The following is a 72,089-nucleotide window of genomic DNA, read 5'->3' as shown; positions in this document are numbered from 1 at the left end:
ACCGGCTAGACCCCTTACCATGACGCTTAGGCCATGAGACTACTGAAGCTTGGAGGCACTATAGCAAGGATCTAACCCCCCCCCCCCCTTCACAGACTAGAAGGGTTACCCGCTAAACCCCTTACCATGACCCTTAGGCCATGATACTACTGAAGCTTGGAGGCACTATAGCAAGGATCTAACCAGCCCCCCCCCCCCCCCCACAGACCAGAAGGGTTACTCGCTAAACCCCTTACCATGACCCTTAGGCCATGAGACTACTGAAGCTTGGAGGCACTATAGCAAGGATCTAACCAGCCCCCCCCCCACAGACCAGAAGGGTTACCCGCTAAACCCCTTACCATGACCCTTAGGCCATGAGACAACTGAAGCTTGGAGGCACTATAGCAAGGATCTAACCAACCCACCCCACAGACCAGAAGGGTTACCCGATAAACCCCTTACCATGACCCTTAGGCCATGACACTACTGAAGCTTGGAGGCACTATAGCAAGGATCTAACCAGCCCCCCCCCCACAGACCAGAAGGGTTACCAGCTAAACCCCTTACCATGACCCTTAGGCCATGAGACTACTGAAGCTTGGAGGCACTATAGCAAGGATCTAACCAGCCCACCCTACAGACCAGAAGGGTTACCGGCTAAACCCCTTACCATGACCCTTAGGCCATGAGACTACTGAAGCTTGGAGGCACTATAGCAAGGATCTACCCAACCCCCCCACAGACCAGAAGGGTTACCGGCTAAACCCCTTACCATGACCCTTAGGCCATGAGACTACTGAAGCTTGGAGGCACTATAGGAAGGATCTAACCAGCCCCCCACAGACCAGGAGGGTTACCGGCTAAACCCCTTACCATGACGCTTAGGCCATGAGACTACTGAAGCTTGGAGGCACTATAGCAAGGATCTAACCCCCCCCCCCCTTCACAGACTAGAAGGGTTACCCGCTAAACCCCTTACCATGACCCTTAGGCCATGAGACTACTGAAGCTTGGAGGCACAATAGCAAGGACCTAACCAGCCCCCCCCACAGACCAGAAGGGTTACCGGCTAGACCCCTTACTATGACCCTTAGGCCATGAGACTACTGAAGCTTGGAGGCACTATAGCAAGGATCTAACCAGCCCCCCCCCACAGACCAGAAGGGTTACCCGCTAAACCCCTTACCATGACCCTTAGGCAATGAGACAACTGAAGCTTGGAGGCACTATAGCAAGGATCTAACCAACCCACCCCACAGACCAGAAGGGTTACCCGATAAACCCCTTACCATGACCCTTAGGCCATGACACTACTGAAGCTTGGAGGCACTATAGCAAGGATCTAACCAGCCCCCCCCCACAGACCAGAAGAGTTACCAGCTAAACCCCTTACCATGACCCTTAGGCCATGAGACTACTGAAGCTTGGAGGCACTATAGCAAGGATCTAACCAGCCCACCCTACAGACCAGAAGGGTTACCGGCTAAACCCCTTACCATGACCCTTAGGCCATGAGACTACTGAAGCTTGGAGGCACTATAGCAAGGATCTAACCAGCCCCCCCCCCCCCCCACAGACCAGAAGGGTTACCGGCTAAACACCTTACCATGACCCTTAGGCCATGAGACTACTGAAGCTTGGAGGCACTATAGCAAGGATCTAACCAGCCCCCCCACAGACCATAAGGGTTACCCGCTAAACCCCTTACCATGACCCTTAGGCCATGAGATTACTGAAGCTTGGAGGCACTATAGCAAGGATCTAACCCCCCCCCCCCCCCCCCACCGACCAGAAGGGTTACCGGCTAAACCTCTTACCATGACCCTTAGGCCATGAGACTACTGAAGCTTGGAGGCACTATAGCAAGGATCTACCCAACCCCCCCCACAGACCAGAAGGGTTACCGGCTAAACCCCTTACCATGACCCTTAGGCCATGAGACTACTGAAGCTTGGAGGCACTATAGGAAGGATCTAACCAGCCCCCCACAGACCAGGAGGGTTACCGGCTAAACCCCTTACCATGACGCTTAGGCCATGAGACTACTGAAGCTTGGAGGCACTATAGCAAGGATCTAACCCCCCCCCCCCCCTTCACAGACTAGAAGGGTTACCCGCTAAACCCCTTGCCATGACCCTTAGGCCATGAGACTACTGAAGCTTGGAGGCACAATAGCAAGGACCTAACCAGCCCCCCCCACAGACCAGAAGGGTTACCGGCTAGACCCCTTACTATGACCCTTAGGCCATGAGACTACTGAAGCTTGGAGTACTATAGCAAGGATCTAACCAGCCCCCCCCCCCCCCCCCCCACAGACCAGAAGGGTTACCGGCTAAACCCCTTACCATGACCCTTAGGCCATGAGACTACTGAAGCTTGGAGGCACTATAGCAAGGATCTAACCAGCCCCCCACAGACCAGGAGGGTTACCGGCTAAACCCCTTACCATGACGCTTAGGCCATGAGACTACTGAAGCTTGGAGGCACTATAGCAAGGACCTAACCAGCCCCCCCACAGACCAGAAGGGTTACCAGCTAAACCCCTTACCATGACCCTTAGGCCATGAGACTACTGATGCTTGGAGGCATTATAGCAAGGATCTAACCAGCCCCCCCACAGACCAGAAGGGTTACCCGCTAGACCCCTTACCATGACCCTTAGGCCATGAGACTACTGAAGCTTGGAGGCACTATAGCAAGGATCTAACCAGCCCCCCCCCCCCCCCCCACAGACCAGAAGAGTAAGGGCCCTTTTACACTTGCGTTGTCCGGATCCGGCGTGTACTCCATTTGCCGGAATTATACGTCGGATCCGGAAAAACGCAAGTGAACTGAAAGCATTTGAAGACACATCCGTCTTCAAAATGCGTTCAGTGTTACTATGGCAGCCAGGACGCTATTAAAGTCCTGGTTGTCATACTAGGAGCGGGGGAGCGGTATACTTATAGTCCGGGGCGCTCCAGAATGACCTCAGAGCGCCCCGTGCGCATGGATGACGTGTTCCATGTGATCACGTGATCCATGCGCGTGGGCCGCCCTGACGTCACTCTGGAGCGCCCCGGGAGCCGCACGGACGGTAAGTATGCTGCTCCCCCGCTCCCTGCTACACTTTACCATGGCTGCCAGGACTTTAGCGTCCTTGCAGCCATGGTAACCATTCAGAAAACGCTAAACATCGGGTCCGGCAATGCGCCGAAACGACGTTTAGCTTAAGGCCGGATCTGGATCAATGCCTTTCAATGGGCATTAATTCCGGATCCGGCCTTGCGGCAAGTCTTCAGGGTTTTTGGCCGGAGCAAAAAGCGCAGCATGCTGCGGTATTTTCTCCGGCCAAAAAACGTTCCGTTCCGGAACTGAAGACATCCTGATGCATCCTGAACGGATTTCTCTCCATTCAGAATGCATTAGGATAATCCTGATCAGGATTCTTCCGTCATAGAGCCCCGACGATGGAACTCTATGCCGGATCCGGACAACGCAAGTGTGAAAGGGCCCTTACCCGCTAAACCCCTTACCATGACCCTTAGGCCATGAGACTACTGAAGCTTGGAGGCACTATAGCAAGGATCTAACCAGCCCCCCCCCACAGACCAGAAGGGTTACCGGCTAGACCCCTTACTATGACCCTTAGGCCATGAGACTACTGAAGCTTGGAGGCACTATAGCAAGGATTTAACCTGCCCCCCCCCACAGACCAGAAGGGTTACCGGCTAAACCCCTTACCATGACCCTTAGGCCATGAGACTACTGAAGCTTGGAGGCACTATAGCAAGGATCTAACCAGCCCCCCCCCCCACAGACCAGAACGGTTACCGGCTAGACCCCTTACCATGACCCTTAGGCCATGATACTACTGAAGCTTGGAGGCACTATAGCAATGATCTAACCAACCCACCCCACAGACCAGAAGGGTTACCCGCTAAACCCCTTACCATGACCCATAGGCCATGAGACTACTGAAGCTTGGAGGCACTATAGCAAGGATCTAACCAGCCCCCCACAGACCAGAAGGGTTAACCGCTAAACCCCTTACCATGACCCTTAGGCCATGAGACTACTGAAGCTTGGAGGCACTATAGCAAGGATCTAACCAGCCCCCACACAGACCAGAAGGGTTACTCGCTAAACCCCTTACCATGACCCATAGGCCATGAGACTACTGAAGCTTGGAGGCCCTATAGCAAGGATCTAACCAGCCCCCCCACAGACCAGAAGGGTTACCGGCTAAACCCCTTACCATGACCCTTAGGCCATGAGACTACTGAAGCTTGGAGGCACTATAGCAAGGATCTAACCAGCCCCCCACAGACCAGAAGGGTTACCGGCTAAACCCCTTACCATGACCCTTAGGCCATGAGACTACTGAAGCTTGGAGGCCCTATTGCAAGGATCTAACCAGCCGCCCCCCCCCCCCCCACAGACCAGAAGGGTTACCGGCTAAACCCCTTACCATGACCCATAGGCCATGAGACTACTGAAGCTTGGAGGCCCTATAGCAAGGATCTAACCAGCCCCCCCACAGACCAGAAGGGTTACCGGCTAAACCCCTTACCATGACCCTTAGGCCATGAGACTACTGAAGCTTGGAGGCCCTATAGCAAGGATCTAACCAGCCCCCACCACAGACCAGAAGGGTTACCGGCTAAACCCCTTACCATGACCCTTAGGCCATGAGACTACTGAAGCTTGGAGGCACTATAGCAAGGATCTAACCAGCCCCCCCCCCCCCCCCCCCACAGACCAGAAGAATAAGGGCCCTTTTACACTTGCGTTGTCCGGATCCGGAAAAACGCAAGTGAACTGAAAGCATTTGAAGACAGATCCGTCTTCAAAATGCGTTCAGTGTTACTATGGCAGCCAGGACGCTATTAAAGTCCTGGTTGCCATAGTAGTAGTGGGGAGCGGGGGAGCGGTATACTTACAGTCCGCGCGGCTCCCGGGGCGCTCCAGAATGACCTCAGAGCACCCCGTGCGCATGGATGACGTGTTCCATGTGATCCATGCGCGTGGGCCGCCCTGACGTCACTCTGGAGCGCCCTGGGAGCCGCACGGACGGTAAGTATGCTGCTCCGCCGCTACACTTTACCATGGCTGCCAGGACTTTAGCGTCCCGGCAGCCATGGTAACCATTCAGAAAACGCTAAACGTCGGGTCCGGCAATGCGCCGAAACGACGTTTAGCTTAAGGCCGGATCCGGATCAATGCCTTTCAATGGGCATTAATTCCGGATCCGGCCTTGCGGCAAGTCTTCAGGATTTTTGGCCGGAGCAAAAAGCGCAGCATGCTGCGGTATTTTCTCCGGCCAAAAAACGTTCCGTTCCGGAACTGAAGACATCCTGATGCATCCTGAACGGATTTCACTCCATTCAGAATGCATTAGGATAATCCTGATCAGGATTCTTCCGGCATAGAGCCCCGACGACGGAACTCTATGCCGGATCCGGACAACGCAAGTGTGAAAGGGCCCTTACCCGCTAAACCCCTTACCATGACCCTTAGGCCATGAGACTACTGAAGCTTGGAGGCACTATAGCAAGGATCTAACCAGCCCCCCCCCCCCCACAGACCAGAAGGGTTACCGGCTAAACTCCTTACCATGACCCTTAGGCCATGAGACTACTGAAGCTTGGAGGCACTATAGCAAGGATCTAACCAGCCCCCCTCACAGACCAGAAGGGTTACCGGCTAAACCCCTTACCATGACCCTTAGGCCATGAGACTACTGAAGCTTGGAGGCACTATAGCAAGGATCTAACCAGCCCCCCACAGACCAGAAGGGTTACCCGCTAAACCCCTTACCATGACCCTTAGGCCATGAGACTACTGAAGCTTGGAGGCACTATAGCAAGGATCTAACCAGCCCACCCCACAGACCAGAAGGGTTACCCGCTAGACCCCTTACCATGACCCTTAGGCCATGAGACTACTGAAGCTTGGAGGCACTATAGCAAGGATCTAACCAGCCCACCCTACAGACCAGAAGGGTTACCCGCTAAACCCCTTACCATGACCCTTAGGCCATGAGACTACTGAAGCTTGGAGGCACTATAGCAAGGATTTAACCAGCCCCCTCCACAGACCAGAAGGGTTACCGGCTAGACCCCTTACCATGACCCTTAGGCCATGAGACTACTGAAGCTTGGAGGCACTATAGCAAGGATCTAACCAGCCCCCCCCCCCCCCACAGACCAGAAGGGTTACCCGCTAAACCCCTTACCATGACCCTAAGGCCATGAGACTACTGAAGCTTGGAGGCACTATAGCAAGGATCTAACCAGCCCCCCCCCCCCCCCCACAGACCAGAAGGGTTACCCGCTAAACCCCTTACCATGACCCTTAGGCCATGATACTACTGAAGCTTGGAGGCACTATAGCAAGGATCTAACCAGCCCCCCCCCACAGACCAGAAGGGTTACTCGCTAAACCCCTTACCATGACCCTTAGGCCATGAGACTACTGAAACTTGGAGGCACTATAGCAAGGATCTAACCAGCCCCCCCCCCACACAGACCAGAAGGGTTACCCGCTAAACCCCTTACCATGACCCTTAGGCCATGAGACAACTGAAGCTTGGAGGCACTATAGCAAGGATCTAACCAACCCACCCCACAGACCAGAAGGGTTACCGGCTAAACCCCTTACCATGACCCTTAGGCCATGACACTACTGAAGCTTGGAGGCACTATAGCAAGGATCTAACCAGCCCCCCCCCACAGACCAGAAGGGTTACCAGCTAAACCCCTTACCATGACCCTTAGGCCATGAGACTACTGAAGCTTGGAGGCACTATAGCAAGGATCTAACCAGCCCCCCCACAGACCAGAAGGGTTACCGGCTAAACCCCTTACCATGACCCTTAGGCCATGAGACTACTGAAGCTTGGAGGCACTATAGCAAGGATCTAACCAGCCCCCCCCCCCCCCCCACAGACCAGAAGGGTTACCGGCTAAACACCTTACCATGACCCTTAGGCCATGAGACTACTGAAGCTTGGAGGCACTATAGCAAGGATCTAACCAGCCCCCCCACAGACCAGAAGGGTTACCCGCTAAACCCCTTACCATGACCCTTAGGCCATGAGACTACTGAAGCTTGGAGGCACTATAGCAAGGATCTAACCCCCCCCCCCCCCCCCACAGACCAGAAGGGTTACCGGCTAAACCCCTTACCATGACCCTTAGGCCATGAGACTACTGAAGCTTGGAGGCACTATAGCAAGGATCTAACCAGCCCCCCCACAGACCAGAAGGGTTACCGGCTAAACCCCTTACCATGACCCTTAGGCCATGAGACTACTGAAGCTTGGAGGCACTATAGCAAGGATCTAACCAGCCCCCCACAGACCAGGAGGGTTACCGGCTAAACCCCTTACCATGACGCTTAGGCCATGAGACTACTGAAGCTTGGAGGCACTATAGCAAGGATCTAACCCCCCCCCCCCCTTCACAGACTAGAAGGGTTACCCGCTAAACCCCTTACCATGACCCTTAGGCCATGAGACTACTGAAGCTTGGAGGCACAATAGCAAGGACCTAACCAGCCCCCCCCACAGACCAGAAGGGTTACCGGCTAGACCCCTTACTATGACCCTTAGGCCATGAGACTACTGAAGCTTGGAGGTACTATAGCAAGGATCTAACCAGCCCCCCCCCCCCCCCCCCCCCCCCCCACAGACCAGAAGGGTTACCGGCTAAACCCCTTACCATGACCCTTAGGCCATGAGACTACTGAAGCTTGGAGGCACTATAGCAAGGATCTAACCAGCCCCCCACAGACCAGGAGGGTTACCGGCTAAACCCCTTACCATGACGCTTAGGCCATGAGACTACTGAAGCTTGGAGGCACTATAGCAAGGATCTAACCACCCCCCCCCCCTTCACAGACTAGAAGGGTTACCCGCTAAACCCCTTACCATGACCCTTAGGCCATGAGACTACTGAAGCTTGGAGGCACTATAGCAAGGATCTAACCAGCCCCCCCCCACAGACCAGAAGGGTTACCGGCTAGACCCCTTACTATGACCCTTAGGCCATGAGACTACTGAAGCTTGGAGGCACTATAGCAAGGATCTAACCACCCCCCCCCCCCCCACAGACCAGAAGGGTTACCCGCTAAACCCCTTACCATGACCCTTAGGCCATGAGACTACTGAAGCTTGGAGGCACTATAGCAAGGATCTAACCAGCCCACCCCACAGACCAGAAGGGTTACCATGAGACTACTGAAGCTTGGAGGCCCTATAGCAAGGATCTAACCAGCCCCCCCACAGACCAGAAGGGTTACCCGCTAAACCCCTTACCATGACCCTTAGGCCATGAGACTACTGAAGCTTGGAGGCACTATACCAAGGATCTAACCACCCCCCCCCCCCCCCCCCCCACAGACCAGAAGGGTTACCCGCTAAACCCCTTACCATGACCCTTAGGCCATGAGACTACTGAAGCTTGGAGGCCCTATAGCAAGGACCTAACCAGCCCCCCCACAGACCAGAAGGGTTACCGGCTAAACCCCTTACCATGACCCTTAGGCCATGAGACTACTCAAGCTTGGAGGCACTGTAGCAAGGATCTAACCAGCCCCCACCACAGACCAGAAGGGTTACCCGCTAAACCCCTTACCATGACCTTTAGGCCATGAGACTACTGAAGCTTGGAGGCACTATAGCAAGGACCTAACCAGCCCCCCCACAGACCAGAAGGGTTACCAGCTAAACCCCTTACCATGACCCTTAGGCCATGAGACTACTGATGCTTGGAGGCATTATAGCAAGGATCTAACCAGCCCCCCCACAGACCAGAAGGGTTACCGGCTAGACCCCTTACCATGACCCTTAGGCCATGAGACTACTGAAGCTTGGAGGCACTATAGCAAGGATCTAGCCAGCCCCCCCCCCCCCCCCCCCACAGACCAGAAGAGTAAGGGCCCTTTTACACTTGCGTTGTCCGGATCCGGCGTGTACTCCATTTGCCGGAATTATACGTCGGATCCGGAAAAACGCAAGTGAACTGAAAGCATTTGAAGACACATCCGTCTTCAAAATGCGTTCAGTGTTACTATGGCAGCCAGGACGCTATTAAAGTCCTGGTTGTCATACTAGGAGCGGGGGAGCGGTATACTTATAGTCCGTGCCGCTCCCGGGGCGCTCCAGAATGACCTCAGAGCGCCCCGTGCGCATGGATGACGTGTTCCATGTGATCACGTGATCCATGCGCGTGGGCCGCCCTGACGTCACTCTGGAGCGCCCCGGGAGCCGCACGGACGGTAAGTATGCTGCTCCCCCGCTCCCTGCTACACTTTACCATGGCTGCCAGGACTTTAGCGTCCTTGCAGCCATGGTAACCATTCAGAAAACGCTAAACGTCGGGTCCGGCAATGCGCCGAAACGACGTTTAGCTTAAGGCCGGATCCGGATCAATGCCTTTCAATGGGCATTAATTCCGGATCCGGCCTTGCGGCAAGTCTTCAGGATTTTTGGCCGGAGTAAAAAGCGCAGCATGCTGCGGTATTTTCTCCGGCCAAAAAACGTTCCGTTCCGGAACTGAAGACATCCTGATGCATCCTGAACGGATTTCTCTCCATTCAGAATGCATTAGGATAATCCTGATCAGGATTCTTCCGTCATAGAGCCCCGACGACGGAACTCTATGCCGGATCCGGACAACGCAAGTGTGAAAGGGCCCTTACCCGCTAAACCCCTTACCATGACCCTTAGGCCATGAGACTACTGAAGCTTGGAGGCACTATAGCAAGGATCTAACCAGCCCCCCCCACAGACCAGAAGGGTTACTCGCTAAACCCCTTACCATGACCCTTAGGCCATGAGACTACTGAAGCTTGGAGGCACTATAGCAAGGATCTAACCAGCCCCCCCCACAGACCAGAAGGGTTACCCGCTAAACCCCTTACCATGACCCATAGGCCATGAGACTACTGAAGCTTGGAGGCACTATAGCAAGGACCTAACCAGCCCCCCCACAGACCAGAAGGGTTACTCGCTAAACCCCTTACCATGACCCTTAGGCCATGAGACTACTGAAGCTTGGAGGCACTATAGCAAGGATCTAACCACCCCCCCCACAGACCAGAAGGGTTACCGGCTAAACCCCTTACCATGACCCTTAGGCCATGAGACTACTGAAGCTTGGAGGCACTATAGCAAGGATCTAACCAGCCCCCCCCCCCCCCCCCCCCACAGACCAGAAGGGTTACCGGCTAAACCCCTTACCATGACCCTTAGGCCATGAGACTACTGAAGCTTGGAGGCACTATAGCAAGGATCTAACCAGCCCCCCCACAGACCAGAAGGGTTACCCGCTAAACCCCTTACCATGACCCTTAGGCCATGAGACTACTGAAGCTTGGAGGCACTATAGCAAGGATCTAACCAGCCCCCCCACAGACCAGAAGGGTTACACGCTAAACCCCTTACCATGACCCTTAGGCCATTTTTCCACCGCCTCATTTGCTAAAAGTTGTTCCTTTAGAAGGTAGAGTCCTGACCAAGTTTTCACCCTCAGTAGAAGAGGGGCTGATCCCAACTGGGCCCCATAGCAGTGTCATGGTCTGCCCCTGTGGTAGTTACACCTCTGCTTGGAGGCTAAGTAGTCACGGCTTTGACGTCTTGTACACGTGCAGTGTATTGTCCATGTCTGCACGCGTGCTCCATGTTGTATTTCACAGATCACACAACGTTACGTTTAGGCTTCATTCACACACCGTTCAGGTACTGGTCGTGTGCATCCTGCACCTTCTTCAGCCCAGAAAAGAATAAGTGAAGTCCTATGTTGTACTCGCCTGTCCTGACCAGGTGCAGTGACAGGTGCCTGGATGGTGTCAGTGGTCAGTCTAGCTCTAGCTTGTCTAAGGCTACTTTCACACTAGCGTTCGTGGCTCCGCTTGTGAGTTCCGTCCAGCCCTAATGCATTCTGAGTGGTCGCGGATCCGCTCAGAATGCATCAGTCTGGCAGCGTTTGGGCTCCGCTCAGCAGGCGGACACCTGAATGCTGCTTGCAGCGTTCGGGTGTCCACCTGGTCGTGCGGTGGCAAACGGTTCCGTCCAGACTTACAATGTAAGTCAATGGGGACGGATCCGTTTGAAGATAACACACTATGGCTCAATCTACAAACAGATCCGTCCCCCATTGACTTTCAATGTAAAGTCTGGACGGATCCGTCTGAGGCTACTTTGACACTTAGACATTTTTTTACAATATAATGCAGACGGATCCGCTCTGAACGCGTGTGAAAGTAGCCTAAGCCTGACTTCAGTGATTGTGCGCCAAAACCAGGTGCGGGTCCAGAACACAGGACAGGTGCAGATCTCTCCATTGTGCCTGATCTCTGTGGAGGCTCCACTCCTGGTTTTGGTTTACAATCACTGACCAAACAACTGAAGTGTGAATTCACCCTAAGGCCTCTTGCACACGATCGTATGTGTTCTGCAGATCCACGGACACCGGCAATGTGCACTCTGCATTTTACGGACCGCTCATCGCCAGCCCTCTCATAGAAAATGCCTTTTCTTGTTCGCAATTGCAGACAAGAATAAGACATGGTCTATTTTTTTGCTTGTGCAGATCCTTAAATGCGGACAGCACATTCCAGCCCAATTGAAAATGCATGGGTCCGCACCTGTTCTGCAAAATTACGGAACGGATGCGGACCCATTTTGGGGACGTGTGAAGGGTCCCTAATGCGGAAAATAATAGTACATATTCTATTTTTTTGCGGAACGGAAATACGGAAACGGAATGCACACGGAATAACTTTAGTTTTTTTTGCGGACCCACTGAAATGAATGGTTCCGCATACTGTCCGCAAAAAAAATAATAAAAAAAATGGAACTGACACGGAAATAAAATACGCTTGTGTGCATGAGCCCTAAGCTGGAGATGGCCCTTACAGCCTGTCCTCTTCCCATGTCAGCTGAGTGCCGTGGCCCTCAGGAGCCAGTAGAGCACTCTACAGCAAGTTCTCCCACTGTTGCTAGGGCACATTTATCAAGCTTGTCTGGTTTAGGCCTAAAATTAAACAGGCGAATTTAATTCCTCTGTCTTTGTTTTACTGAGCAATTATTAACCACTCAAGGACCACAGGTTTATACTCCCCTAGTGACCAGGCCCTTTTTTACACTTCTGCACTCCACAAATTTAGCGGTTTATTGCTCGGTCATGCAACTTACCACCCAAATGAATTTCACCTCCTTTTCTTCTCACTAATAGAGCTTTCATTTGGTGGTATTTCATTGCTGCTGACATTTTTACTTTTTTTGTTATTAATCGAAATTATTATTATTTTTTTTAAAAACGACATCTATATATAAATTTTTCTCTAAATTTATTGTTCTACATGTCTTTGATAAAAAAAATGTTTGGGGGAAAAAAAATGTTTGGGTAAAAGCGTTTACAAACTATAAATAGCGTTTACAAACTATGGTACAAAAATGTGAATTTCCGCTTTTTGAAGCAGCTCTGACTTTCTGAACACCTGTCATGTTTCCTGAGGTTCTACAAGGCCCAAACAGTAGAAACACCCCACAAATGACCCCATTTCGGAAAGTAGACACCCTAAGGTATTCGCTGATGGGCATAGTGAGTTCATAGAACTTTTTATTTTTTGTCACAAGTTAGCGGAAAATGATGATTTTTTATTTTTTTTCCTTTACAAAGTCTCATTTTCCACTAACTTGTGACAAAAAATAAAAACTTCCATGAACTCACTATGCCCATCATGAAATACCTTGGGGTGTCTTCTTTCCAAAATGGGGTCACTTGTGGGGTAGTTGTACTGCCCTGGCATTTTAGGGGCCCTAATGCGTGAGAAGTAGTTTGAAATCAAAATGTGTAAAAAATGCCCTGTGAAATCTGAAAGGTGCTCTTTGGAATTTGGGCCCCTTTGCCCACCTTGGCTGCAAAAAAGTGTCACACATCTGGTATCACCGTACTCAGGAGAAGTTGGGGAATGTGTTTTGGGGTGTCGTTTTACATATACCCATGCTGGGTGAGAGAAATATCTCAGCAAAAGACAACTTTTCTTTTTTTTATACAAAGTTGGCATTTGACCAAGATATTATCTCACCCAGCATGGGTATATGTAAAATGACACCCCAAAACACATTCCCCAGCTTCTCCTGAGTACGGCGATACCACATGTGTGACACTTTTTTGTAGCCTAGATGCGCAAAGGTGCCCAAATTCCTTTTAGGAGGGCATTTTTTGACATTTGGATCCCAGACTTCTTCTCATGCTTTAGGGCCCTTAAAAAGCCAGGGCAGTATAAATACCCCACATATGACCCCATTTTGGAAAGAAAACACCCCAAGTTATCAATGAGGGGCATGGCGAGTTCATAGAATTATAATTTTTTTTGGCACAAGTAAGCGGAAATTGATTTTTTTTTGTTTTTTTCTCACAAAGTCTCCCTTTCTGCTAACTTGGGACAAAAATTTCAATCTTTCATGGACTCAATATGCCCCTCAGCGAATACCTTGGGGTGTCTTCTTTCCGAAATGGGGTCATTTGTGGGGTGTTTGTACTGCCCTGGCATTTGAGGGTCTCCGCAATCATTACATGTATGGCCAGCATTAGGAGTTTCTGCTATTCTCCTTATATTGAGCATACAGGTAATGAGATTTTTTTTTCCGTTCAGCCTCTGGGCTGAAAGAAAAAATGAACGGCACAGATTTCTTTATTCGCATCGATTAATGTGGATGAAAAAATCTCTGCCCAAAAAAAAATGGAGGGGAAAGACGTCTGCCAGGACATAGGAGCTCCGCCCTACATCCATACCCACTTAGCTCGTATGCCCTGGCAAACCAGATTTCTCCATTCACACCAATCGATGTGGATGAATAAATCATTGCCGTTTTTTTTTATTTTTTATATATACAAAGTGTTTGCCAAAGCATAGGAACGCCGCCTCCTCCTCAGCTCGTATGCCTCGGCAAACGTATCTTTTACTGCAGAGGAGAAATCTCGTCTTGCAGCGCCGCATACACCGACTTGTGTGTAATCTGACAGCAGCGCAATGCTTCTGTCAGAATGCACATCAGTGCTGCAGCTAGTCGATCGGTTGGTCCACCTGGAAGGTAAAAAAGAAAAAAACAGGCTGCAACGCAATAAATTTTATTAACTTTATAATAACCTTTGAACAGAACATATAAACTTTATTTAACTTTTGGAACTGAACGTTAACTTTTTTGCTTACTGGTGTTTTTTTGTTTGTTTTTTTTTACCTTTTATAGGACAAACCTCTCCTTCCCCATGGGACAATGTGCAAAGCGAAAATCGCCCAGAGATGTGGCGAAGTGCGTTATGCACTTTGTCCCAGGTGAAAGGAGAGGTTTGCAGCAGCTGTATGTGAATGGGCCCTAATAGCCCTGTGTGCCTGTCCTGTGAGATGCAATCCCTATGCTAATAGTGTACCTGTGAGTGGTACTTCTGGAAACACTCCCCTAAGCATAGGGCAGGGTGGTCAGGGCAGTCAGGACAGAAATAGCGGGTGTCACGCCTTATTCCACTCCTGCTACAGACACGACATCTTTTTCGGGGTGACGGTTGGGTTGAGGTACCAGCAACGACATTGGGGAAATTTCGCTCATGTAGACGGCTAACTACACTGGTGGATGGGGCCACGGAACCAGGAGGTTCTCGATGATCTCTTCCTGAAATTTGAGGAACGATCCTGTTCTCCCAGCCTTACTGTAGAGAACAAAACTATTATACAGAGCCAATTGAATTAAATATACAGACACCTTCTTATACCAGCGTCTGGTGCGTCGGGAAACTAAATACGGAGCCAACATCTGGTCATTGAAGTCCACCCCTCCCATGTGAAGGTTATAGTCATGGACTGAGAGGGGCTTTTCAGTGACACGGGTTGCCCGTTCTATTTGTATTGTCGTGTCTGCGTGAATGGAGGAGAGCATGTAAACATCATGCTTGTCTCTCCATTTCACCGCGAGCAGTTCTACATTACACAAGGCAGCTCTCTCCCCCTTTGCAAGACGGGTGCTAACGAGCCGTTGGGCGAAGCCCGCGTGACTAGTTCGCGCGGTGCCACAGCAGCCAATCTGTTCTAGGAACAAATGCCTGAAGATGGCCACACTTGTGTAGAAATTGTCCACATAAAGATGGTACCCCTTGCCAAATAAGGGTGACACCAAGTCCCAGACTGTCTTCCCACTGCTCCCCAGGTAGTCAGGGCAACCGACCGGCTCCATGGTCTGATCTTTACACTCATATATCCAAAATTTGTGGGTATAGCCTGTGGCCCTTTCACAGAGCTTATACAATTTGACCCCATACCGGGCGCGCTTGCTTGGGATGTATTGTTTGAAGCCAAGGAGCCCGGTAAAATGTATAAGGGACTCGTCTACGCAGATGTTTTGCTCAGGGGTATACAAATCTGCAAATTTCTGGTTGAAGTGGTCTATGAGAGGCCGAATTTTGTGGAGCCGGTCAAAAGCTGGGTGGCCTCTGGGACGGGAGGTGGTGTTGTCGCTAAAGTGCAGGAAACGGAGGATAGTCTCAAATCGTGTCCTGGACATGGCAGCAGAGAACATGGGCATGTGATGAATTGGGTTCGTGGACCAATATGACCGCAATTCATGCTTTTTGGTTAGACCCATGTTGAGGAGAAGGCCCAGAAAAATTTTAATTTCGGAAACTTGGACTGGTTTCCACCGGAAAGGCTGGGCATAATAGCTTCCCGGTTGGCGGATATAAATTGAGTGCCATACCAATTTGTTTATGCCACGACTATGTCCAAGAGCTCCGCAGTCAAGAACATCAAAAAAAATCCCAGGGCCGAACCGATCTGAGCTGTCTCAACCCGAACTCCAGACTGGGCGGTGAAAGGGGGAACTACAGGTGCGGCTGAAGTTGGGGACTGCCAATCAGGGTTTGCCAGCACCTCAGGGACTCTAGGGGCTCTACGGGCCTGTCTGTGCCGTGGCTGGGTGCGGGGTAACTACTGCACGTGCCAACGTACCAGCTTCAACTGCCCTTGTGGTGCTCGCCACTTCACCATGTTGTACGGCAGTGCTGGTACTAGGTCCAGGATGGGCTGCGCTGCTGGTGTATGCCTCACCACGTAATCCGGCAGCGCCAGCCCCACTCTGCTGCCCTTGAAGCGGATCCTGCGCAACCTGTGGTCTAGCGACATGGGGCCGGGTACGCCTGGTGGTATCAGGGACCTCAGCCTCCTCGTCCGAACTTTGGGTCAGAGAGCCACTGCTTTCTACAGGTTTGTATTCTGACCCGCTAGATTCGTCAGATGACGGTTCCCATTCCTCATCCGACTGGGTCAGAAGCCTGTAGGCCTCTTCAGAAGAATACCCCCTGTTTGACATTTGGACTACTAAATTTAGGGGTATTCCCTGAGACTACCCAAGAAAAAAAGCAAGCCTGTCTTACAAATGGGAGGCTAGCGAAGTACCGGAGGCCGCTGCGGTTGATAAAAAATATAAAAACTGATTTTTTTTATCGCCGCAGCGGTTCTAAATTGATTGTGCAGTGATAAAAAAAAAGCATTTTTGGTCACTGCGGCGGGGCGGGTGTGGGCGACCGATCAGGCCTGATCGGGCAAACACTGCGTTTTGGGTGGAGGGAGAGCTAAGGTGACACTAATACTATTATAGATCTGACCGTGATCAGTTTTGATCACCCCCCAGAGAAACAAAAATCCTCAGAAAATCAATAAAAATGGAGTAGAAAAAATGATAGGCCTGAGCCATAACGTTATACTTATCTGCCATGGACAGCAGCAAAGAAAGAGGAAGAGTTCCGGTGGGAGGACCTATTTATGGACTGGTCTGTGGGAGGGGTTAACCCCTTGTGGGGGTGGTCTGTAGGTTTATTTTTTGTGGGTTTTCTTTGCTGCTGTGGATTTCAGTAAAGAATGAGAATGCAATATGAGCCTCTGTGACATAAAATCCCAGATTAACCTACGTAATTCCTTACTGTTGTCTTGGTACCATGTCTAAGATTATCATCCCATTTAGCATGCCACTCTTATACGGCCGCTGTATAAATGCAGTAAGGCCTCGTCCACATTTCCCTGTCTGACTCTGACTTCCGTGTAAAATCGCTCCATGTTTCATACATGAAGAATGCGCATGTTTGGTCTGCGTGTCTGGTTTTCGGTAGCCCCGCAAAAAAATATAGAACATGCCCTATTCTTGTCCGTTTTAGGCATTATTACAATGGATCCGCAAACAAACAAAACAAAACAGATGGCGTATGGATGTCATCCATTTTTTTATATATTTTTTTGCGGACCACAAAACACATACGGTCTGGTGCATGTAGCGTTATCAGATATCTCATGTTACTTGATAAACTTGTCTTATCCTCAGACCTAAGTCCTCTTCCACACCAGCGTGACGGATTGGCACCGGGTGCGTTAGGTAAAACTCAAACCATTTTGCTGGCAAGTTCAGTCAGTTTGATCTGCGATTGCGATCAGTTTTTCATTTTTTTCCACGCGGGTGAAATGCGTTTTGATGATAAAAAAAGGAAGGATAACAAACAACATCTCTTAGCAACCATCAGTGAAAAACACATCACACCCGCACCTGCTTCTGGATGCAATGCATTTTTCACTAGAGCCCCATTCACTTCTATGGTGCTGTGTGAAAAAACCCTGAATATAGAACATGCTGCGTTTTTCACGAAACACAGAACTGATGCATAAAAAAACCACTCATGTACACAATGAATGGGTCAGGATTCAGTGCGAGTGTTGTGTTCACGCCACGCATTGCACCCGCGTGGAAAACTCCCTCGTGTGAAAGGGGCCTAACACTTCTGTCTAGAGAAGCTCCTCCAGTTTTCCTACTCCAGATTGTGACTTTTTGTAACTTTAAAAAAAAAAAGTCTCAATGATAAATCTGGAGTGAAACTCATTAACATAGCTAACCACACCCACTTTTCCACCCACATTCCAAAACTGGAGTGAGAGGTGTAAAAATGCAAAAAGTTGCAGAACCGTCCCCCTTCAGTTTGTCAGCAGAACATCCCCTGTGTACACGGTGACCCGTCCTGCTGACACGCTGGCATCTGTACAGCCGAATAGAACGTGCAGCCGACAACAGAGCGGGATGTTTACATGGGACATTGATCAGGAACCAAGGTTCATAGGACCATTCGTTGTCCTGATCAGCAGCCCATGTAAAGGTGTCTTTAGACTCTGCTGTCAAACCCTGTGCTATTCAAACATTTGGGTTTGTTCAGAAGATAAGGCGCCCGTTTATTAATAGGAACTGTTTCCTTTCCTTTGTTCTCACTTTTTCCTATATTAATTATTGCAGAATGATTCCATGTATTGCATGTAGATGTATCATTCATGTGTCACCGTTCTTTGTCTTCATTTAGGGATCTCCAATGGGTTGGGAGAACGTAAGCCAGGCCTCAGAGTATCACAGGTAAGACATAATATACTATTTATATATATATATAAAAGGGAAAACGTGGGACTGCACTCCTGCAATGTAGTGAAATCACAGGACTTTTATTCACCCATAATTTGGCAAACTTGCGACGTTTCGGCTCACAAGAGCCTTCCCCAAGCATGGAAACAGTGACAATGAAGGTATATAAAGGCATACCCTAAGTGACATGCGCAATGAACTTTTGAAGACACTCAATGGAGCGCGATGGTCTCGGCTGGCGCCATGACTTTTAGAGGTGCGATCTTTGTGATCTTCATCTGATACACTAAGTCACTTTTATTATAATCTTACTAAAGATGTCATATATATGTATCTGAGGTTCTGTATATCATATGGTTATTGGATCTAGAAGCAAGTATATAGTTCTTGTATTGTGGATCTCATAGCGCATCTCACTTTATGCACATCAGATGTATTCAATGTAACTATGATTGTAACCACACTGTGATTGGTTGGTCACTTAGGGTATGCCTTTATATACCTTCATTGTCACTGTTTCCATGCTTGGGGAAGGCTCTTCTGAGCCGAAACGTCGCAAGTTTGCCAAATTATGGGTGAATAAAAGTTCTTTGATTTCACTACATTGCAGGAGTTCAGTCCCACGTTTTCACTTTTATAATATTGGGTATTGCCGTCTTTTGGATGGTGCTCCCACTGGACTTTTTCCTATATATATATATATATATATATATATATATATATACACAGTACAGATCAAAAGTTTGGACACACCTTCTCATTCAAATAGTTTTCTTTATTTTCATGACTATGACAGATGTAGATTCACACTGAAGGCATCAAAACTATGAATTATCACATGTGGAATTATATACATAACAAAAAAGTGTGAAACAACTGAAAATATGTCATATTCTAGGTTCTTCACAGTAGCCACCTTTTGCTTTGATTACTGCTTTGCACACTCTTGGCATTCTCTTGATGAGCTCCAAGAGGTAGTCACCTGAAATGGTCTTCCAACAGTCTTGAAGGAGTTCCCAGAGATGCTTAGCACTTGTTGGCCCTTTTGCCTTCACGCTGCGGTCCAGCTCACCCCAAATCATCTCGATTGGGTTCAGGTCCGGTGACTGTGGAGGCCAGGTCATCTGGCGCAGCACCCCATTACTCTCCTTCATGGTCAAATAGCCCTTACACAGCCTGGAGGTGTGTTTGGGGTCATTGTCCTGTTGAAAAATAAATGATGGTCCAACTAAACGCAAACCGGATGGAATAGCATGCCGCTGCAAGATGCTGTGGTAGCCATGCTGGTTCAGTATGCCTTCAATTTGGAATAAATCGCCAACAGTGTCACCAGTAAAGCACCCCCACACCATCACACCTCCTCCTCCATGCTTCACGGTGGGAACCAGGCATGTAGAGTCCATACGTTCACCTTTTCTGCGTCGCACAAAGACACGGTGGTTGGAACCAAAGATCTCAAATTTGGACTCATTAGACCAAAGCACAGATTTCCACTGGTCTAATGTCCATTCCCTGTGTTCTTTAGCCCAAACAAGTCTCTTCTGCTTGTTGCCTGTCCTTAGCGGTGGTTTCCTAGCAGATCTTCTACCATGAAGGCCTGATTCACACAGTCTCCTCCTAACAGTTGTTCTAGAGATGTGTCTGCTGCTAGAACTCTGTGTGGCATTGACCTGGTCTCTAATCTGAGCTGCTGTTACCCTGCGATTTCTGAGGCTGGTGACTCGGATGAACTTATCCTCCGCAGCAGAGGTGACTCTTGGTCTTCCTTTCCTGGCCCGGTCCGCATGTGAGACAGTTTCTTTGTAGCGCTTGATGGTTTTTGTGACTGCACTTGGGGACACTTTCAAAGTTTTCCCAATTTTTCGGACTGACTGACCTTCATTTCTTAAAGTAATGATGGCCGCTCGTTTTTCTTTACTTAGCTGCTTTTTTCTTGCCATAATACAAATTCTAACAGTCTATTCAGTAGGACTATCAGCTGTGTATCCACCTGACTTCTCCACAACGCAACTGATGGTCCCAACCCCATTTATACGGCAAGAAATCCCACTTATTACACCTGACAGGGCACACCTGTGAAGTGAAGACCATTTCAGGTGACTACCTCTGGAAGCTCATCAAGAGAATGCCAAGAGTGTGCAAAGCAGTAATCAAAGCAAAAGGTGGCTACTGTGCAGAACCTAGAATATGACATATTTTCAGTTGTTTCACACTTTTTTGTTATGTATATAATTCCACATGTGATAATTCATAATTTTGATGCCTTCAGTGTGAATCTACATCTGTCATAGTCATGAAAATAAAGAAAACTCTTTGAATGAGAAGGTGTGTCCAAACTTTTGGTCTGTACTGTGTGCGTATGTATATATATATGTGTGTGTGTGTGTATATATATATATATATATATATATATTTATTTCTAGGCACCCCCGCCGATCACCTGTTTGAGGAGGTGGGAGCACTCCGGTGAGCGCGGCGGCCTCACAGCACAGCGCTGACCATTGAATAGCGGCTGTGCTTGGTATTGCAGCTCAGGCCTGTTCATTTGAATTGCCATGTGACCAATGAAAGTGACATCACTGGTCTAGGAAGAGGATGCAGCGCTCACTGGAGTGCCGCCGCCTCCTCTTCATACAGCTGATCAGTGGGGCTTCCAGGCTTTGTACTCCCACCCATCAGATATTGATGACCTGTCCTACCATCAGTATAGAAGATTTTTAAAAACATTTCAGATTCCTAGTTTGCGTTGCTTTCTCTATGTTGACTAGGATATTTATTAGAAAAAAAGGAGAACTGAAAGCTCTTAGACTCCAATGGTGAAAAAATATTATTCTTTATTGAAAACTCAATCAGTGAATAATAAAATGCCATAAAAACAAGGGGAGTAGGGAGCACAGACGCCTTCCCAGCTCTACAGTGTCGACATAGAAAATCACAAATCCATTAAACATTGCTGCAATTACATAGGAGTCCAAATGTAAGGTATGGCTGAATTACTGAAATAATGTGGGTAGTGACCAGAAGGGAAATCCACACGTAAGCACAACCCGTGAGACAGGCGGTGGTGTGACCTAACTGGACCTGCGTCCCACCAATGTAACAGTGAGCCAGACCAAGAGATGGAATGTAAATAAATGAAGGGACTCACCAAGAGTAGATGCGACCTGGATATCTGGGATGGCGTTACCCCGAGCCGCGTTTCGGCGTACCTTCTTACAGATGAAACTTACTAGGGATTGCAGCTCTGAGAATTTGAAAAAATTCCAAGAGGAAACAGATTTGAAATATAGCACCTAGGAAAAAGAAATTCAGGACTTCAAGATGAAGAAATTTATGAGGGACAGCATGGACGCCCAACAAAAAAGGGTATACAGATGGCGAAACCAGGAGGCAGCAAGATCCATAAGTAGATCATCTTCAATATCCTCGCAGGCCTCTATGGATGAGGCACAGACATATGTGGCCCAATCCACTAGGTTTACCCGTAATGAAAGAAAGATGGACTATGGACCTGGTACAGGAAACAAAAGGGCACAAGATCGGAGAAATACCAACATGGAACCTACCAAGGACCTTAAGGTAATTAATCTATCTAAGTATGATTTCTCTCTTTCAGACATTACCTTATTGGAAAAAAGGCTATCATATGCACCGAGCCCCCAATTTGATCAATTTGCAGCTATAAAAGACCTACACATGTTTGGATGCTCATTGATGATGAAACAATGGCATCACAAAGATCTGCACCCTGAGGTCTTTACCACACCTTCTGAACAACTGGCCCTCCGTACTTTAGAGGACCTGTTGTTAGAACAGGATGGTGGAACAAAAGGTGACGTACCCCCCCACTATGAAATCTAGTTCCCAAAAATGTCCTCCTCAGTCACTATGCACAGCGATTGACACATTTGTCAAACTGGTCAGCAGTGACTTTGAAAAAATACCTAGGGTGGTACGCAGTGATAACCTCACAAAAACACAACGATCAAGCTTGGAGAAACTGAAGAGCATACCTGATGTTATATATAAGCCAGCCGATAAAGGTGGAAACCTTGTCATATGGCCTCGTAAAATGTATTTGACAGAGGCGTACAAACAGCTGAATAACAACACAATGGGTCCTTTTTCCTGCAGCTCCAGGGGACAGCAATGAGGGCGGCTTGTGCGCCCTCATATGCTAACCTGTTCCTGGGGCTGTGGGAAAGGGACCTTTTCATGTTAGATGGACACGTCGTCATGGACCACGCCATTTTTTGGGCGCGGTACTTAGACGACGTCTCCCTTATCTGGCAGGGCACCCCCGAGGGCCTACATGAGTGTTTCGGGATTCTCAACACAAACACACGTAATATCAAGCTTACATACATGTACGATAGAGATCACATAGATTTTTTGGATGTGTCTATAAGTATGACGAGGGATGGTGACATTGCGACTGACGTACATCGTAAGGAAACCTCAGTTAACGCCTACCTACATGCATCCTCTTCACATCCTAGGAGCACGGTCAATGCCATAGCAATTAGGCAATTCTTAAGGATGCGCAGAATTTGCTCTACAGATGCGGCGTTCGAAACACAGGCCATGGATCTACGGCACCGCCTTCGGAAAAGGGGATATAGCCATCGTTCCATAAAAAAAGCCTACCAAAGGGCGAAGAGCCTTCAACAGATTTATTGCAACCAAGGAAGGAGAAATCTGAAGACAATAACATCAGGTACGTGACGAAATATCACTCACGTTGGGGGGAAATGAGGAGGTCTGTGAACAGACATTGGTCTGTTCTTCTCAATGACTCGGTGTTTGGCAAATTTGTCCCCCCAAGGCCCTTCATCACAGCACGTAAAGCAGACACTCTACGTGACATTCTGGTTCAAAGCTATCTTGAACCAGTAACTGTACCTTTGTTCCCTGGCCTGGGAAGACCAACCAACGATTTCAAACCATGTGGGAAGTCTGTCGCATGCCCGAATATGGAACGGGCATGTGACTTCGTAAACTCATCTGGTGAACGGACATTTCAAATTCGACACAACCTTACCTGTTCCAGTTCAAAGGTGGTCTTCTATGCTTCATGTCCCTGTAAGAAAATCTATATAGGGCTGACTACTCGTGAGCTGAAGGTGCGGGTACGCGAACACGTGAAAGATATTCTTTCAGCAGCCGACACACAGGGCATTTCAAAGAATATCATGCATGCAATCCCAGTCTGTTCAAAGTGAAAGGGATTGACTGCATTAGGCCCAACCTAAGAGCCGGCAATATCTAAAAAAAAAACTAGCCCAAAAAGAGAGCCGGTGGATATGGACCCGTGGAACTCTACGTCCAAGGGGACTCAATGAGAATTTGGGTTTCTCGTCATTTCTATGATCACCGGGACCATCACTGTGGGGTATTTTCACTACCGCTTTTAATGTTTTTTGTTATGATTTTACTATTTTAACCTGACTTTCCAGTTTTTTCAGGCCATGTACTAGCAAAGCTGCCGCTTGGTGCCGTTCTTTGTATTCATGCTGTAAAAGGGCTGTGTACTAGCTTGTACACACTGTGATACCTTTTGGCGCAAAACCACAATAGCGAATGTCGTCTTTTTAGAAATGAACAAATAAATATTTGTAAAAAGACGATATTCGCTATTGTGGTTTTGCGCCAAAAGGTATCACAGTGTGTACAAGCTAGTACACAGCCCTCTTACAGCATTCTATATCACTCCTCTGGAGTACTGGCGACTCCAAGGATTGAGAAAGATACCGGCAGCATAGCCCCCCCCGCCTTTGCAAGTGTTGTGCTGACACAAGCACAAACACCAGAAGGTGAGTGCAATTACTGATACAGTACTCTATCTAACACTATCTACCAAAAATGACTACCCTATGAGCGCCTTGTTTCCCGTTTATGTCGCCAAATTTGCTGTTCTTTGTATTCATAGATGTTTTGCGAAATGGGACCTTAGAAGTCTATCATGGCTCCTCTCTGATCCTGGACTATTTGACGTTACATCATATCTCCACATGTATATATAAATTATGCTGTCCAACATTATACGTTTTTGCAGGATTCTTTTGCGTATATAGGTTGTTATATTGATGTATGCACACCTGGGGACCCAGGGCTCCACTGTGCCCGCAGGTGTGCGTTGTGATGTGCTCACTGTGGTGATTTATGACTTTACATATAATATATGCTTTGGGGCATCATGGCTTTTATGTGTTATCACTTTTTACAGCTATATATTATATAAAACCAATGATATATGTGTTTTCCTCATTATTCTCTCGCACTCTGCACCTTCTTCACATCTGGGATTTCTGCCCATGATAGAACAGCCTTCAGCGATAGACATTTTGGTTACACTTTTTTGCTGCAGTACATCACTCATACAGTATTACTCACCACACATCATTGTTACTGCTCTTCATCTACATAGGTATTTATGACCCTTCTATATATTTACTCCTTATCTCCAAGTTTCACTGCTCACATCTTTCATCATCTATTCTTTTTTCCATTGCGCCATGACGCTCTTCTTCCATGACACTATTCGTATATTGGAAGCTTATCATCGTGTTATTCCCTTATCGTTCTATCGTGTGTTTCATTATGTGTGGTGCATCATATTGATTTGGTAATGCTGCTATCATGTTATTTCTTTGAGTCCCTGTAATTATGTTATTACACCATTATATGGAACCGCTGGTCGGCATATACAATCCATTGTGGGGTTTCACGATTACCCTTTTAGTGACACTGTCTATGTAATTTATGGTTTTATATTTATTGACATGAACGTCACCATTTTATATTAAATATGGATATGAGATAATGATGTATTTAATTGGGCATCTATGATATCGTTATTACACATTATAGTAATATACTGTAACGGTGTTGGATCACGGAGCCCTGACCGCCGCACACTGTGCGCAAATGTATGTTCAGCTGGTGAGAATCAATATGTGGACACGATTGGCTAAGGGGCTGTTAAATAGCTACTCCCACAGTGATGGCGTTACTCCCTGACAAAGGTACGCCGAAACGCGCCTGGGGGTAACGCCATCCCAGATATCCAGGTCGCATCTACTCTTGGTGAGTCCCTTCATTTATTTACATTCCATCTCTTGGTCTGGCTCACTGTTACATTGGTGGGACGCAGGTCCAGTTAGGTCACACCACCGCCTGTCTCACGGGTTGTGCTTACGTGTGGATTCCCCTTCTGGTCACTTCCCACATTATTTCAGTAATTCAGCCATACCTTACATTTGGACTCCTATGTAATTCCAGCAATGTTTAATGGATTTGTGATTTTCTATGTCGACATTGTAGAGCTGGGAAGGCGTCTGTGCTCCCTACTCCCCTTGTTTTATGGCATTTTATTATTCACTGATTGAGTTTTCAATAAAGCATAATATTTTTTCAGCATTGGAGTCTAAGAGGTTTCAGTTCTCCTTTTTTCTTGTACGTATAAGCTCGTCCAGTTACACCGGGACATTGGGTAGTCTTTTTTACATGAAGGTGCACCACTGTGTGTATATATATTAGGCTATTGACACCCATGGGTGTGTTTTGTTTTTTTATAGGATATTTATTACAAGACTCCTGGTTTTGGTTTGCTATGGCATCTGCTTTCCATGTTCTGCTTAGGCGTTTCTATTGTAGTTGGGAACCGTATACTTTTTGTGCAGGAGGAGCATCGCTCACCATTCTTTCTTTGCTATAATGCATAGTTAATATACACTTTGTTGGTCAGTGGACTGCTTTTCAGGTAGCACAGTGTAGATGGAGTTTATGCACAACTAAGTTTTCAAGGAGACTCTTGAATAACGGGCTCCTCAAGCATTGGTGGCTGTTGTGGCTTTCTATGTCAGCAGCCCACAGCCTCAGGGAGACGTATTGTGCAAGACGCGCCACGTACGCTTTGTCCTGGTTAGTGGCAAGCGACTGTGAAGGGGGAAGGAAGGCATTAAATATAAAAGAGACTCTTTTCTTTGTTCTTCCAGGAAAACAGTCACTTTAGAAAAAGAAGATTGTGAAACCTTTGGATTTGAGATTCAGGTGAGTGGTGACGGCTAGTATGGCGTCTCATCACCAGGAGCCTCATCACCTTGCCTCTGAGGCTTTCTGGTCAGTTACAGTCAAACCTCTGTGATACTGTTAGATCCAATGATCATGAAATCAGCCATATTCATTGAGCTCTAGAGCGCCACCACAGGTGGAACTGAACATGGCACATTGCCTATTCCCAGTACTGGGCAGTACAGGACACCCTCCAGAAAAAGAGGCCTTTTTTATTTATTTATTTTTTTACCATTCTTCACTCTGGCCAAGAAATGTGACCCCCCCCCCCCCCACTAAATCTCTAATAGGGTATAGGAAAATGGCTTTTCTAAACTGGACAACTCCCTAAACAACTCCCGACCCCTTTTTCTATGGTTGTAACCATGCATGCTCAGCCTGGCGTGTATATTTATGGTCAGGTCACTCGTATGATGTGAATGTTACAAATGATTCAAAAAGGGGCGCCCCTCTGAATAAATGTGACACTTGAGCCTATGAGCAGGAATAGATTTATGCCGAAACGTGCACCATTTTCTGGCTTTAGTATTAATAAATCTGTTTCAGAGTTCTAGCCCATGTCCCCCGCCAGCAAGCCTCGCTGACTTTAGCTTCTGGAACACACGGTGTAAAAAGGGAAATTCACTCAAAGTTTGTTTTTGTTATATTTTTTTTTAAAGGCTTAGTTTATGCAACAAAAAAAAAAACGGACTTAAAAGGAACCTGTCCCCGGGATTTTGTGTATAGAGCTGAGGACATGGGCTGCTAGATGGCCGCTAGCACATCCGCAATATCCAGTCCCCATAGCTCTGTGTGCTTTTATTGTGTAAAACAAAACATTTGAGCCATATGCAAATTACCCTGAGATGAGTCCTGTACGTGACTCATCTCAGGGACATTTGCATATGTATCAAATATTTTTTTGTACACAATAAAAGCACACAGAGCTATGGGGACTGGGTATTGCGGATGTGCTAGCGGCGATCTAGCAGCCCATGTCCTCAGCTCTATACACAAAATCCCGGGGACAGGTTCCCTTTAAAGTCATGAATGAAGGCCTTTGTGATTTACACAAGTTAAAGGGATATTCCAGTTGTCACAAGTTATTCACAGTCCACAGGATGGAGAATAAATATTACACTGAATGGGAGCCCCCTTAACCCTTAGGGCCGAAGGTCGTTCAAGCACACTGCGGCTCCGTTTATCTCTATGGGAGTTCTGGAGGCAGCCAAGTACAGCGCCCAGCTATTTCTAGAAAAGGGATCAGCACTCCAGCTGTTCAGAAACTACAACTCCCAGAATCCTCCTTTACAAGAACAGCTGAGTGTGCATGCTGGGAGCTGTAGTTTCACAGCAGCTGGAGTGCCCTATCACTAGAGATGAATGGAGTGGCCGTTTTGGGGGGCTCAGAGGGGTGTGGAGTCCTTTCGTGATCAGTGGGATTCCAGCAGTAGGACCTCAGCCAAAATCTCATAGTTCTGAGAATAGAGGGTAACTTGTAATCGGAATACCCCTTTAGCTCTTTTCGTGAACAAGAGATGCCGTCTCACGGGGGTGTTTGATGGAACATGATGGACCACCTCTTTTTTCTTTGATGCCTTTCCTTTCCTAGAATATGCTTCAGTACATCTCGAATCCCTTATTAGTACTGGACAAGTATGAATTAATAAAATGTACCCTGTGATTATGGATCCAGCAAGGGGTTAATTATTAGCCGGGCTCCTGGATTATCATCCAGCGCAGCCGCCTGTCATGGTTCCTAGGACGTGTTCAGACCAGGTGTTTGCGCAGCGTCTGGCCATTTCCAGCAGAGGTTTATTCTTGTGTTCTCTCTCAATATCAAGCTAGACAGCTTTTCCCGAAACGTTTCCTTCCAATCTTTAGTGTCACATTGGCCTCATAGCCTTCTAGCCAGGGATCCGTCCTCCTCTTTATCCTTGTCTCTGAATTACACATGTACCATTCTTCCCCTTCTCTAGACGTACAAACTACATCACAAGGACAAAAACGCTGTGGAAACGTTCATGTTTGTCTGTCGGGTACACAAAGGAAGTCCTGCCGCGTGGTGTGGGTTGAAAATTGGTAAGTGTGTTTCTTTTTTTTCTCGATAAGCCCCCAGGACAGGTTTTTTCCATTTGCCTCGGTTCAAGGCATTTGTCTAGAATTTCCTTGGGTTCTCGCCATCATCCTCCTGCCGTTAGAAGTAATGCGAGTGGCTTTGCTTAGGAAACCAAAGACGTGACTTCCCGTCTGAGCTTCGCTTTCCAGTTAATGATCCTTAGAGTAATTATTATCACCGGGTAACACAGTTGCTTATGTATATGTATTATAGTGGTTATGACTGACAGTATGGTCAGGTATGTATGCCTGAGAGGTAAATGGTAGACTACGAGAAATCCTATCACCTAGAAGAAAAATGTCACCTCTGGTCATTTATCTAATCAGACCAGGTCCCTGCATAGTCTGTACTATCATTATGTCTTGGTAAGAAGTTTCAGGGATGATTCAGGAAAGACAGGCCGTGTTGGCCACATCTCCCGGTCCGACTGCTGCTCCCCTAACCCGAACCGACTGCATCATAGCGATGTATAAAACAGCCCATTCCTATCTGATGGCGGGTCTGTTGTACTGTACTCGCATCATCCATGTGAGTACAGTACAGTAGAGCCACTATCAGATAGGAACTGACCTCTCATACGTCACTGGTGCAGGCAGTTCGGGTCAGGGAGCTACGGTGGGTCCGGGAGATGCAACAACACACGACCTGAGTATTGTTTAGGCCTCATGCACACGGCCGGTGTTTTGGTCCGCACCTGAGCCATAGTCTTGGCGGCTCGGATGCTTACCCTCTCACTTCAATGGGGCCGTAAAAGATGCGGACAGCACTCCGTGTTCTGTCTGCATCCGTTGCTCTGTTCCGTGGTCCGCCAAAAAATATAACCTGTCCTATTGTCCACTTTTTGCGGATGAGAATAGGCAGTTATATTAATGGCTGTCCGTTCCGTTCTGCAAATTGCGGAACACACACGGACACCCTTCACGTTTTGCGGATCCGTGGTTTGCGGAAGGCGGTCGCGTGCATGAGGCCTAATTGCGTGCGGTCAGACTGAATGTTGCTCAGCAATGCACTTTGTCCATTTTCTGTCACAGAATTTCAAACATTTTGACTATCGTGTATCTAATATTTTCCGCGCTGGAATCATTTGTGCTAAAACATAGAAATAAATCCTAACTGAGGTGAGAGACTGATAATAAAATGCACAACTTTTACTTCCGAGGCGTTTTCAAAAGGAAGCCGTACATGGTGAGATTCCATTTTATATCGGCCACATCCATATGTCCTCTGTGAATGATAGTAGGTGAAGAGAATCTGTCCGCACTGTTGAACATGCACTAGGTAAGGGCTGTGGGGAAAGCAGGACACATAGCTGTTTTGTGGAGCATTTATTATCAGGAGTAGTGTGAATATTAATTGTTACTCTGTTAGGCACTGCTTCTGCAATTTGACGAGCTCTGTCTTCTGCATTAAGCTTGTTCACAGCCCTTCCCTTCTGCTCTAAGTGACAGCTGTAGCATCCAACCAGGAGGCCAGTACATCTGTCATTTAGGGCAGGGGGAAGGACACTTCATAGCTCTGCTTCAGGACATTTACAGAAGCATAAAAAAGTTCCTATTCACACTACTCCTGATATCTGTTTTTCCTGCTTTCTCCCAGCCCCCACCTAGTGCTCTCAGCCGTTTTGAATGGCCAGAACTGCTGAGTGAATCCCTTTTAAGAGGGCAATACATATTAGATGTGCATATGGGTCGGGGCCTCCTGACCCTCCCTTGGCTGCATATTACAGGAGATATAAGGATTGGGCTGCTCCAGATATGTCTACTAGCGTCTTCCACTTCTGTCCCTATGTGAGGGGATGAGGAGAGTGGTGGCCGAACACAGTGTTTCATGTGAATGGCCGGCCTTACAGGTTGGAGCTGCTTAATGCACCGTCTTATGTAAATGGGGGAGGGGTGTCCAGATTCCTCCCCAGTAGTAGATGGCATGTTACACATTAGGCTGAAATGTCTGTGGGAAAGTGGGGCGGAAACATTGTCAGCTGAAGGAGCTTTCTAACACGACCATTCCGTTTTTTGCGGTCCGCAGATCTGCAAAACACGGATGGCGTCAATGTGCGTTCCCCAATTTGCGGAACGGCATGGACAAAGCTCAGACAAGAATAGGACAGGTTATATTTTTTGTGCGGGGCCTTAGAACGGAGCAACGAATGCGGATAGCACACAGCATCTTTTGCGGCCCCATTGAAGTGAATGGGTCCGCATCCAAGCCGCCAAAACAGCAGCTTGGATGCGGACCGAAACAACGGCCGTGTGCATGAGGCCTTAGGGCTCTTTCACACTTGCGTTGTCCGGATCCGGCATAGAGTTCCGTCGTCGGGGCTCTATGCCGGAAGAATCCTGATCAGTTTTATCCTAATGCATTCTGAATGGAGAGAAATCCGTTCAGGATGCATCAGGATGTCTTCAGTTCCGGACCGGAACGTTTTTTGGCCGGAGAAAATACCGCAGCATGCTGCACTTTTTGCTCCGGTCAAAAATCCTGAACACTTGCCGCATCGACGGATCCGGAATAATAGCCCATTGAAATGTATTATTCCGGATCTGTCCTAACATCTTCAGTTGTTACGACGCAACGACGGATCCGGAATAAATGCCCATTGAAATGTGTTATTACGGATCTTTCCTAACATCTTCAGTTGTTACGACGCAACGACGGATCCGGAAGTTGCGTCTGCGCCAGGAAGTAGGAAGGTCTATAACTTCCACAGACAACCCGCGCGGGAGAAGACAGGGCGTGAAAGCAGCTCCTGGAGGTGAGTATTGTGTGTGTCTGTCCCTGGGAAAAACATTAACTACTCTACTATGTCCTAGACAGGCAGAAAATGGATGTTGGGGGTAGTAGTCCCCTGGGGAATGCTGCCCCCAGCACCCACCATGCAGTCACCCCAGCTGCAGGCCCAAGTGCTTTTTCTTTGGGAATGCAGCTGGGGTGACTGCATGGAGGATGTTGGGGGGTAGTAGTCCCCTGGGGAATGCTGCGCCCACCGTGCAGTCCCAAGTGCTTTTGCTTTGGGAATGCAGCTGGGGTGACTGCATGGAGGATGTTGCGGGTAGTAGTCCCCCGGTTAAGGTGGTACTGTTGTTTAATATTATTTTGATAATTTTCATTTTTTTTGTTTCATTGTTTAGGTTATATTTTTTGGGAGAGAGACCTGATAGTGTCCAGTAAGTATCATTTTCAAGGGATTATTTTCAATGATTCAAAATCAATTGTTTAATTATTTTTAATTGTTTCAGTAGGCTCTACAAGTGAGTCCGGGAACTCTCCTCCAAGCCAACGAGTTCGCTTGGATACGGTAGGTCATGTTTTATTATCCCATGTCCAAAATATTAATGTTTTTTTTCTTTCACAGCAATCGTCAACGGAGGAGAGGTGTTCCGGCCCTGCTCCGACAGCGGGAGAGGAGGAAGTCGGAGGGTGGACACCATGAAGCGGTAAATTTTTAATATTTTTTTTGTGTTTTTGCTTCTTTTTTTAAATTTTAGAATATTAAGTTTGATATTCTTTTATTTTAGTCTAATCCTACTGTTGCCTCAAGAGGTCGTCAGCAACCACCCACAAGGCGCCGGGGAGCACGCGGCGGTCGGGGACGTTTGAGTATATCTCATTATTGAATCTTGTTATATCATATGTGTAAATTATTATATATATTTTTTTAATTATTAATTTATTTTCTCATTTATTTAGGGTTCAAGGGCCTCTGCCAGAACGGATGAGGGGGAAGTATCCGGATTCTATATTGACAATGAACTGGTCATCCATCTGGTGGAGGAACGTGTCCCACTCTGGGACCATACCGACCGCCGCCATGCAGACCATCACCCGACCCGGAGTCTGTGGATGGAGATTTGTTGCAAAATACTTCCGGATTGGGACGACCTCAGTGAAGGCCAACAGGAAGATTGCAGTAAGTAGCCTTACATTTTTTAAATGCGGCCCTTCAGCTGTTGCAAAACTACAACTCCCAGCATGCCCTATCCAGGCATGTCAGGAGTAGTAGTTTTGCAACAGCTGTAGGGCTGCAGTTTGGTAATGCCTGTAATTTGAGAGTAATATTTATTTTTATATTTTTCATAGATGTCAGTCATGGTGCGATGGCGCTATAAGAAAGATTATAACGAGGAGGTAAATCGCCCGAGTGGGTCTGGTGGAACCCGTCGGCAGCCGTACTGCTATGCTATTTTTTTTTTTTTTTTAACAGAACAACTAGCAGTACTCGGGCGCCAGAACCTCCTCGTGAAAGTGATCAAGAGGCGGTCCCTGCTGAGCTGCCACCCGCGGATCCCTCTCCACCTCGTCCAGCACCTGGTCAGGATCCAAATCGTCTTCTACTGGTGCCCCCTGGTGACGCAACAATGGCCGTTATGGCGCCACTTTTTGAGGCGTTGATGCGTCGCCAGAGGGCCGGTAGAAGCCGCCAAGCTGATTATGAAGACCTCACAAGGCTCTTGTATGAGACCTTGTGTGGTTACAGCAATAGGATTGTAGCCATGGAGGCCGAGCTGAGAAGTCTGCGGGAGTGTGTGGCGCAGTTTTCTCAGCCGGGCCCGCTACAAACCTATTGGCCATCAGTTAATCAGCTGGTGGCGGACTTCACACCCGACCAGGTGTTGGAGTTCAGACGTAGGGTGGAGGATGCGGTGTGGGATTTGAGACACCGCACAACTTCCGTCCCCCAACCACCAACCTATCCCACGTCCCATTCCTATCCCCCACCACAACATCCTCACCCCTTCCAACCTCCTCACCACTTCCAACCTCCGCAAACTCCAACCCGTCCACCTCAACCACCTCCCCATTCTCCAACCCCCAAGCCTTTTCACCACTGTTCTCTCTCCTCCTAACTATTTTCAACCATCAACTTTCACCACTCCTTCTTCGCTGGCTCGGGCAACTACTTTACCCAATCCCCATCCCGGTTGCATACTTCCGCTGTCTCTCCTCCCACATCACACATTTCAGTGTCCACCAGAACATACGAAGGTGGAGAGGGATCAAGCCATGCACTGCCTTCCACCCCCCAACCTCCTCCTCCAAATCCTCAATACCGGGATTTGTGATTTTGTTGATTTAATTTTTATATTAATGTTGTTTTATTTATATATATATATATAGTTAAAGAAAAATAGGACTGCACTCCGGATAAAAGTGAAGATATGTGAAGCTTTATTCACCCATAGTATGGCAACTCAGCGACGTATATATATATATATAGTTTTTTTTTAATCAGTAAAATTCTGTTAAACGTTTTTATGTGTCCTTGGGAGAGGGTGGGTGAGGGTGTGGTGGATAAAGGCCTGACATGCTCTCCCACTGCTTGTGGAGTGACACTGGAACTGTGTCGCTCTCCGGTCGGTGGGAGAGGGTGTGGTGGATAAAGGCCTGACATGCTCTCCCACCGCTTGGGGAGCGACACTGGAACTGTGTCGCTCTCCGGTCGGTGGGAGAGGGTGTGGTGGATAAAGGCCTGACATGCTCTCCCACTGCTTGGGGAGCGACACTGGAACTGTGTCGTTCTACAGGCGGGGGGAGAGGGTGTGGTGGATAAAGGCCTGACATGCTCTTCCACCGCTTGGGGAGCGACACTGGAACTGTGTCGCTCTACAGGCGGGGGGAGAGGGTGTGGTGGATAAAGGCCTGACATGCTCTTCCACCGCTTGGTGAGCGACACTGGAACTGTGTCGCTCTCCGGTCGGTGGGAGAGGGTGTGGTGGATAAAGGCCTGACATGCTCTCCCACCGCTTGGGGAGCGACACTGGAACTGTGTCGCTCTACAGGCGGGGGGAGAGGGTGTGGTGGATAAAGGCCTGACATGCTCTTCCACCGCTTAGTGAGCGACACTGGAACTGTGTCGCTCTCCGGTCGGTGGGAGAGGGTGTGGTGGATAAAGGCCTGACATGCTCTCCCACCGCTTGTGGAGTAACACTGGAACTGTGTCGCTCTCTGGTCGGTGGGAGAGGGTGTGTTGGATAAAGGCCTGACATGCTCTTCCACCGCTTGGTGAGCGACACTGGAACTGTGTCGCTCTCCGGTCGGTGGGAGAGGGTGTGGTGGATAAAGGCCTGACATGCTCTCCCACCGCTTGGGGAGCGACACTGGAACTGTGTCGCTCTCCGGTCGGTGGGAGAGGGTGTGGTGGATAAAGGCCTGACATGCTCTCCCACTGCTTGGGGAGCGACACTGGAACTGTGTCGTTCTACAGGCGGGGGGAGAGGGTGTGGTGGATAAAGGCCTGACATGCTCTTCCACCGCTTGGGGAGCGACACTGGAACTGTGTCGCTCTACAGGCGGGGGGAGAGGGTGTGGTGGATAAAGGCCTGACATGCTCTTCCACCGCTTGGTGAGCGACACTGGAACTGTGTCGCTCTCCGGTCGGTGGGAGAGGGTGTGGTGGATAAAGGCCTGACATGCTCTCCCACCGCTTGGGGAGCGACACTGGAACTGTGTCGCTCTACAGGCGGGGGGAGAGGGTGTGGTGGATAAAGGCCTGACATGCTCTTCCACCGCTTAGTGAGCGACACTGGAACTGTGTCGCTCTCCGGTCGGTGGGAGAGGGTGTGGTGGATAAAGGCCTGACATGCTCTCCCACCGCTTGTGGAGTGACACTGGAACTGTGTCGCTCTCTGGTCGGTGGGAGAGGGTGTGTTGGATAAAGGCCTGACATGCTCTTCCACCGCTTGGTGAGCGACACTGGAACTGTGTCGCTCTCCGGTCGGTGGGAGAGGGTGTGGTGGATAAAGGCCTGACATGCTCTCCCACCGCTTGGGGAGCGACACTGGAACTGTGTCGCTCTACAGGCGGGGGGAGAGGGTGTGGTGGATAAAGGCCTGACATGCTCTTCCACCGCTTAGTGAGCGACACTGGAACTGTGTCGCTCTCCGGTCGGTGGGAGAGGGTGTGGTGGATAAAGGCCTGACATGCTCTCCCACCGCTTGTGGAGTGACACTGGAACTGTGTCGCTCTCTGGTCGGTGGGAGAGGGTGTGTTGGATAAAGGCCTGACATGCTCTCCCACCGCTTGTGGAGTGACACTGGAACTGTGTCGCTCTCCGGTCGGTGGGAGAGGGTGTGGTGGATAAAGGCCTGACATGCTCTTCCACCGCTTAGTGAGCGACACTGGAACTGTGTCGCTCTCCGGTCGGTGGGAGAGGGTGTGGTGGATAAAGGCCTGACATGCTCTCCCACTGCTTGGGGAGCGACACTGGAACTGTGTCGTTCTACAGGCGGGGGGAGAGGGTGTGGTGGATAAAGGCCTGACATGCTCTTCCACCGCTTGGGGAGCGACACTGGAACTGTGTCGCTCTACAGGCGGGGGGAGAGGGTGTGGTGGATAAAGGCCTGACATGCTCTTCCACCGCTTGGTGAGCGACACTGGAACTGTGTCGCTCTCCGGTCGGTGGGAGAGGGTGTGGTGGATAAAGGCCTGACATGCTCTCCCACCGCTTGGGGAGCGACACTGGAACTGTGTCGCTCTACAGGCGGGGGGAGAGGGTGTGGTGGATAAAGGCCTGACATGCTCTTCCACCGCTTAGTGAGCGACACTGGAACTGTGTCGCTCTCCGGTCGGTGGGAGAGGGTGTGGTGGATAAAGGCCTGACATGCTCTCCCACCGCTTGTGGAGTAACACTGGAACTGTGTCGCTCTCTGGTCGGTGGGAGAGGGTGTGTTGGATAAAGGCCTGACATGCTCTTCCACCGCTTGGTGAGCGACACTGGAACTGTGTCGCTCTCCGGTCGGTGGGAGAGGGTGTGGTGGATAAAGGCCTGACATGCTCTCCCACCGCTTGGGGAGCGACACTGGAACTGTGTCGCTCTCCGGTCGGTGGGAGAGGGTGTGGTGGATAAAGGCCTGACATGCTCTCCCACTGCTTGGGGAGCGACACTGGAACTGTGTCGTTCTACAGGCGGGGGGAGAGGGTGTGGTGGATAAAGGCCTGACATGCTCTTCCACCGCTTGGGGAGCGACACTGGAACTGTGTCGCTCTACAGGCGGGGGGAGAGGGTGTGGTGGATAAAGGCCTGACATGCTCTTCCACCGCTTGGTGAGCGACACTGGAACTGTGTCGCTCTCCGGTCGGTGGGAGAGGGTGTGGTGGATAAAGGCCTGACATGCTCTCCCACCGCTTGGGGAGCGACACTGGAACTGTGTCGCTCTACAGGCGGGGGGAGAGGGTGTGGTGGATAAAGGCCTGACATGCTCTTCCACCGCTTAGTGAGCGACACTGGAACTGTGTCGCTCTCCGGTCGGTGGGAGAGGGTGTGGTGGATAAAGGCCTGACATGCTCTCCCACCGCTTGTGGAGTGACACTGGAACTGTGTCGCTCTCTGGTCGGTGGGAGAGGGTGTGTTGGATAAAGGCCTGACATGCTCTTCCACCGCTTGGTGAGCGACACTGGAACTGTGTCGCTCTCCGGTCGGTGGGAGAGGGTGTGGTGGATAAAGGCCTGACATGCTCTCCCACCGCTTGGGGAGCGACACTGGAACTGTGTCGCTCTACAGGCGGGGGGAGAGGGTGTGGTGGATAAAGGCCTGACATGCTCTTCCACCGCTTAGTGAGCGACACTGGAACTGTGTCGCTCTCCGGTCGGTGGGAGAGGGTGTGGTGGATAAAGGCCTGACATGCTCTCCCACCGCTTGTGGAGTGACACTGGAACTGTGTCGCTCTCTGGTCGGTGGGAGAGGGTGTGTTGGATAAAGGCCTGACATGCTCTCCCACCGCTTGTGGAGTGACACTGGAACTGTGTCGCTCTCCGGTCGGTGGGAGAGGGTGTGGTGGATAAAGGCCTGACATGCTCTTCCACCGCTTAGTGAGCGACACTGGAACTGTGTCGCTCTCCGGTCGGTGGGAGAGGGTGTGGTGGATAAAGGCCTGACATGCTCTCCCACTGCTTGGGGAGCGACACTGGAACTGTGTCGCTCTCCGGTCGGTGGGAGAGGGTGTGGTGGATAAAGGCCTGACATGCTCTCCCACTGCTTGTGGAGTGACACTGGAACTGTGTCGCTCTCCGGTCGGTGGGAGAGGGTGTGGTGGATAAAGGCCTGACATGCTCTTCCACCGCTTAGTGAGCGACACTGGAACTGTGTCGCTCTCCGGTCGGTGGGAGAGGGTGTGGTGGATAAAGGCCTGACATGCTCTCCCACTGCTTGGGGAGCGACACTGGAACTGTGTCGCTCTCCGGTCGGTGGGAGAGGGTGTGGTGGATAAAGGCCTGACATGCTCTCCCACTGCTTGTGGAGTGACACTGGAACTGTGTCGCTCTCCGGTCGGTGGGAGAGGGTGTGGTGGATAAAGGCCTGACATGCTCTCCCACCGCTTAGTGAGCGACACTGGAACTGTGTCGCTCTCCGGTCGGTGGGAGAGGGTGTGGTGGATAAAGGCCTGACATGCTCTCCCACCGCTTGGGGAGCGACACTGGAACTGTGTCGCTCTCCGGTCGGTGGGAGAGGGTGTGGTGGATAAAGGCCTGACATGCTCTCCCACTGCTTGGGGAGCGACACTGGAACTGTGTCGTTCTACAGGCGGGGGGAGGGGGTGTGGTGGATAAAGGCCTGACATGCTCTTCCACCGCTTGGGGAGCGACACTGGAACTGTGTCGCTCTCCGGTCGGTGGGAGAGGGTGTGGTGGATAAAGGCCTGACATGCTCTCCCACCGCTTGTGGAGTGACACTGGAACTGTGTCGCTCTACAGGCGGGGGGAGAGGGTGTGGTGGATAAAGGCCTGACATGCTCTCCCACCGCTTGGTGAGCGACACTGGAACTGTGTCGCTCTCCGGTCGGTGGGAGAGGGTGTGGTGGATAAAGGCCTGACATGCTCTCCCACCGCTTGGGGAGCGACACTGGAACTGTGTCGCTCTCCGGTCGGTGGGAGAGGGTGTGGTGGATAAAGGCCTGACATGCTCTCCCACCGCTTGTGGAGTGACACTGGAACTGTGTCGCTCTCCGGTCGGTGGGAGAGGGTGTGGTGGATAAAGGCCTGACATGCTCTCCCACCGCTTGTGGAGCGACACTGGAACTGTGTCGCTCTCCGGTCGGTGGGAGAGGGTGTGTTGGATAAAGGCCTGACATGCTCTCCCACCGCTTGTGGAGTGACACTGGAACTGTGTCGCTCTCCGGTCGGTGGGAGAGGGTGTGGTGGATAAAGGCCTGACATGCTCTCCCACCGCTTGGGGAGCGACACTGGAACTGGGTCGCTCTACAGGCGGGGGGGGAGGATGTGTTGGATAAAGGCCTGACATGCTCTCCCACCGCTTGGTGAGCGACACTGGAACTGTGTCGCTCTCCGGTCGGTGGGAGAGGATGTGGTGGATAAAGGCCTGACATGCTCTCCCACCGCTTGGTGAGCGACACTGGAACTGTGTCGCTCTCCGGTCGGTGGGAGAGGGTGTGGTGGATAAAGGCCTGACATGCTCTCCCACCGCTTGGGGAGCGACACTGGAACTGTGTCGCTCTCCGGTCGGTGGGAGAGGGTGTGGTGGATAAAGGCCTGACATGCTCTCCCACCGCTTGGGGAGCGACACTGGAACTGTGTCGCTCTCCGGTCGGTGGGAGAGGGTGTGGTGGATAAAGGCCTGACATGCTCTCCCACCGCTTGGGGAGCGACACTGGAACTGTGTCGCTCTCCGGTCGGTGGGAGAGGGTGTGGTGGATAAAGGCCTGACATGCTCTCCCACCGCTTGTGGAGTGACACTGGAACTGTGTCGCTCTCCGGTCGGTGGGAGAGGGTGTGGTGGATAAAGGCCTGACATGCTCTCCCACCGCTTGTGGAGTGACACTGGAACGGTGTCGCTCTCCGGTCGGTGGGAGAGGGTGTGGTGGATAAAGGCCTGACATGCTCTCCCACCGCTTGGGGAGCGACACTGGAACTGTGTCGCTCTCCGGTCGGTGGGAGAGGGTGTGGTGGATAAAGGCCTGACATGCTCTCCCACCGCTTGGGGAGCGACACTGGAACTGTGTCGCTCTCCGGTCGGTGGGAGAGGGTGTGGTGGATAAAGGCCTGACATGCTCTCCCACTGCTTGGGGAGCGACACTGGAACTGTGTAGCTCTCCGGTCGGTGGGAGAGGGTGTGGTGGATAAAGGCCTGACATGCTCTTCCACCGCTTGGGGAGCCAGCCAATGATAGTGGCTACTCATGCGGTGATAAGAGTTTTTGTAAAAATAATTTAAATTATTTATAAAGAAACACCATACTACTATATTAATTTGAAAAAGTTAATAAACTTTATTATTGAATAATTTTTGTAAAACAAACAACAGGAAAATATTTCAATATTATACAATCTGGTCCTTGCTTATTCGCTCAATGGCGGGTTCTTTAGTCCGTAGGAAATTGGGAAGTATTACCCCACACTTTACCACTTCGTCTACAGTTTCGATCTTCAACTTAATAGGTTTTGAAAACACTCGCCATTTAGATACAAGGATCCCAAAGGTGCACTTGACCATTCTTCGTGCCCTTGTTAATCGATAATTGAAATTGCGTTTGGTGGCATCCAATCCACGGCTGGAGTAGGGTTTAATCAGGTTTCCAGACATTTGGAAAGCTTCATCACCCACCAATACGTATGGCAGTGGTGGACTGTTGGTTCCAGGCATAGGTTCAGGAGGTGGAAAGTCAAATTGCCGATTGTACACGCTCCGTCCCATGAAAGAGTTTTTGAAAATCATGGAATCATTGGTGCGGCCATATGCACCAATATTAACTGCCACAAACCGGTACTCAGCATCAGCGATGGCCATTAAAACAATTGAAAAATATTTTTTATAATTAAAAAATTCTGATCCGGTACCTAGCGGCTTTATTATACAGATATGTTTTCCGTCCACTGCGCCGACACAATGCGGAAATTGACACACCTCATAATTTTTTTTTTCAATTTGTAGCCATCTCTGCTGATTGGGAGTAGGTATAAACGCCTCATGCAATTGCTCCCATAAAACTTGACACGTTTCTTTTACAATTGTTGAAATCGTTGAAATTCCAAGCCGGAAATGATAGTGTAGCGAGGTGAAACTGTCACCTGTAGCCAGAAAGCTGAAGAAAAAATAAATATTAGATTATTAATTTTAAATACAGAAAAATTGTATATTATGGATTTGTCAAATTTGATATGGCCCGAATGACTATAATTATCATAAATATCCTTTTAATGAGTAAAATGTTTCTATACTTGAAAGGATCAATATATATTTACTGCCAGTAATATTTATATAAAATACGGACAGATTATTAATATAGCTGCTATAAAAATCTGAAATCTAAATACTAAACAACACATAGAAATAATTAAAACTAATATATCTATATGTCATTATCTTACCGGATGGTCAACATGAGTCGTTCTGTTGGTGACACACTCCTGCGGAAAAACATATCCATTCTTGCCAGTCTCGGTGATACTCGGTCTAGGAGCTCATCAAAGGTAGCCATATTCATGCTGAAATAGTTATTAAATTTTTCGGGATAATGACGTAATTCCGGGTACAGGACTTCAAATGCTCCTTCAGTAATCCGTGCTGATGATATTGGATGAACCCAATACCGACGAAGACGACGGCGACGTCTATCTCGCTCTTGTTTCCTCCATCTTGAAACCAAGATCAGGGCTTTGAAAGCAAACTCTTGTTCAGGCATCATCCTGGCGACAGTCCTAAGCAGAATCTGAGCTAGTCACCTAGGTTCACTTTTTATAGACCAAAATATTTGCATATTTTATTAGTTGTACAACTATAAATTTTGTGATAAGAATTAATTTCTGATAAGAATTATTTTACATACCGGATCCGCTCATCAGTACATGACAGATCCGCTGTTTCGACAGATCCGGATGACGGAAAACGGTAATGTTGCATTCAGGATTTCCGGATCAGTATCTTAGAAAAAAAGCCGGAAAGATGCATCCGGAAAGAAAACGAGATTTTTGTGAACTCACCTGTAAAATCTCTTTCTCGCTTTATTCATTGGGGGACACAGGACCGTGGGTATAGCTTGCTGCTGCCACTAGGAGGCGACACTAGTCTGAAAGCTGTTAGCTCCTCCCCTGCAGGCTATACCCCCTCCAGCCTGGAGAGAGCATATCAGTTTGTGCTTCAGCAGTAGGAGAAACAGTACCGAAACAAAACATAACTAGTAAGGACCACTGCCCAACAAAAACCGAACCGGACACCAGTCCCAACCGGCAACTCGGACCCACTGGCCTCAGAACAACAAGAAAAAATGGGTGGGTGCTGTGTCCCCCAATGAATAAAGCGAGAAAGAGATTTTACAGGTGAGTTCACAAAAATCTTGTTTTCTCGCTCATATCATTGGGGGACACAGGACCGTGGGACGTCCTAAAGCAGTCCCCGAGGCGGGAAAACAACCACTGGCCCCAACTCCCTCATGTAAGACACTACACTGCGGCCTGTAAAACTCTGCAGCCAAGAGCAGCATCCGCCGAGGCGAAAGAATGCACCCTGTAAAATTTTGTGAAGGTGTGTAAAGAAGACCGAGTCGCTGCCTTACACAATTGAGACGCCGAAGCGTGGTGAAGGTGAGTCCAAGAAGCCCCGACCGCCCTGGTAGAGTGAGCCGGGATATCGGGAGGAGGAAACCTGCCCTTGGAGCGGTAGGCCTCGGCAATGGCCGATCTAATCCACCGAGCAATAGTCACCTTGGAGGCTGCCAAACCTTTACGAGGACCTTCCGAAATCACGAACAGGGAGTCCGTGCGTCTAAAGGGGGCCACCACTGACAGGTAGATCCGCAAGGCCTGTACCACATCCAGACGGTGGAGAGCCACCTCCCTAGGATGGGAAGGCTTGGGGCAAAAAGAGGGCAGAACAATGTCCTCATTAACATGAAACGCCGACACCACCTTTGGAAGGAACGACGGCACAGTTTGGAGCACCACCTTGTCTTGATGGAACACCAAGAAGGGTTCTTTGCACGAGAGACGCAGTTCTGGAAGCGAGAAGACGCAGTTCTGGACTGAAAAGGCCGCTTTGCCTTGGGTTGGGGCAGATGGGTGCTTTTCCCACCCGTGGCTTCTGAGATAATCTCATCTAGTTTGGGCCCAAACAGCCGAGACCCAGAAAACTGAAGCCTCAACAGGGAGCGTTTACATGAAGAATCAGCCTTCCAGGCCTTGAGCCACAACTCCCGGCGGACCGAAGTGGTGAGAGCCGAAGAACGGGCGACCATCGACCCAGCATCCAGTGCCGCTTCACAGAGATATTTTCCCGCTTGAGAAATTTGGACAATTCAAGTTCAGCGGGAGGGAGGTTGGACACAATGTCCTGGCTCAACCGGAGGGACCACTCCGAAACCGCCTTGGCTACCCAGGCAGAGGCGAAAATCGGACGCAGTGCCGAACCGCTCGCCGTAAAGATTGACTTAGAGAGTGACTCTACGCGACGGTCCACTGGATCCTGGAGGGAAGAGCCATCCGCCACCGGAATGGTCGTAGATTTTGCCAAGCGAGCCACCGGCGGGTCCACCTTTGGTGGGGAGGACCATTGTTCCACGGACTCGCGTGGAAAAGGGTAGAGTAGGTCTAGGCGTTTCGGAATAACAAAACGCAAACCTGGCTGGTCCCAAGCCTTGGTGACAACGACAGAAAAATCTTTGTGTAATGGGAACGCCTTGGGGGTCTGTTTTGCACGCAGAAACTACACCCCTTGTTGGCTAGTGGAGGGAAGGTCCTCCTGAACCCGGAAGGTGTCCCTTATTGCCGAAATCAGGCTATCCACCATGGATGCAATCTGAGAAGAATGCTCTAGATCCATATCTGCATCCGAATCCCCAAGCTCTCCCTCTGACAGTGCGTCGCCTAACAGGGAGGACGCCTGTGAAAGGGAGCCAGGAGCAGGGGGGGATGCTGAGGCGTCAGAGGAGGAACGGGTGCCTGCTCTGGGGCGCTTACTAGGAAGTCTGCCTCTGGTTTGCGTGCAATGCGACTGTGCGGATTGCACCGGTGGTGATTTCTCCACTAAACGACCCAGCAATGAAAGGGTGGAATGGGAGATCTTAGAGAGGTCCTCCACTGCCCGTGACAGGGACCTTGCCCAGTCTGGTTCCCCCTGGACAGGACGATCCAGGGCTTCTGTGTGCTGTTGTGCCCTAGGGGGATTGCTCTGTGCAGGTTTCTGACTTGCAGAGCACAGTGATAGTGACTGACCACGAGGGAATTTTGCTGAGCACACAGAGCAGGCATAGTAAGTGGTCCTACAAGGGGCCTGAGGGGGGTCAGTGGCCGGGTCAGACATGGTCAAATCTCCTGCTGGACGGGGTATCGATCGCCTACCAGAATGGAGTATGGAGGTCCCAGGTCCTGTGTCCTACCCACGCCGCGCCGGGGAAGAAGCAGGAAGTTTTACTAGGGCGGGAGAATAAGCCACACCCCCTTCCAGCCCGGGAGCGGCAGCGGCAGCCTAATTGAAGTGAGGAAGCCGCGCCCCCCTGCTCTGCGCACGTGACCGCTGATGCTGCGGCCAGCGTGCCTAATGCTCCCCCATGATGCCTGCCCGCAGCGGTACAGGGACCGCTGCGGTGAACGTGGTGCCCGGAGCCCTAATAATGCCTTCCCTGTCCCGGCGCATAAGCGCAGACTGGGGCATGATTGCCATCCATTACCGGCCCTGTTTACTCGAGCGCTGCGCGCGGTGCAGCGGCGAGGTAGGGAGGCGAGCGGCGGACAAGTGCGGGGGGGGGGGAGGGGGGCCGGTGCTAGTGGACGGACCGGACGATTGGGAGCACGTAGGAGCTCCTCTCCTTTGCTGATGTCTCCATAGTGAGAGGGAGAGCCCCTGGGGAAGCCACTGGCCGCTGAGGATGAAGCAGATCCACTTACCTGTCTTCATCTGTGTTCTTCACCCTCAGATGCATCACCAGCAGGGCCACCCTATGACCGCTGGCACCAGGCGACAGGGGTCCGGGCAGAGGAGTGCTGAAGAGAGGGTGACCCTGTAGCTGGGGGGAAGCAGGGGAGCGAGGCTGCCCTGGTTCACTTTAGCTTCTTGGGGGAGGCAAGGCGGTGAATCAGGTACACCGGCCAGCCTCCCGGGGATACAGGGACGCAAGCGACCCTGTACCCCCATCCAGGAATCTGTGAATAAAAATCTAAGAAAAAATAAAAATACAAACGCCACCCTGCAAAGCAGGGAGGTCTGCCTCCTACGACATTAAGCTAAAAACTGATATGCTCTCTCCAGGCTAGAGGGGGTATAGCCTGCAGTGGAGGAGCTAACAGCTTTCAGCCTAGTGTCGCCTCCTAGTGGCAGCAGCAAGCTATACCCACGGTCCTGTGTCCCCCAATGATATGAGCGAGAAAAAATGATGCGTTCTCACGCGTTTTTCCGGATCAGGCGTCTTATTCCGGCAAATGGAGTACACGACGGATCCGGCCAACGCAAGTGTGAAAGAGGCCTTAGGGGTATATTTGGTGATATGGTCAGGAACCCAGAAGATTTGAGATCTGTGCAGAAAGTACATAAATAGTATAAAGACAACAATACAAACTCTCCATGTATTCCTATGTATGGTGGACCTTAACGATCCTAGTGAATGACTGTATAATGTACAGGGAGTGCAGAATTATTAGGCAAGTTGTATTTTTGAGGATTAATTTTATTATTGAACAACAACCATGTTCTCAATGAACCCAAAAAACTCATTAATATCAAAGCTGAATATTTTTGGAAGTAGTTTTTAGTTTTAGCTATTTTAGGGGGATATCTGTGTGTGCAGGTGACTATTACTGTGCATAATTATTAGGCAACTTAACAAAAAACAAATATATACCCATTTCAATTATTTATTTTTACCAGTGAAACCAATATAACATCTCAACATTCACAAATATACATTTCTGACATTCAAAAACAAAACAAAAACAAATCAGTGACCAATATAGCCACCTTTCTTTGCAAGGACACTCAGAAGCCTGCCATCCATGGATTCTGTCAGTGTTTTGATCTGTTCACCATCAACATTGCGTGCAGCAGCAACCACAGCCTCCCAGACACTGTTCAGAGAGGTGGACTGTTTTCCCTCCTTGTAAATCTCACATTTGATGATGGACCACAGGTTCTCAATGGGGTTCAGATCAGGTGAACAAGGAGGCCATGTCATTAGATTTTCTTCTTTTATACCCTTTCTTGCCAGCCACGCTGTGGAGTACTTGGACGCGTGTGATGGAGCATTGTCCTGCATGAAAATCATGTTTTTCTTGAAGGATGCAGACTTCTTCCTGTACCACTGCTTGAAGAAGGTGTCTTCCAGAAACTGGCAGTAGGACTGGGAGTTGAGCTTGACTCCATCCTCAACCCGAAAAGGCCCCACAAGCTCATCTTTGATGATACCAGCCCAAACCAGTACTCCACCTCCACCTTGCTGGCGTCTGAGTCGGACTGGAGCTCTCTGCCCTTTACCAATCCAGCCACGGGCCCATCCATCTGGCCCATCAAGACTCACTCTCATTTCATCAGTCCATAAAACCTTAGAAAAATCAGTCTTGAGATATTTCTTGGCCCAGTCTTGACGTTTCAGCTTGTGTGTCTTGTTCAGTGGTGGTCGTCTTTCAGCCTTTCTTACCTTGGCCATGTCTCTGAGTATTGCACACCTTGTGCTTTTGGGCACTCCAGTGATGTTGCAGCTCTGAAATATGGCCAAACTGGTGGCAAGTGGCATCTTGGCAGCTGCACGCTTGACTTTTGTCAGTTCATGGGCAGTTATTTTGCGCCTTGGTTTTTCCACGCGCTTCTTGCGACCCTGTTGACTATTTTGAATGAAACGCTTGATTGTTCGATGATCACGCTTCAGAAGCTTTGCAATTTTAAGAGTGCTGCATCCCTCTGCAAGATATCTCACTATTTTTGACTTTTCTGAGCCTGTCAAGTCCTTCTTTTGACCCATTTTGCCAAAGGAAAGGAAGTTGCCAAATAATTATGCACACCTGATATAGGGTGTTGATGTCATTAGACCACAGCCCTTCTCATTACAGAGATGCACATCACCTAATATGCTTAATTGGTAGTAGGCTTTCGAGGCTATACAGCTTGGAGTAAGACAACATGCAGAAAGAGGATGATGTGGTCAAAATACTCATTTGCCTAATAATTCTGCACTCCCTGTATTTGAACCCTGACAGCTTTGTTTACTAGTGTTTCCTTCCCTCAACTCTGGTTACTTTCTTAAATCCGGTTCATTTCTTGTATTTTAAGAAAATCTGCCGTCCATGTCCAGTGTTTGTTTGGCTAATGATTCTTTGACTTTGAACAACAGTGTGTTAATGTGAAACTCATGCTTGCTGGGATGTTTTCGTTCAAGTCCTAGTTTTTATTTTTTATTTTTACATTATACAGCATGTTCAGTGCAGGAAATGAGTCAGTGAAGCCGAGGACTTGTACAGGAGCCTCCGAGAGAGAGCATGAACTTCTTCTGTTCCTGATCTAATCAGAGCTGCCAAATGTTTTAGAAATTCAAGGAAATCCTTGCATTTCAGGCCCCTTCCCTCCAGTCCATATGACCACAGTCTAGAGTTTAGGTTATAGTTGCCGTAATTCTCTAATATAACTGCATTGCGGTCTCCTAGTAGATATCGTCTCCTTTTTACCACTTGGACCTCGATCTATTCTACAGTACATTTCCCTCAATTTTTTGCAGTCCAAAAATCGGCAGTGTGCGTTCCATATTTTCCCGTTCTGCGCATGCCATCTTATGTTAAAAATGCTTATTCTTGTCCACTAAATAGTCAAGAATAGGACATGTTTTATCCATTTTGCAGGACGACGGAACGGACTAATGGATAGGGACACCACACAGTGTGGCCCCATGGAAATGAATGGGTGCACCTCCGATCCGCAAAAAATGCAGATCGGCTGCGGACTAAAAATATGTCCATGTGCTTGAGGCCTTATAGCTAGCATACATTGCTGATCTACCCAGTGATTTTCTATTAGAGTATTAGAACATTGGACAGATGACAAGGTTGCATGTGCTAGCAAAATGTATGCTGCTTATTTAGTTCTGCGACTGACCTACGTGTACTTTGTGTGCCTCCATGGCTTCAGTGCTGAGAGCTGGCTGGTGGAGGCCAGAGAAGTATTTTCAGATAAAGAATTTTACCAAAAGAAGTATACCCCATTATTTCATGCAGCATTTAAAGAACTGACGGATAATTGCAAAGATCAAATTCTCTCTTGGTGGGAAGTACAAAGCTTGGAGAATTATCTCAAACATAGCATTGTTCCGAGGGGACTCAGGATCGCGCTGTTACCCGCAGCTAGATTCAGAAGCCCTGGCTTTCTCAGTAAATGGGAGAAGGAAGCCACTGAGAGTTCTCTGCGGCTGATGCGCCTCCTTTTAATAGAGGAGAAAAATAATCTAGAAAACCTCAATAAAAAACTAACTGCAGGTATTGAGGCTGCTCAAACCTTTTCACAAGAGGCGGAGTTTGCAAATAAAGAGAAGCAGTTACACAACTTCCTTGAGAAATACCAGTACCATCTCAAGGAGCACAAGCACCGCCAATTTGTGAGAGATTTAGCAGATTTTAAAGAGAACAGGATTTATTCCTCTATCGCCAATAGGAGAGACATCGTGGGTGGTAACACTAACCAATCCTCGACACAAAACAGAGTGCTCTGACTCTGACAGTATATCCAAGAGAATTAGACTGTCACCTCGGGGAGGTAATCGCCGTGGGCGACAGAGAGGAGGCTCACGGGGGAGGGATAGACGTTTTTTAGGGGGAACTGGCCAATATCAGAGCCAACCCAATCCTCCACAGACCTATCCATTGCGCAGTCGCACACAGCCACCTCCAAACCCCTAGGACCTCAGGTTGTTAACCTCTCCTCTCGTCCCCATAACCCAATTGAGAGCGAGGTCCTCCAACTCGGTCTCTCTTTTGTACCAACTCCTTCCTTTAATCAATTTGATGTTATTAAAGACCTAAATCTTTTCGTTCGCAAGCTCCGCTGGCACACATTCTATAAGTTACAAGAAAAGAAACAGTGCCGCGAATTGGGCATTCCCTTGGACATTCTAGCGGACGTGCGTCTTCTGTATGGTCTTGATAGAGAATTTGAACAGCAGGAAGGTCAGGGACCTTTTACTGATCTTAAGCTTAAAAGCAATAAAATGCCACCTAGTATGGTGAGTTGTCGTGTGTGGATGTTTTCCTCAGCACGGTCTCGCAACAGATTGAGGATTTACGCCCCTCGCACTGTTCCAATATTGACCGGGCTCGGGCCAATGTTATTTCTAATCTTGAGAACGATCACTCTATTGTGATCAAACCCTCAGACAAAGGGGGTAACACAGTGGTCATGGACCACGGTCAATACAGTGCTATGTGCGAGGCCTTGCTGAGGGACTCATCCACATACGAGGTACTGGCACATAACCCTTTGGAAAAGTTCAGAGCACAATTGAAGACCATCTTTGATGAGGCCAAGTTTTCACAGATCATTACGGGTGATGAATACAATTTCATGCTACCTACCCATCCCCGTTTGGCAACCTTTTATTCTCTTCCAAAGTTTCACAAGGGGACGCACCCCTTGAAGTGGCGTCCCATTGTGTCGGGGGTGGGCAGTCTTTCCCAGAATGTGGGGATTTATGTAGATCGGGTTTTGGCGCCCTTTGTTACTGCACTCCCTTCTTACACCCATGACACCACTCACTTGTTGAAACAGCTGGAAGGGATCCACATCGAGGATGAGAGTATGGTAGCAAGCATTGATGTGGAGGCTTTATATTCTAGCATTCCCCACACCCTCTGTATAAGGGCAGTGGAATACTTTTTGAGTACCCGTGGATGTCAGTACCACGCCCATTGCCTTTTTGTCCTCTCCCTATTGGAATTCACTCTGACCAGTAATGTGTTCACCTTTAATGGGAGGATCTACCACCAGCTCAGGGGCACAGCGATGGTGGGATGAGACCCTGGTCTTCAGGGAGGACCGGTCTATACTCATGGACCAAGTGGGCTTGTGGGCGCGGTACATTGATGACATCTTCATCATATGGAGCGGAAGTGAACCATCGTTCCGTACGTTGGTGGGGATGCTCAATGATAATAACATTGGTATGCATTTTTCCTGTGAAGTTGATGGGTAAACAGCTACCTTTTCTCAATGTCCTTGTTTCCAAAACACTGGTGAACTCGAGACATCTGTGTATAGAAAACCGACGTCTACTAATGCCCTACTTAGGTGGGAGAGTAGTAATCCTCTCCCACTTAAGCGAGGTATCCCTAATGGACGGTACCTCCGTCTTAGGAGGAACTGTTCCACTAAGCGTGAGTTTATTAGGCAGGCGGCTGACCTACGTGTTAGGTTTCGCCAGCGAGGATACCCAGACAAAGTTCTGAGGAGAGCATTTGGGTTTGCATTTCATGTAGATAGAATGACTCTTCTTACTCCTAAACCCAGCTCAGTGCAGACTTCAAAACTTATCTGCCCAATTACAACCTATGATAGGGCGTCAAGTGAAATCGGAGATTTTTCAGAAAAATTGGGGCATTCTTCTACTGGATCCCGACTTGAGAGAGGTAGTGGGTGAATATCCACACCTCACTTATCGTGGCGGCCGCAGTCTCCGTGACAGGCTGGTATCCAGTGAGTTCATACCCCCCTCTCCGTCGGATTCCACATGGTTAAATTCTAATGTGAAAGGTTGCTATAGGTGTAGCGGCTGTATTGCCTGCCCTTATTTGAAAACTGGGAAGATTTTCAGCAGTGTAGTCACAGGCAAAGAATACTCTATTCACCCCAAACCCGCGGAGTGATATACCTTCTGACATGTGAGTGTTGCAGAGAGTATGTGGGCAAGACCATCCGCGAGTTCCACAGACAAATTGGGGAACATCTAAATGATATATCTAAGGCCAAAGACACTCCTGTGGCTAATCACATCCACAATGGGAAAGCCCGTATTTCAGTTATGGGCATCGATCGGATTTTCCCCCAAGACGTGGGGGAGACTGGGACCGCGCTATTCTTCAGCGTGAGACCCATTGGATTTATTATTTAAAAACAATGGCCCCATTGGGCTTAAATGAGCACCTGAATTTTAGTTATTATATATGAATCCGTTCCCCCCCCCCCTTCCTTTCCTTCTTTTTACTTCTTTATCTTTAGGTCTTCGTGGTAATTAGCAAGCTAGCTCCACCTGAGGTTGGTGTCTTCTCAAGCTTGCCTCTAATAGCTCGGTTTATTAAACATCAGCATTGTTACTAGGGGTTCCCTTCTATCATGGGCCCCACATGCTTCCTTTGTTGTCTGAATTTACTGTCAGACACTGTGGCCGCTAAGTATTTAGTCCCGCCTCATGATTACATATATAACCGCTCCTGCTATGGTCTGTATGTTTGTGGGCGTGGCGCACTGTCGGTGCTGCGCTCCAGGGCCGGCTTTGTCCGATCATGTGCTTTGTTACGTGATTTGCGGCGTCATCACTGGCGTTGCAGGCTCTAGGACGCTGCGCTGTGGAATGCCGGACCACTTTCTTGCGTTCCACTGGTCACGTGACCGGAAGTAGGGCGGATCGGGACCACTGGCGCGAGACCTGGTATATTTAAAAGGCGCTGACAGGTAGGCACTCCTTGCTGACAGCCAAATTGGATTGTATATATCCTAGGGTCAGACCTGGACTCTGGCAGGCACTACCCACTGGTGTGCCTGCATTTAAGCTAAGTGGGTTGTTGTGGCTATTCAAGGTGGTATCAGTCCGACTGACCAACCACCTGCGTTTTTCTTGAATATCCTCCATCAATCCTCCCCTTACCATTTTTTGTTTTGTAATGCAAGCCCCATCCATTGCTTGACATTACATAAGTACATCTCCCCTGAAGAGTTCACTGAATGAAACGTGACACGTCGGGAGTTACCTGAATAGGGTGTACTAGGGATTCCGCCTCTAATAGGGATAGGTATCCGGACGGGGACGCCCCTTGCGGGGCAAGTACCTCGTATAGACAGGTAGGGCGCTTTAGCCCCTGCCCCTCTAGTAGGGCTTCCTAGGGCTTTTGGCTCCCGATTCTTTTACGCTGGCACCGATCCAGTATGGCGACACATCATTAATGTGCATCGTTTGACATCAGCAACATGAAAGAAATTCCGCCATCCAACTCCATACATGGGTGGGAACGTTCCTGTTTTGCTTAATATAATTTGTCATCATACTGTGTATGTCTAGTTTAGGCCCTTTGGGCTGTCTTATGTTGGTTTGTCTTAGAGGTTTCTCCTTTAGCGCCTATTATTTTAGAAGCATTTCCAATAAATGTTACGTTTTACCCCTCTGTCCCCTAGGGGATTAGTACATCCTCCATGTAAATGGCTTATGTTTTTTTGTTGTTTTTTTAGGTGATATAATTGCTGGTGTAAATGGCCTCAACATGGAAGGAGTCAGGCACAAAGACATTGTCGAACTGAGTAAAGCATCTGGGAATAAAATCAGGTAGGATTTTTATTACATTTTTTCCAGTTACAGAACAATGTGCTATTTTACATCTAGTCCAAAGCACTTGGGAACGTGGCCAGTTCTTGCTTCCCACATATGTATTTGCAAACTTCCTGTACATCGCTGGGTACTTCTAGCCTTTTGCTGCCAGTGGTGGAAGGTAAAATGATGTCACCGTCCCTCGTTTTGCCAAATTGGTGAGAGGGATGGCTACATGTGACGAGCACAGCTTGATGCCATAGATGTTTTTCAAGTCTTTAGCAGAGTGGTCATATCTTGAATTTACTGGTTCCTCAGTGCAAGTATTGACTCCCATAGTAATGCCCATAATGGCGGACCCGCAACAGTCACCATAGAATTCTAACTAAGGCTACTTTCACACTAGCGTTTAAGTTTTCTGTTATTGAGATCCGGCAGAGGATCTCAATATTGGAGAGAAACACTTCCGTTTTGTTCCCATTCATTGTCAATGGGAACAAAAGTGAACAGAATGGAATTCTCCAAAATGCCGTCCGTTCCTTTTGGTTGCGTTTCCATACCGGACAACAAACCGCAGCAAGCTTGTGTCCGAGAAAACTGATCCATCCATTGACTTACGTTGTGGGTTATGCCGGATCCGTTTTCTCGGACACAATAGAAAACTGATTCGTCCCCCCTTGACATACAATGGTTTTAATGTTGCATCCGTCATTGCTATGTTAAAGATAATACAATCAGATCTGTTCATAACGGATGCAGACGGTTGTATTACAATTGCAAAAACGCAAGTGTGAAAGTAGCCTGATCCGTTTCTGGGCAGCCCCTATCCTATCCCTTTTCTTTATGACATTTGGGAGTTCTAGCTGTGAGCCTAATTATTCAATCAGTGGCTAGCTGAGCGCCTTAACATGGCTGCTGATTTTCGGAGCGGAGTCGGTTACTGATATATTGGATTCATTTATCTTATCTGTGAAATAGAATAAACTGTATTTGTGCGAGGCTTCAGGATTCCACTGGTGCCGTCTCCTTGTAAGTTGTACATTTTATGTGACTGTGGATTCATTCTCTTGTGTTGTCTAACAGGCTGGAGATTGTCTATGGTTCTGCCATCCAAAAAGCTGTACTGGAGGCCAGACTACAGTATCTAAAGGTCAGTGGCTGTCAGTAACTCCTATATGTTGCTGTCTCCCTTGTGGCTGTGCTATTGCCTATTGATCTATGTCTGGTCCATTGGGCTGTATGGCTGAGCATAAACTGATGCAATATAATACACATTGTTAAACTCATTGTGTCCTCGACAAATATTCTACATTTTTCCCACCAGCACCTGGATCTGAATACTTTTGTTCTTAAAAATTTAGCATAGATACTGAGTTATTCAATAAAATCTATATCTGTAGCACCACATACTTTTTGCCCTTAACCTGTTTAGGACATAGAGTGTACTGGTACGCCCTGATGTCCCGATCCTTAAGGACACAGAACATACCGTTACGTCCTATGTATTTCCAATCACGCCGCTCGGCGGCCGGTGATCGGAACCCGGTGCCTGCTGAAATCAATGAACTCAATCAGCAGGCACCTAGGGTCAATGCCCCGTATCGGCGATCGGTGCAAACCGCAGGTCAATTCACCCCTGCAGCCCTCTGTGTTATGTGCGGGAGGGCCGCGCGATCATCAGGGGGGGTGGGCAGGTGCACGATCATCCGCCCGCCCCCTCTCTCAGGATGGCCGAGCGGTTTGCAGAGTGTCAGCACATGATGTGAGGCGTTTAACCCCTTCCATACCGCGGTCCGTAGGGACCGCTGTATGGAAGAGGTTAACAGGGATGGGAGCTCCCTCCCTCTTCCATCTGGGGCTGCTGGGGCCCCCCTCCCTCCCCATCACCCACTGCTCTACTGTGGCAGCGAGTGATGGTTACCATGGCAATCGGACGCCTTCACAGGTGTCCGGCTGTCCATGGTGCTGATCAGACTTCTGCTAAAGGCTGCTAATCAGACTTTATAGTGTACTGTACTGTATTTTCACTTTACATAGTGTTTTGTACTATACAGACATCAGACCCACTGGATCTTCAAGAACCAAGTGGGTCTGGATAAAAAAAAAAAAATTCCCTACACAATTTTGATATCACCGCGTCCGTAAGGACCTGATCTATAAAACGGTCGCGTTACTTTCCCCACATGGTGAACGGCATAAAAAAACAAAAAAATAACTATGATGAAATTGACATTTTGCCCACCTTACTTCCCCAAAAAGGTAATAAAAGTGATTTAAAAAAAAGTCGTATGTACGCCAAAATAGTACCAATCAAACCGTCACCTCATCCCACCAAAAATGAACCCCTATATGAGACAATGGCCCCAAAAAAAAAAAAAAATATGGCTCTCAGACTATGGCCTAGTTCACACGAACATATGGCTTTTATAGTTTTTGCGGTCCGTTTTTCACTGATCCGTTGTTCCGTTTTTGAGTTCTGTTGTGTTTCCGTTCCGTTTTTCCGTATGGCATATACAGTATACAGTAATTACATTGAAAAAATTGGGCTGGGCATAACATTTTCAATAGATGGTTCCGCAAAAACGGAACGGATATGGAAGACATACAAATGCATTTCCATATGTGTTCCGTTTTTTTTTGTGGACCCATTGACTTGAATGGAGCCATGGAACGTGATTTTCAGGCAATAATAGGACATGTTTTATCTTTCAACGGAAAGGAAATACGGAAATGGAATGCTTACGAAACACATTCCGTTTTTAATGAATGGTTCTGTATACGAAACACAAAAAGACGGCCCGTACACTCGCAAAAAAAAACGTTCATTATTCAAAAAATCATTGTTTAAAACTTACATAAATAAAACAAATAATATACATATTAGGGATCACCGCGTCCGTGGCAACCTGCTCTATAAAAATACCACATGATCTAACCTGTCAGATGAATGTTGTAAATACAAACCGGATTCCCAAAAAGTTGGGACACTATACAAATCGTGAATAAATACTGAATGCAATGATGTGGAGGCGCCAACTTCTAATATTTTATTCAGAATAGAACATAAATCACGGAACAAAAGTTTAAACTGAGAAAATGTACCATTTTAAGGGAAAAATATGTTGAAACCGAATTTCAACAAATCCCCAAAAAGTTGGGACAAGGCCATTTTCCCCGCTGTGTGGCATCTCCCCTTCTTCTTACAACACTCAGCAGACGTCTGGGGACCGAGGAGACCAGTTTCTCCGGTTTAGAAATAGGAATGCTCTCCCATTCTTGTCTAATACAGGCCTCTAACTGTTCCATCGTCTTGGGCCTTCTTTGTTGCACCTTCCTCTTTATGATGCGCCAAATGTTCTCTATAGGTGAATGATCTGGACTGCAGACCGGCCATTTCAGTACCCGGATCCTTCTCCTACGCAGCCATGATGTTGTGATTGGTGCAGAATGTGGTCTGGCATTATCTTGTTGGAAAATGCAGGGTCTTCCCTGAAAGAGATGACGTCTGGATGGGAGCAGATGTTGTTCTAGAACCTGAATATATCTTTCTGCATTGATGGTGCCTTTCCAGACATGCAAGCTGCCCATGCCACACGCACTCATGCAACCCCATACCATCAGAGATGCAGGCTTCTGAACTGAGCGTTGATAACAACTTGGGTTGTCCTTGTCCTCTTTGGTCCGGATGACATGGCGTCCCAGATTTCCAAAAAGAACTTTGAATCGTGACTCGTCTGACCACAGAACAGTCTTCCATTTTGCCACACTCCATTGTAAATGATCCCTGGCCCAGTGAAAACGCCTGAGCTTGTGGATCTTGCTTAGAAATGGCTTCTTCTTTGCACTGTAGAGTTTCAGCTGGCAACGGCGGATGGCACGGTGGATTGTGGTCACTGACAATGGTTTCTGGAAGTATTCCTGTGCCCATTCTGTGATTTCCTTTACAGTAGCATTCCTGTTTGTGGTGCAGTGTCGTTTAAGGGCCCGGAGATCACGGGCATCCAGTATGGTTTTACGGCCTTGACCCTTACGCACAGAGATTGTTCCAGATTCTCTGAATCTTCGGATGATGTTATGCACAGTTGATGATGATAGATGCAAAGTCTTTGCAATGTTTCGCTGGGTAACACCTTTCTGATATTGCTCCAGTATCTTTCTGCGCAACATTGTGGGAATTGGTGATCCTCTCCCCATCTTGGCTTCTGAGAGACACGGCCACTCTGAGAAGCGCTTTTTATACCCAATCATGTTGCCAATTGGCCTAATTAGTGTTAATTGGTCTTCCAGCTCTTCGTTATGCTCAAATTTACTTTTTCCTGCCTCTTATTGCTACTTGTCCCAACTTTTTGGGGATTTGTTGACACCGTGAAAATTTGAATCAACGCATTTTTCCTTTAAAATGATACATTTACGCGGATTAAACGTTTGATCCGTCATCTACGTTCTATTACAGATAAAATATTGACATTTGCCATCTCCACATCATTGCATTCAGCTTTTATTCACAATTTGTTTAGTGTCCCAACTTTTTTGGAATCCGGTTTGTAACAAAAAAAATAAACGGTGCCAAAACAGCTATTTCTTGTTACCTTGCCTCAGAAATAGTGTAATATAGAGCAACCAAAAATCATATGTACCCTAAACTAGTACCATCAAAACTGCCACCCTATCCCGTAGTTTCTAAAATGGCGTCACTTTTTTGGAGTTTCTACTTTAGGGGTGCATCAGGGGGGCTTCAAATGGGACATGGTGTCAAAAAACCAGTCCAGCAAAACCTGCCTTCCAAAAACCGTATGGCATTCCTTTCCTTCTGCGCCCTGCCAGTTTACGACCACATATGGGGTGTTTCTGTAAACTACAGAATCAGAGCGATAAATATTGAGTTTTGTTTGGCTGTTAACCCTTGCATTGTAACTTGAAAAAAAATATTAAAATGGAAATTCTGCCCAAAAAGTGAAATTTTGAAATGGTATCTCTATTTTCCATTAATTCTTCTGGAACACCTAAAGGGTTATTAAAGTTTGTAAAATAAGTTTTGAATACCTTGAGAGGTGTAGTTTATAGAATGGGGTCATTTTTGGGTGGTTTCTATTATGTAACCCTCACAAAGTGACTTCAGACCTGAACTGGTTCCTAAAAATTGGGTTTTTGAAAATTTAAGAAACATTTCAAGATTTGCTTCTAAACTTCTAAACCTTGTCACGTCCCCAAAAACTAAAATGTCATTCCTAAAATGATCCAAACATGAAGTAGACATATGGGGAATGTAAAGTAATAACTATGTTTGAATGTATTACTATGTATTATAGAAGTAGAGAAATTAAAACTTGGAAAGTTGCTATTTTTTCCAAATTTTTGGTAAATTTGCTATATATTTTTTTTTTATGACGTTTTTTTTACTTCATTTTACCAGTCTCATTAAGTACAATATGTGAAGAAAAAACAATCTCAGAATGGCCTGGATAAGTCAAAGCGTTTTAAAGTTATCACCACTTAAAGTGACACTGGTCAGATTTGCAAAAAATGGCCTGGTCCTTAAGGTGAAATATGGCTGTGTCCTAAAGGGGTTAAAGGGGTTTTCCAAGATTTTTGTACTGCTGACTTATCCTTAGGATAGGTCATCATTATTTGATAGGTGGGGGTCCAACACCAAGCACAGCTCTGGACATTGTATAGTGGCTGTGCTTGGTTTCACGCTTGGCCCCATTCATTTTATGGTGGCTCCTAGGTGACATGATGATAGATGAACATGTTGTCACTGGCCAAGGAAAAGCTGAGAGAAGGCTGTGGCCCTCACAGGAGCCGCGGGTGCCTTCTCAAACATCTGATCGGAGAGGGTTCTGGGTGTCCGACCCTCACCGATCAGATACTGATAACCTATCTAGAGGATAGGTCATCAGTATACAAATCTCGGAAAACCCTTTTAAATGATCATCCAGCTTGCTGGGGCAGAAAGGACACTATCCCTGAGCTGCCTGCTAGAAAGAAATCTATCCGAGCAATCAAGGAGGAGATCACCAGATCCATGTGAGGGTCAGCGCTGGTTCTACCTTTGTTAGAAAGAGATTGTCATGTACTAGATCAGATTTTCATTTTACATTACTCATGGGATAACCCCTTTAATTTTATTATATAACCCAATAAGAAAACACTCCTCAGGTTCCAATGTCGACCTAGCAGCTCGCCGCTGATTACTTTGTACTATTTCCTCCCATTGCTCTGAACTTACTGGTTTCTTTCTCGTTCTTAAAGCCAACATTATATCAGAAATGGGAAGAATATCGCTCACTAATGGTGCAGGAGCATAGACTGTTACATGGTAAGTGACATGGTTACAATCTAAAGCTTACACTCGAGTTCTTCCTGCTGAATAGACCCTTCTGTCGCTGCTTCTATCCATATCGGTCTTAATGAAGGACTGAATTGTGCGATTATAATTTCAGTCTGTTACGAATTCACTTCATTGGTCGGCAAATTGAATTAGATAAAATGTTGGAGTAGCAACCAATTCTTTCATATGGTGTAACGTAGGGGTCCGCAACTGCTGGCACTCCCAGTTGTGGCGAAACTACGACTCCCAGCATGCTCCTTTCACTTCTATGGGAGTTCCGAGAACAGCCAAGCAAGGGTGCATGCTGGGAATCGGAAATCGTAGTCTTACCACAGATGGTTGTGGTAACAGGCTGGTGTAACTGCACGGCTTTCCTTTTTCTGTCTATATTGTCAGCTGTCTTTTTTTATTTTTTTATAAATAACACTGCTGCAGTACTTCTTGTACAACACCAGCACGCACTCACGGGTGGAATTTCCTAGCTCTCATCATAAGGAGGGGAAAAATGTTTGGAGACGGCAGTTTTTTAGGGTTTCCAAACAGATGACACATGGTTGCATACGTTGCTGCCATGTCTTGAGGTGTTTTTGGACTAAGTTGAACCAGGTTCTAATAGTTTAAAAAAATAAAAATAAAAGGTTCGGTTAACTAGGCCCTAGGTTGTCATAATGGGCTTATTTATGCCACCAAAGGAGACAAGGCCAATACTTGTTTCAGTTGAATAATATACTTTGACTTGAGGTTAACGTTAAGACATGTTGTGCTCAGGCAAGTCCACTTTGCCATGCTGTAGTTCAGTTCGTTGTTTTCTCATGCAATCATTTTCTGTCTTCCAGGCATTGTTGTAAAGGACCCCAGTGTTTATGACACCTTGGAATCCATCAGGTCATACATTTACGGGACAGTTCCACAATGTACCAAAGATCCACTCCCCAGTACCCTGGCCACTGGAAGTATATGCAGCAGCGCAAGCTGCCTGAGCACAGCCGAGGATAACGAGGAAGGGGTCTATCAGACCTGCTACTTCAGCTCCAACTCTACAGATGATATTCACACCGTTCTCAACAAAAGCACAATCAAGCCTTACAAGTCTCCACTAACTCGCAGCTCGAGTGTTAAGTGTACAAGTCCTGCTACCAACTGGGAGATGCCCAAGGAGCAGAGTACCTTTGTCTCTTTACCCAGGAAGAAAAACACAAGTTTTCAGAAAAGGCTTCTGAAGTTTGTCCCTGGCCTAAACAGAATTTTAGAAGAGGATGCCAGTCCTCGTTAGCCCCCCTACTTATATAAAAAGTTTAAGTTAAAGGGAACCTGTCACTGGGATTTTGGGTATAGAGCTGAGGACATGGGTTGCTAGATGGCCGCTAGCACATCCGCAATACCCAGTCCCCATAGCTCTGCGTGCTTTTATTGTGTAAAAAACCCTTTTTCATATATATGCAAATTAACCTGAGATGAGTCCTGTACATGAGATGAGTCAGGGACAGGACTCATCTCAGGTTAATTTGCATATTTATCAAATCGGGGTTTTTACACAATAAAAGCACACAGAGCTATGGGGACTGGATATTGCGGATGTGCTAGTGGCCATCTAGCAACCCATGTCCTTAGCTCTATACCCAAAATCCCGCTGACAGGTTCCCTTTAAGTTATTTATTGTTCTGGAGAAGAGTGAAAATCTTTGTATTTGAATTGTTAGACTTTATTGTTAAACGTTATACCATTTTTTGTTTTGCATTAAAATGTTTGCAAAGGTGGTGGGTGCCAATCGCCAGGTTTTTCTATGACACGTTCTTCAAGTGAATTCTGTTCTTCAAAGGTTTACGGAGGAGTACCCAAGCCAGCGGGACGGACGCTGCTGCACAGTGTTCAAAGCACTATAGATTCCTGCTTCCTGTATAGTGCAAGAGCCGAGACACTGCAGCACCTCTCCTTAAATGCCAGGGGAACCTGCCACACACGAAATCTAGTAACTAAAGCTCTGTCAGTTTTTATGTATGCAACACACTCCCCATTGTGTGGCGATATGGGCTGTGGCACACTGAGCATGAGTGCTTGGCCTGTGTTCTGGGGACTCGGAGCACCCCTTTATCCAAACAAAAAACTGTCCCTTCTCGGACTCGGAGCTCCTCCTTATTCAAACAAATAACTGTCCTATCTCTCCCTCTCCATCTTCCCCCACATCCAAAACCAGACCACCGCCATAAACTTCTTAGTCCCTGACCCAGTGGACAGCTTCAGAGGGGTTAATTACTTTATGATAGGGGCACGCTTCCGGAGGGTGGCGGTGTGATAAATACCACACCTCGTGCCCACTTGACGTCAACCACGTCGGGCTCACGAGACCTGGTATGATCACAGGGTTTACCAAAAACGTGAAGTCACTCCCTCCAGAGGAGCACGTAAGGTCAGGCTGGTATGCTTCTAACTAGGCCAAAACACGGACGTGGGGATTCGTGATCGAGATACAAGATAGCACAAGATTAAATTATAGACTTAATAGTCGTATGGGCACACTAGATATAACACAATATACACAGACAATATATACAGTGGTCTGAGGTTACAGATTACAGGTTATATGGTTACAACGGGGTTAAGCAGTGTGAAAGTCAGTTACCGAGTATGATGAAAGCAGGGCCGTCTTTAATATGTATTGGACCCTGGGCAAAAATTTACTTGGGCCCCCTGGATGCCGCCTTCCCACACCCTAGCAGGCAATCACGCCCTTCACCACAACACACACACAAAAAATCCACACATCTGGTAGAGTACAGTGAATGACTGTAAATACTCCAGCGGCTCAGGATCAGTGCTCTGGGCAGCTGGGCTCAGGCTGGAAGTGGGCACCGCTCTGCCAGGGCTCGGCTCACCCTAGTGTTACAGTGCACCCCAACACCCCACAGTATGCAGTATAGCACCCTATAGTATACAGCACCACACAGTATGCAGTATAGCACCCCACACTATACAGTACCCCACAGTATATAGTAGAGCAGTATAGCAGCCCACAGTATACAGCACCCCACAGTATACAACACCTCACAGTATAGCACCTCACCGTATACAGCACCCCAAACTATACACGATACAGCCCCCCACACTATACAGTACAGCAGTATAGCACTCCACACTATACAGCACCCACAGTGTACAGTATACAGACCCCCACAGTATACAGTACAGCAGTATAGCACTCCACAATATACAGCCCCCCACACTATACAGGCCCCCCACAGTATACAGGCCCCCCACACTATACAGGCCCCCCCAAAGTATACAGCCCCCCACAGTATACAGGCCCCCACACAGTATACAGGCCCCCACACAGTATACAGCACCCCACTATACAGTAGTTTACAGTATATTAACCACCTCCGGACCGCCTAACGCAGATGTGCGGTCCGGAGGCGGCAGCGCTGCGCAGAGTCCCGCATATACGCGTCATCTCGCGAGATGACGCGCTTTGCCGGCCCGCGCATGCGCAGTTCGGGCCGGCATTTCGTCAAGGGGGGTCGCGTCATCAGCTTGCCAGCCAATGATAGCGGCTGGCAAGCTGATGATTTTTAACAAAACCAATCAAGTGCCAGATATTTACTAATATGATCTGTTATAAGGCTGCCCTGCTCCTCTGATGGTCCTTTTCGTCGGTTGGATCCAGCAGAGGAGCAGGCTTCACAGTGAGTAGCACCAACAGTACACACTTAGCCCTAGATCACCCCCTGCACCCCAATTAACCCTTTGATCACCCCTTTGATCGCCCCTGTCAATCACTAGTGAAAGGAAAAAAGTGATCAGTGCAAACTGTCACTTTTTTTTTTCACTGGTATTGACCGTTAGGTTTTAGTATAGTTTAGGCCCCTTGGTTAGGTAGTTTAGGGATCAGTTAGCGCCCAGCCCACCGCACCGCAGTCCGTTATTCGCTGATTAGCGTATCGCTAATCAGCATTTGTACTTTTATAGTATCTGGAAGTGATCAAAACTGATCACGGTCAGATCTATAATAGTATTAGTGTCACTTTAGTTCGCCCTCCACCCAAAACGCAGTGTTTGCCCGATCAGGCCTGATCGGTCGCCCACACGTGCGTTCACCCACGCCCGCCCCAACGCAGTGACAAAAAATATATATTTTTTGATCACTGCACATTCACTTTACATGCGCTGCGGCGATAAAAAAATCAGTTTTGATATTTTTTATCAACCGCAGCGGCCTCCGGTACTTCGCTAGCCTCCCCTTTGTAAGACAGGCTTGCTTTTTTTTCTTGGGTAGTCTCAGGGAATACCCCTAAATTTAGTTGCCCAAATGTCAAACGGGGTATTCCTCTGAAGAGGCCTACAGGCTTCTGACCCAGTCGGATGAGGAATGGGAACCCTCATCTGATGAATCTAGCGGGTCAGAATACGAACCAGAAAGCAGTGGCAGTCTGACCCAAAGTTCAGATGAGGAGGCTGAGGTCCCTGATAGCACCAGGCGTACCCGGCCCCGTGTCGCTAGACCACAGGTTGCGCAGGATCCGCTTCAAGAGCAGCAGAGTGGGGCTAGCGCTGTCGGATTACGTGGTGAGGCATACACCAGCAGCGCAGCCCTCCCTGGACCTAGTACCAGCACTGCCGTACAACCTGGTGACGTGGCGAGCACCAGAAGGGCAGTTGAAGCTGGTACGGTGGCCCGTAGAGCCCCTAGAATCCCAGAGGTGCTGGCAAACCCTGATTGGCAGTCCCCAACTTCAGCCGCACCTGTAGTTCCCCCTTTCACTGCCCAGTCTGGAGTTCGGGTTGAGACAGCTCAGATCGGTTCGGCCCTGGGATTTTGTGAGCTGTTCTTGACTGCGGAGCTCTTGGACTTAGTTGTGGCCGAAACAAACAGGTATGCCACACAATTTATAACCGCCAACCCGGGAAGCTATTATGCCCAGCCTTTCCGGTGGAAACTAGTCCAAGTTTCCGAAATTAAAACTTTTCTGGGCCTTCTCCTCAACATGGGTCTAACTAAAAAGCATGAATTGCGGTCATATTGGTCCACGAACCCAATTCATCACATGCCCATGTTCTCTGCTGCTATGTCCAGGGCACGTTTTGAGGCCATCCTGCGTTTCCTGCACTTTAGCGACAACACAGCCTCCCGTCCCAGAAGCCACCCTGCTTTTGACCGGCTCCACAAAATTCGGCCCCTCATAGACCATTTCAACCTGAAATTTGCAGATCTGCGTAGGCGAGTCCCTGATACATTTTACCGGGCGCCTTGGCTTCAAACAATACATCCCAAGCAAGCGCGCCCGGTATGGGGTCAAATTGTATAAGCTCTGTGAAAGGGCCACAGGCTATACCCACAAATTTCGGATCTATGAGGGAAAAGATCAGACCATGGAGCCGGTTGGTTGCCCTGACTACCTGGGGAGCAGTGGGAAGACAGTCTGGGACTTGGTGTCACCCTTATTCGGCAAGGGGTACCATCTTTATGTGGACAATTTCTACACAAGTGTGGCCCCCTTTAGGCATTTGTTTCTAGAACGGATTGGCGCCTGTGGCACCGCGCGAACTAGTCGCGCGGGCTTTCCCAAACGGCTCGTTACCACCCGTCTTGCAAGGGGGCAGAGGGCCGCACTGTGTAACGAAGAACTGCTCGCGGTGAAATGGAGAGACAAGCGTGACGTTTACATGCTCTCCTCCATTCACGCAGACACGACAATACAAATTGAGCGAGCAACCCGTGTCATTGAAAAGCCCCTCTCAGTCCACGACTATAACCTTCACATGGGAGGGGTGGACTTCAATGACCAGATGTTGTCTCTGTATTTAGTTTCCCGCAGAACCAGACGCTGGTATAAGAAGGTGTCTGTATATTTAATTCAATTGGCACTGTATAATAGTTTTGTTCTCTACAGTAAGGCTGGGAGAACTGGATCCTTCCTCAAATTTCAGGAAGAGATCATCGAGAACCTCCTGTACCCAGGAGGTTCCGTGGCCCCATCCACCAGTGTAGTTAGCCGTCTACACGAGCGACATTTCCCCAATGTCGTTCCTGGTACCTCAACCCAACCGTCACCCCGAAAAAGATGTTGTGTCTGTAGCAGGAGTGGAATAAGGCGTGACACCCGCTATTTCTGTCCTGACTTCCTGACCACCCTGCCCTATGCTTTGGAGAGTGTTTCCGGACGTACCACACACAGGTACACTTAGCATAGGGTTCACATCTCACCAGGACAGGCACACAGGGCTATTAGGGCCCATTCACATACAGCTGCTGCAAACCTCTCCTTTCACCTGGGACAAAGTGTATAACGCACTTCGCCACATCTTTGGGCGATTTGCGCTTTGCACATTGACCCATGGGGAAGGAGAGGTTTGTTCTATAAAGGTAAAAAAAAAATAAAAAAAAAACACCAGTAAGCAAAAAGGTTAATGTTTAGTTCAAAAAGTTCAAGTTTATATGTTCTGTTCCAAAGTTAATAAAATTATTGCGTTGCGGCCTGTTGCGACGAGATTGTATATAAAAAAATATATAAAAAATCCCGGCAATGATTTATTCATCCACATCGATTGATGTGAATGGGGAAATCTGGTTTGCCAGGGCATACGAGCTAAGTGGGTATGGATGTTAGGCGGAGCTCCTATGTCCTGGCAGACGCCTTTCCCCTCCTTTTTTTTTTTTTGGGCAGAGATTTTTTCTTACACATTGATCGATGCGAATGAAGAAATCTTTGCCGTTCAGTTTTTTCTTTCAGCCCAGAGGCTGAACGGAAAAAAAAATCTCATTACCTGTATGCTCAATATAAGGAGAATAGCAGAAACTCCTAATGCTGGCCATATATGTAATGATTGCGGAGACCAAAAATACCTTGGGGTGTCTTCTTTCCAAAGTGGGGTCACATGTGGGGTATTTATACTGCCCTGGCTTTTTAGGGGCCCTAAAGCGTGAGAAGAAGTCTGGGATCCAAATGTCTAAAAATGCCCTCCTAAAAGGAATTTGGGCACCTTTGCGCATCTAGGCTGCAAAAAAGTGTCACACATGTGGTATCGCCGTACTCAGGAGAAGTTGGGGAATGTGTTTTGGGGTGTCATTTTACATGTACCCATGCTGGGTGAGAAAAATATCTTGGTCAAATGCCAACTTTGTATAAAAAAATGGGAAAAGTTGTCTTTTGCCAAGATATTTCTTTCACCCAGCATGGGTATATGTAAAATGACACCCCAAAACACATTCCCCAACTTCTCCTGAGTACGGCGATACCAGATGTGTGACACTATTTTGCAGCCAAGGTGGGCAAAGGGGCACATATTCCAAAGTGCACCTTTCGGATTTTGCAGGCCATTTTTTACACATTTTGATTGCAAAGTACTTCTCACACATTTGGGCCCCTAAATTGCCAGGGCAGTATAACTACGCCACAGGTGACCCCATTTTGGAAAGAAGACACCCCAAGGTATTCCGTGAGGGGCATGGCGAGTTCCTAGAATTTTTTATTTTTTGTCGCAAGTTAGTGGAATATGAGACTTTGTAAGGAAAAAAAAAAAATCATCATTTTCCGCTAACTTGTGACAAAAAATAAAAAGTTCTATGAACTCACTATGCCCATCAGCGAATACCTTAGGGTGTCTACTTTCCGAAATGGGGTCATTTGTGGGGTGTTTGTACTGCCTGGGCATTGTAGAACCTCAGGAAACATGACAGGTGCTCAGAAAGTCAGAGCTGCTTCAAAAAGCGGAAATTCACATTTTTGTACCATAGTTTGTAAACGCTATAACTTTTACCCAAACCATTTTTTTTGCCCAAAATTTATTTTTTTATCAAAGACAAGTAGAACAATAAATTTTGCGAAAAATTTATATATGGATGTCGGTTTTTTTGCAAAATTTTACAGCTGAAAGTGAAAAATTTCATTTTTTTGCAAAAAAATCGTTACATTTCGATTAATAACAAAAAAAGTAAAAATGTCAGCAGCAATGAAATACCACCAAATAAAAACTCTATTAGTGAGAAGAAAAGGAGGTAAAATTCATTTGGGTGGTAAGTTGCATGACCGAGCGATAAACGGTGAAAGTAGTGCAGTGCAGAAGTGTAAAAAGTGGCCTGGTCATTAAGGGGGTTTTAGCTAGCGGGGTTGAAGTGGTTAACATAACAGCCCCGTCACCTTTTTCTGTAATCTTCACACAAAAAAGCTCCACAGTTAACTTCTGCAACACTCCTGGTAGGACCTGTGATGACCTCATAGCCATGTGACCAGTAATATTGCTAGGTTACTGGTCACATGGTGATGTCATCTAAGGTCCTAGATCACATTCACAGCTCTAACACAGTACGATGCCTGGACTCAGTGCCGGCAGGCATGGCAGCACCTCCTGTGTAGCTGACAGCCTGACACCCGGGGCAGTGGCTAGCAGGGCTCAAGAGGCAGCTGCATTGGACCCCCCAGGAGCAACTGGGCCCGGGGCAGCTGCCACTTTTGCCCCTTGGTAACGACAGCCCTGGATGAAAGTTCCTTTGAGATGTTCTTTGCTGGAGTCCACATGAAGGGCCGTGAGCTCAGCTATTTCCTGGGTCCCTCTAAACACATGTGTAGGATGTGACCCCTCTTCAGAGAAAGACCCGCCTACTTGCTGGCACCAGACTTTTAACCTGTAGCCAACCCCTCCCCTCCTGGCCTCAGGGAGGGGTCCACTCCCCCTCTTCTGGGCTGGCAGCAAATGACCCACAAAACCCTTTAGGGTTCATAGCTCCAGACCAGAGGGTCACAGGGAGATGGTTCTGGGACCAATGGACCTGCCTGGGTTCCGGCTACAAGTAAAGCCCAAACCTGGTACCGTTATGTGGTTTCTATGGGGAGGTATGGATATCTCCCTACCCCGACCTCGTCCCAGTACACAAAGACCATGGGAACGTACCTCGTGGCCACCGGGACACAAATATGTATCCGGTTTGCGCATGCGATGGCCAGGCAATTCATATTTCCTTATGAAAGGTAGGTGCCAACATGTCTGGGAAGTCTCATTGATCCTGGGCAAGGGCGGATACCCCATGCTGAGGGTTTTCCTGCCAAATTCAGGTGGCTCCAAACTGGTGCACGGAGGTGTGACCTTCTCCTTGAAGCTTGGACCCCCTGGGGGCTTTCTTCCTGGCCAACTGACACTAAGATGGCTGGAGGGGGGGGGGGGGAACTTATTTTGCATGTACACTGAACATGCCAAGAGGTGCATCACATTACAATCAGCGCTGGGGCTTTGAACCTGTGGAGCTATCTGTCAGCAGATGGGGTGTGAGGACATGGCTGACAGTAAATATTAGTCCATATTCCTCACAGGGGGCAAGCTGCTCTCCATGCCTCGCTGTCAGTGGGAAAATACTAAAATCTTACTCCGGTCGAAAATATAACTCAATAGAGATTATTGAGGTACGCCATTGTAACGGTCAGGAGGTGACTGTGCCACACATACCAAAATCCAACCACTTATGTTAAATCCTGGCTCAGGAAATCAGTTCTTCTGATTGGGGTCACGTGGATACCCCGTGTTTGCTGCCCCTGTGACCCCAATACTGAGAGCTGAAAAATAAGCCCACAATTATCGGGCGGGCATTCTCCTGTGTAGAGTTATGAGCAGAAATCCATTTTAGACCAGATTTCAGCGTGACTGACCGGCCAACCCATATGTCGCGCCCTAAAGGTGGCTTTCCAGACGGCCGGGGCCAAGTCTTACACATCGGACAGAGCAGATTGTACTGAGTTCCCCGTTTAGAGGCCAATCTGAGTGAATGAGGATCCGTGTCTTCCTGCCTCAGGACCTGATGGCTGCAGGTCTCTGTGTGAGGAAAGTCGCCTCAGCTTTCTTTCATCCTTTTTATTGTAATAACTCTTCTGGTATATTTGTATGCTTCTGTTTTTTATATCTTTCCATTTTTATTAAAACCACTTATTTAACCTAGCACGGGCAATATTTTTTAAGGCAATTAGAGTTCCTAATTTTCAGCTACCTGTTTGCTTTAAAATGCGAATCTCTGAAGTTTAGTCGTTGTTAGAAGGAACCGGCGACAATTTGATCTCCTGGGCAATCTGGTAGATTGTAGGCAGCAGAGCGATCAATAGTGTGTGTAGTGTCAGTACTTGTCCCGATTGACCGCTGATATGGGATCCCGGTCCGATCAGGTCCTGCGACCTGAGGAATCGGGCAAGATCCTGACATGGGCCACGGCTAACTTGTGGAAACAATAAATGGTTCATTTCCTGGATTTATAGTTAACTCTTGGCACACAAGGCTCTCATTGAACTTACTGATGTAGTTTCTTTGATGAATGTGACTGACAGATTTTTTTGTACAGGCTTATTCAGTTGGAATTGGGCAGATGTAATAATCGGGGAGATATCTCCTTCTCTTGCTATATGTCCTCTCTGACTGTCCAGTATACACTCGCAGTTCTCGTGCCGCCTCAATATATCTCCTTCGTAGCTGTCTTGCTTGCTGAAACCTTAGTGTGGTGAAGAGATAAAGATTAGGTCCATATGAAGCCGCCTCTGAATGGGTTATCTAGGATTAGAAAAACATGCTGGGTTTCTTTTGAAAACACTGCCACACCTGTCAACAGGTAGTGTGCGGTATTGCAGCTTAGTCCTATTGACTCCTATGGAGCCAAACTGTAATCCAAGATATAAAGCATGGATAGGTGTGACACTGTTTTTTTTATTTTAACCCCTTCAGGACCTTGGACGAGTATACTCGTCCTGGAGCAACTGTACTTAGCGCTCCAGGACGAGTATACTCGTCCTGGCATTAAACTGTCACCATGTCTGCAGACACGGTGACAGCGCTGAGTGCCGGCTGTTACACAGTCCTGTGACCCCCCCATATCGGCGATCGCTGCAAACCGCAGGTCAATTCAGAACTGCGGTTTGCAGCGCTTTAAGTAGTTTCTGATAAGAAACCTAAAAATGGCCAAAATAAAAAAAATTTAACCGCCCTCTGCACCCCTGAATTATTTAAGACGGCGGGATGCAGGGGGGCGGTTTGTGGGTGGTGCGGGGCGGTGTGGCAGTTGCGCCTCCCGCTAAATTTTCATTGGTGGGTCAGTGGTACCAGAGTGTCAGCACATTGCCGTTTCACCCTTTCCATACCGCGGTCCGTACGGGATCCAGATGGATGGGGGGACAGAGGGAGGGAGCTCCCCTCCTTCCCCTTTCCCGTCTGCTCAGTTGTGGCAGACGGGGAAGGTTAAAAGCATAGATCTGTTCAGTGTAAGTAAAATACAGTACAGTACAATATATATTGTACTGTACTGTATTATACAGACATCAGACCCACTGGATCTTCAAGAACCAAGTGGGTCTGGGTCCAAAAAATGTAAAAAAAAAGTGAAAAAAGTTAAGATAATAAAAACACATTTATCACTGAATAAAAATAAAAAAATAAAATACACTACACATATTAGGTATCGCCGCGTCCGTAACGACATGATCTATAAAACGGTCATGAACGCTATAAAAATAAAAACTATCAGGAAATTGACATTTTGCCCACCTTACTTCCCAAAAAAGGAAATAAAAGTGATCAAAAGAGTCGCATGTACGCCGAAATAGTACCAATCAAACCGTCACCTCATCCCGCAAAAAATTAGCCCCTACATGAGACAATGGCCCAAAATAAAATAATAATATGGGGACACTATAACATGATTTTATTTTTTTTTTAAATGAAATCATTGTGTAAAACTTACATAAATAAAAAAAATTGTATACATATTAGGTATCGCCGCGTCCGTATCGACCGGCTCTATAAAAATATCACATGAACTAACCCCTCAGGTGAACACCGTAAAAAAATAAAAAAATAAACGGTGTAAAAAAAGCCATTTTTTGTCATCTTATGTCACAAAAAGTGTAATAGCAAGCGATCAAAAAGTCATATGCACCCCAAAATAGCGCCAATCAAACCGTCATCTCATCCTACAAAAAGTGAGACCCTACTTTAGATATTTGCCCAAAAACTGAAAAAACTATGGCTCTCAGACTATGGAGACACTAAAACATATTTTTTTTGTTTCAAAAATGAAATCATTGTGTAAAACTTACATAAATAAAAAAAATTGTATACATATTAGGTATCGCTGCGTCCGTGACAACCTGCTCTATGAAAATAGCACATGATCTAACCTGTCAGATGAATGTTGCAAATAACAAAAAAGAAAACGGTGCCAAAAAAGCAATTTCTTGTTACCTTGCCTCACAAAAAGTGTAATATAGAGCAACCAAAAATCATATGTACCCTAAACTAGTACCAACAAAACTTCCACCCTATCCCGTAGTTTCTAAAATGGGGTCACTTTTTTGGAGTTTTTACTCTAGGGGTGCATCAGGGGGGCTTCAAATGGGACATGGTGTCCAACAAAACTGTCTAGCAAAATCTGCCTTCCAAAAACCGTATGGCATTCCTTTCCTTCTGTGTCCTACCGTGTGCCCGTACAGCAGTCTACGACCACATATGGGGTGTTTCTGTAAACTACAGAATCAGGGCCATAAATAATGAGTTTTGTTTGGCTGTTAACCCTTGCTTTGTAACTGGAAAAAAATAGTAAAATGGAAAATTTGCCCAAAAATTGAAATTCTGAAATGTCATCTATTTGCCAATAACTCTTGTGGAACACCTAAAGGGTTAACGACAAATGTAAAATCAGTTTTGACTACCTTGAGGGGTGTAGTTTCTAGAATGGTGTCATTTTTGGGTGGTTTCTATTATATAAGCCTCACAAAGTGACTTCAGACCTGAACTGGTCCCTAAAAATTGGGTTTTTGAAAAGTTCAGAACAATTTCAAGATTTGCTTCCAAACTTCTAAGCCTTGTAACATCCCCAAAATATAAAATATCATTCCCAAAATGATGCAAACATGAAGTAGACATATGGGGAATGTAAAGTAATAAATATGTTTGGAGGTATTACTATGTATTATAGAAGCAGAGAAATTGAAACTTGGAAATTTGCATTATTTTACAAATTTTTGGTAAATTTGGTATTTTTTATAAATAAAAATTTCTTTTTTTTACTTCATTTTACCAGTGTCATGAAGTACAATATGTGCCGAAAAAACAATCTCAGAAAGGCCTGGATAAGTTAAAGCGTTTTAAAGTTATCACCACTTAAAGTGACACTGGTCAGATTTGCAAAAAAAGGCCTGGTCCTTAAGGTGAAAAGGTGAAAATGAGCCGGGTCCTTAAGGTGTTAAAGACAACCCAGGGGTATTCTCATCTCAATGATCATATCTTATTTCATTACGTATGTGCCAATGATCATTTTTGCCAATATAAACTATTATTACATTTCTATCTTTCTAGGTCAAATATTATGGATTGTACCCCAGTGTTTGATTTGGTCTCCCCTAGAAACGTCCACTTCCTCTGGAGCGAGTCCCTGGGCCGCGCTTGCGCATAAGCTCCTCTTCTTTCTTCTTGCCTGCCGCTCACATCATTTCTTGTGCCCTCTCCAAAATACAGTCCCATGTAAATAATATCACTCTATCTACAGCCCCCTCCGATGTTCAGTCCCATGTAAATAATACCCCTCTCTATCTACAGCGCCCTCCAATATACAGTCCCATTTAAATAACATCACCTCCTCCCCAGCCGCCTCCAACAGGCAATCCCATGTAAATAATATCACTCTCTATCCACAGCCCTCTCCAATAAACAGTCCCATGTAAATAATATCACTCTCTATCCACAGCCCCCTCCAATAAACAGTCCCATGTAAATAATATCACTCTCTATCCACAGC

At 47.7% G+C, this 72,089-nt stretch overlaps 1 protein-coding gene across 1 annotated transcript; it reads left to right on the top strand.

Moving 5' to 3' along the window:
* The first annotated feature begins 18,244 nt into the window (after positions 1-18,244).
* LOC122923201 (protein TAMALIN-like) lies at positions 18,245-59,646 on the top strand. Its single transcript, XM_044273940.1, has 7 exons — positions 18,245-18,406; positions 26,410-26,464; positions 28,444-28,546; positions 51,930-52,023; positions 53,089-53,155; positions 58,258-58,324; positions 59,173-59,646. Exons 1-7 carry the CDS (start codon positions 18,366-18,368, stop codon positions 59,607-59,609), a joined length of 864 nt encoding a protein of 287 aa, XP_044129875.1. The 5' UTR covers positions 18,245-18,365; the 3' UTR covers positions 59,610-59,646.
* Positions 59,647-72,089: the final 12,443 nt, after the last annotated feature.

The sequence above is a fragment of the Bufo gargarizans genome, unplaced genomic scaffold (genome assembly GCF_014858855.1).
Source record: "Bufo gargarizans isolate SCDJY-AF-19 unplaced genomic scaffold, ASM1485885v1 original_scaffold_1346_pilon, whole genome shotgun sequence".
NCBI classification, from domain to species: domain Eukaryota; kingdom Metazoa; phylum Chordata; class Amphibia; order Anura; family Bufonidae; genus Bufo; species Bufo gargarizans.
Note: the sequence above shows the minus strand (reverse complement) of the source record. Positions and strands in the feature narration are given on the sequence as shown.

Bases quoted from the DNA above. Each gene is read 5' to 3' on its own strand.
- LOC122923201 (XM_044273940.1), top strand. From the start codon at position 18,366: ATGGGTTGGGAGAACGTAAGCCAGGCCTCAGAGTATCACAG. The intron at 53,156-58,257 runs GTCAGTGGCTGT...TCGTTCTTAAAG, and splicing joins CCAGACTACAGTATCTAAAG to CCAACATTATATCAGAAATG. The intron at 58,325-59,172 runs GTAAGTGACATG...TCTGTCTTCCAG, and splicing joins GGAGCATAGACTGTTACATG to GCATTGTTGTAAAGGACCCC.